The following is a 72,089-nucleotide window of genomic DNA, read 5'->3' on the forward strand; positions in this document are numbered from 1 at the left end:
TAACAGGTAAATAATGCTCTTTATTTATTTTATAACATATCCAGCAGTCATTATCATTTTCCTAAAGATCGGACAACCCCTTTAACTCCCTTTTGTCGTAACCGTATGTCTATTTTAGCGTACATCCACCACTTGATCGGCATTAGGGTTATAGTGTGTGTTGGAGGCACACAGGAGTTAGTCCAACTGACGGAATCGGCTTACAGCGGCGTTATGCAGCTTCTATGTAAGTGGATACATAGAAGCTGCAGCACTAAAACTAAATAAAATGTTCAATAAATGTCTATTACAAAAACGACAAACAATAAAAAAGTTAAAAAAATAAACAACCGACATCTAAGGTTAACATTGCGGTGTGGAAACGATGATCGTGGGATATTAAAATAAAAAAATACGGTATTTATAAAATGTCCTGTTTTCAATTATTAGAAAGATCATCATCGAAAGAATTATGGGATTTCTCATCTCAGAGACATACGGCACATCCGCAGGACACCTCCGGGACCTGTACTTATCTGGAGAATGTGGGCCCCGCTTGCTCGGCTATTTCTGATTTCCGGAGCGCTGAATTGAGAGAGCGATGACCATCTGTTCATTCATTTTCCGCCTGGATGCGGCGGCCGGCTCACCTTGCAAAATAGGGGTCGGGGGACCGCCATGGTCCCATAGGTAGACACGAACCTATCAGACATTTTTCTGAGATGGTAATACCCCTTTAAGAACAGGATTTGGCATGAAGAATTAGAAGGTAAATGAGGGAAGGGCTGGACTTTCTTGTGGCACCAGATTAGGCAGTATTAGTGTTGCCAATCCACCCGCTCTTTTACATCTATGTTTATTACAGTATACATGTTAGGGGGGGTCTTCCAGAGGCAATGTGCCGTGTATGCAGATATCACCACTGCGGCCAATAATTATCTGCCGCGGTCACTATCCGATGACCACCGACCCCTCGACGTGGGACTATGTTACACTAGGGAGTTTCAAAATGTTGGAAGACCTCCTTAAGAAAATAACAGGAGCTTTTTATTGAGCAGTAGTTTATATTCAGTCAATAGTAGTGTATTATATGCCCACTATGAACCATATATCAGGATGTACCTTCTATATCTGCTATACAATAGAGTGACTCTCCCCTTCACAGACTTGTTTTTTAGGCTCCTCCCACTCCAACTTCAACTAAACAACAAGCAAGAGAACAGGAAAGATTTTCTTTACCAGGGCTTACATAAAGGTGGAAGGGGCCTAAAGCAAAATATTAAAATGGGGCCCACGTTTTTGTGCTGGTGATCGCCACCACACTCCTAATCACCTGGTACAGGATGGGCGATTGTTTACTGCCCATCTCTTTTCCATAATCCTTGAATTTATACCCTACATCATTTGTTTGCCAACATAGTAGTACTTTCAAAGGTTCTTACTACCCATTAAAATAAGGGATGCCGCTAGCCTAAGCTGAGCCCCCTCTCTATGAGCCCTATCCAGACGCATGTTTTGTGTGGTTTTATCCATTCATCCCAGTTTTCACTATACTTTGAATGATGATAGTATTTTTCTCTCCTAATGCATTATTCATGTGTCAGTCTTCACTGCAGTTTTGTCATTCTATTCATGGATGAAAAAAGTTCACGAAAACTCATAGGCCGAACAAACCTAAACATTGCATAGGATAGCTAACCATGAAGTCATAGGGTTATCTGGTCCTTCTTGCTGGTGGATTAAAAAAAAAAAAAAAAAAGAATTTAAGGAGATCGAGGATATGAAGCACGTATAAGGAAAGATAAAAACATGGATTAGGTAACGGGCTATGTAAATGTCGGTTTCCTCTGACTGACCTCTTGTGGAAACATAACACAACACAGACATCTGCAGAAGAGTAGGATGCAGTGAAAGGCTTGTCCCGGAGCCAATCGCTTATACAATAACCAAGAATTCCTATTCCTGCTCCCTGGTGACGCAGGGTGAAGCTCATGGGTTACGTGTCGTACATGAGAGACCGCTCCGCACACACAATGAACCAAAGGCCTGCTAATTCTCATGACTAGGTGACAACGATGGTGGTTATAGTGCAAAGCAACCCCACCCACCCAGCTTTCCTGGATGAGCAATAAATAACTCACAGGTCAAAAAGTAACAACACAGAAGATGTGACAAAGCAGACGAAAGTGGTGTTTGGAGTCTTGGTGCTCACGTAACAAGGAGATCTGCAGCCAGACACATCACTGCGGATTATTATTTCTGTTATGTGTCAGAGGCTGCGTCCACTCCGAAGATATTTATAAAACTTCTGCATCGTCATATTCAGACCGCGAAGAAGAGGCCAAAGGGGAGGCAAAGTGGTCACTGCAAGAGCCTGTGCGCCAATGTGGCAGATTATAAACAATTATAATAATAATGATATAGTAAAATTCCTGTAAACAGGCAACAAGGAATTTATACTGTATTATCAAAAGTTCTGCATTGTTTGACAGCCATATATACCGTAATTTACATGCAATCTGCTGCTATTACATTTTATAACTCATTAAAGCGCCATAAGAAAGACTATAGGAATTTCAGTGCTATTAGATCCCAGATTAAAGGTAATGCTCCCTTTGAACAAGAATATAACTACTATAATACTACCCCCTATATTAAAGAATATAACTACTATAATACTGCTCCTATATACAAGAATATAACTACTATAATACTGCTCCTATATACAAGAATATAACTACTATAATACTGCTCCTATATACAAGAATATAACTACTATAATACTACCCCCTATATTAAAGAATATAACTACTATAATACTGCCCCTATATACAAGAATATAACTACTATAATACTGCCCCTATATACAAGAATATAACTACTATAATACTGCCCCTATATACAAGAATATAACTACTATAATACTGCCCCCTATATACAAGAATATAACTACTATAATACTTCCCCTATATACAAGAATATAACTACTATAATACTGCCCCCTATATACAAGAATATAACTACTATAATACTGCCCCCTATATACAAGAATATAACTACTATAATACTGCCCCTATATACAAGAATATAACTACTATAATACTGACCCCTATATACAAGAATATAACTACTATAATACTGCTCCTATATACAAGAATATAACTACTATAATACTGCTCCTATATACAAGAATATAACTACTATAATACTGCTCCTATATACAAGAATATAACTACTATAATACTGCCCCTATATACAGGAATATAACTACTATAATACTACCTCCTATATACAGTAATATAACTACTATAATACTGCCCCTATATACAAGAATATAACTACTATAATACTGCCTCCTATATACAGGAATATAACTACTATAATACTGCCCCTATATACAAGAATATAACTACTATAATACTGCTCCTATATACAAGAATATAACTACTATAATACTGCTCTTATCTACAAGAATATAACTACTATTATACAGCCCCCTATATACAAGAATATAACTACTATAATACTGCCCCTATATACAAGAATATAACTACTATAATACTGCCACCTATATACAAGAATATAACTACTATAATACTGCCCCCTGTATACAAGAATATAACTACTATAATACTGCCCCTATGTACAAGAATATAACTACTATAATACTGCTCCTATATACAAGAACATAACTACTATAATACTGCCCCCTGTATACAAGAATATAACTACTATAATACTGCCCCCTGTATACAAGAATATAACTACTATAATACTGCCCCTATGTACAAGAATATAACTACTATAATACTGCTCCTATATACAAGAATATAACTACTATAATACTGCCACCTATATACAAGAATATAACTACTATAATACTGCCTCCTATATACAAGAATATAACTACTATAATACTGCCCCTATATACAAGAATATAACTACTATAATACTGCCACCTATATACAAGAATATAACTACTATAATACTGCCCCCTGTATACAAGAATATAACTACTATAATACTGCTCCTATATACAAGAATATAACTACTATAATACTGCTCCTATATACAAGAATATAACTACTATAATACTACCCCCTATATTAAAGAATATAACTACTATAATAGTGCCCCCTATATACAAGAATATAACTACTATAATACTGCCTCCTATATACAAGAATATAACTACTATAATAATGCTCCTATATACAAGAATATAACTACTATTATACTGCCCCCTATATACAAGAATATAACTATTATAATACTGCTCCTATATACAAGAATATAACTACTATAATACTGCTCCTATATACAAGAATATAACTACTATAATACTGCTCCTATATACAAGAATATAACTACTATAATACTACCCCCTATATTAAAGAATATAACTACTATAATACTGCCCCTATATACAAGAATATAACTACTATAATACTGCCCCTATATACAAGAATATAACTACTATAATACTGCCCCTATATACAAGAATATAACTACTATAATACTGCCCCCTATATACAAGAATATAACTACTATAATACTGCCCCCTATATACAAGAATATAACTACTATAATACTGCCCCTATATACAAGAATATAACTACTATAATACTGCTCCTATATACAAGAATATAACTACTATAATACTGCTCTTATATACAAGAATATAACTACTATTATACAGCCCCCTATATACAGAATATAACTACTATAATACTGCCCCTATATACAAGAATATAACTACTATAATACTGCCACCTATATACAAGAATATAACTACTATAATACTGCCCCCTGTATACAAGAATATAACTACTATAATACTGCCACCTATATACAAGAATATAACTACTATAATACTGCCCCTGTATACAAGAATATAACTACTATAATACTGCCCCTATGTACAAGAATATAACTACTATAATACTGCTCCTATATACAAGAACATAACTACTATAATACTGCCCCCTGTATACAAGAATATAACTACTATAATACTGCCCCCTGTATACAAGAATATAACTACTATAATACTGCCCCTATGTACAAGAATATAACTACTATAATACTGCCCCTATGTACAAGAATATAACTACTATAATACTGCTCCTATATACAAGAATATAACTACTATAATACTGCCCCTATATACAAGAATATAACTACTATAATACTGCCCCTATATACAAGAATATAACTACTATAATACTGCCTCTTATGTACAAGAATATAACTACTATAATACGGCCCCTATATACAAGAATATAACTACTATAATACAGCCCCCTATATACAAGAATATAACTACTATAATACTGCCCCTATATACAAGAATATAACTACTATAATACAGCCCCCTATATACAAGAATATAACTACTATAATACTGCCCGTATATACAAGAATATAACTACTATAATACTGCTCCCTATATACAAGAATATAACTACTATAATACTGCTCCTATATACAAGGATATAACTACTATAATACTGCCCCCTATATACAAGAATATAACTACTATAATACTGCTCCCTATATACAAGAATATAACTACTATAATACTGCTCCTATACACAAGAATATAACTACTATAATACTGCCCCCTATATACAAGAATATAACTACTATAATACTGCCCCTATATACAAGAATATAACTACTATAATACTGCCTCTTATGTACAAGAATACAATTATTACAGTACGGTCCCCTATGGACTAGTAACTTTAATCTATTATTATTTGTAGGTTTCTGTGCTTTATATGCTGAAGTACATTACTAATAAACTAACCTACTGAGATAGTCATCAATTAGATAAACTCGTGCATATAAAATAAAAAATCATACACAAAAAGTTTTGGGGCCCATACAGGGGATGGTCCCAGCTCATGTTGGCCTTCCCATAGTACGGGTTCCCACTATGGCGCCCACTCTCCTCACTGTACACCTCTGTATGTCCACACACGGGTAAGGTCAGCTTATTGGCATCTCCAAGGGAAATCCCCATCATCATGTGTCATCCTTATAGATAAACAAAAATAGTAATTCTTGGGATGATTTACTTGTGAGATTCCCACTCGGATCAGTCATGTTAAATACAGAATATACTGGAGGAAGATATTGGCTTGAATCACTGTTATTATTGTGCAAGAAGCGATGCCAAGAATCCTGGGCAAGAAAAACAAGACCAACACAGGAGGAACTCCACAAATATACGAATAACATAACGTATCACCCATAGTATTACATATCTGCAAAATAACATGTGCACTTCTCTGAGGCAGTATCACACATAATAGGCTCAGATACACTCGATAAGCAGCATACATTGATATGCTTTGGATATGCTGGAAGATGTGATATCACTCTGAGTAAAAGAATATCATATATTCAACTTGATGCACCTCCCTCTCCCCTCTCGCAGCCCCTGATTTCATCAGGAGAGATATTTATGCCTGTGGTAAACTTCCTGCTTCAGTGATTTATAGAATATCAATGAAGTGGTTTGAAATATTTAGTAAATATGTCAGTGAGTATGTAGAGTGTATATGAACTTGAGTCGGTGCTGTATACACAGGACGCCTGTACCTAACCGATATAGCATAGCCCCCTAACATCAACCATCCCCCGAAATATAAATCATTGAGTAAAAAAATAAAATCAGCTTCTATTTATATTTGTTTATGGATCAGCTGGGTGGCAACGAATATGCTCCCAATTATAGCTCCCATAGAGTGTATTAACCAGCAATCACTACAGACACTCCACTGGGGGGGGTTGTTGCCTAGGGGCAAAATTGTTCTATTTATAGTGAATATGATCGACAGGTGACTATTATTAAAGTTGTTGTGCTTGAGGGGGCATTCATTAATTTTGTTACGATCTCTTTTAATAGATGAAATGATTGTGTCCACTCCATGGCCCCCAAAGTGCCAATTAGGGTACCAGAAGAAGAGACCTGTCCCCCCTTTACTCTCCATAAAAATAAATGGCAGATTTATTGAATGGGGGAGATGGTTTATAGAGGGAGGGGCATGTGGGATAAACTATTCTCCCTTCTACTGACTGGCCCTTTGGGAGTCTGTAAGATGCTAATGTTAAGGGGCCTGTCCTGGTGACAATTTGGTTATACAGTGACACCTGCCACATGTGGCCGACACCAGACGTATCACCTGGCAGCAGCACTGATCGGGCACCCTGCGTTTGCTTCAGTTGCCCTGCCTTAAGCTTTGCTAAATGCAGATTGTTGTGTTGATCCGCGATAGTCACAAGATCAGCCAATCATTAAGCCAATGAGAGAATTTATTTTATTTATTCATGGGGATTACTATAGTTTACGAGAGATACAAAAAATAGGGAAAGATTGGATCGTATGAGGCGCTGCTACATTGCCAGTGGACAAAGGCACACGGAGATTTGAAGCAACATGAACTTGAAACATATATAGATATGGCCTGAGGAAGACGCGAGTTCGGTGTCGAAACGCGTAGCCACTATTGTTTCTATTAAATAGATATATGTTTCAAGTTCATGTTACTTCAAATCTCCGCGTGCCTTTGTCCACTGGCAATGTAGCAGCGCCTCATACGATCCAATCTTTTCCTATTTTTTGTATCTCTCATTTGCATTGCGGTGACCGTATGGTTAACCGGTTTGGATCTTGGCAGCAGCACATATTGGATTTTTTTTCCCCTGAACGTTGTTTAACCACTGTTTAAGTACAGCGCTTAGGTAAGCATAGTATTGCATCAGCTATACTTGCTTACTTGGATTTACCTGCACCATGTGGCTCCGTGCATCTTGCTTTTATTTCCATACTATAGTTTATGACATCCTGCTGCAAAACCATTACATGCTTTATGGCTAAAAAAGTTTCAGAACTCAACGCCAAACGATTTTGGTGGGATACACCGAACAACTACTGCCGATGGGACTACCAGGCACTTCACCTAGGTCTCATGTTGGGGTGAAAAGAAAATCAATTTTGTATTTCTCCCATCCGATTGTTTTATTTCCTCCTGAGTTAAGTAGCACTAGAAGTGTTCGATAGTATTCAGAACAGATACTGCCCTTACTAAGTAGTCCCCAAAGTGCCAATCAGGGAAAATAGCCGAATAGTCCTCAAAAGTCAGGGAGATAACAAAATAGTCCCCAAAGTGCCAGTAAGGGATATAGCAGAATAGTCCCCAAAGTGGCAGTCAGAGAAACAGCAATAGTCCCCAAAGTGCAGGTCAGGGAAAGAGCAAAATAGTCCCTAAAGTTCCAGTCAAGGAGCTAGCACAATAGTCCCTAAAGTGCTAGCCGGGGAGATAGCAAAATAGTCCCCAAAAAGTAAAGTCGGAGAGATAACAAAATAGTACCCAAAGTGCAAGTCAGGGAAAGAGCAAAATAGTATGCTATATGCTGCTGCCCTTTGTGAGTCCTCACAGAAAATGGGGTTACTTTAAGTGGCCCCCTGATTTGAACTTCTGTGACTACTTAGTGGCCGCACTTGCACCCTCAGTTTCAGCTTTCATAGTAAATCACGCAGTCGCTCCGATTTGCTCCCCAAACCATCAGCAGCGTACGCTTTGGACATGGTCCTGATCACGTTCAGAACATTCAGTAGTTCCACAAACAAAGCGTCCGCCCCGGGATGAGCTCTGGAATTCCTTATGATAAATAAAGATTTGTTCCTTTGTTGTTGCATCAGCATCAAACAGGTAAATATTTAGGATGACAAATCATTGGTTGCCAGGCGATGTAACGCAGGTGAGTCAGGTAAAGCCATTACCTTCGTGACTGCAGTTTGTTTTCAAAAAGGATTACCATGATATTAATAGGTTTCTGTTTAGCTGGATGGATTGTAGGATCAGACGTCAATAAGGGATTTAGTTACGGTCCTGAAGTCTAATGCTGTTTTTTTGCAGGGTTGATGTTTTACTTTCATACAATAAAAAATAATATGAACGTCTGTACCAGTAGAGGGCGCCAGAACCTAGATTACAACAGTGAACTACCTAGCAGAAACCGTAGCAAACTTCTTCAATATAATATGCTAGGCTTGCATGCCCCAAAGTTTATGCAAGTTTGTACGTAGTTTTATTTTTTACACTTTAAGAAATTGTTTCGGTTAGGAACCGTAATGGGGTTTGACGAACAGGCCATTTACTCTGTGCCTTATATATATAGGTCTAAATGAACTAAAAGGGTTTATGCTGCTTTTTTTGTTTTTGTAACGGCCTCAAGTTTCTCAATATGGTTCCTGAATTGGTTCTTAAGGCCCTTTTACACTGACCAATTATCGGGCAAATATTTGATTATCTGCTGATCGATCGTTTTAAAAAAAGTTAAATATTATCATTGTCGGCAGCACACTGTGTAAACAGGGAGACGCGCTGACGACATGATAATAATGTATGGGGACGAGCGATCGTAGTATTGAGTGCTCATTCCCATAGTAACTCCTTGTGAAAGGAGCAAACGAGCGCCGATCAACGAGCGGTCTCGCTGATTTGCGCTATACATCAAGGTTGTCAAAAACGGGAATGAAATGGCCAAAAGTGGGCCAGGAAATATTGCCATTTTGCCTCCTGAGCTCAAAAACAGAGGAATAGCTTATAGCTCCGGGGTCATGGTGCAAATGCATTTTCTCATCCCACTAGAACCTTGTCTCTGATGATGTCATGTGTTGTATGATGACATCACACTGGATTGGATATGCGCATCGATATTGTACGGGGCCAGTGTATGCGAGTCCTTGCTCAACACAGTCACAGTCTCGGCTTGACAAACATAGATTATATTTTTCCAGACCACCACAAGCCCCGACCTGCCCAGTTGGCCTGGTGTGCACTCCGGCCCTGACTTTGTCACACTCACTTGGCGCATTTTTTTATGTGCCAGGGGAAGCAGTGGGCACCCACGATCACAGGGGCCTAATTGTGATTACTTCTTCACTCCCTATGGCTACAGCCCACCCCTCTAGACAAATTTTAGATGCAATCATAAAAAACAATATTTGGAATTAGAAAATCTTTATCATGGACTATTGATTTGCATAAAACTGGTCTATCCAGCTGTGTCCTAATCTTAATTATACTATCAGGATGCACCTCCTTTCCCCAGCAAAACCACGGCAAATTTTTAAAAGCTTCACCTCTTTTCAAAATAAAGTCTTAACAAAATCTAAAATATTGGCACCAATATTTAACTATAGTGCTAAAAAGGCATGTACTAAACTGTACCCAGGCATATACTAGGAGTAATCTAAAAAAATAAAAAAAAAGATAAAAAATAACGTAATAAAATAACACATAATAAAAATAAACTGTAATAAAATACTTCCCCTGTATGACACCGATTTTATCAATCTGTATGTGGAATACTTTTATAAATTGCAAATATTTGTACTTTTATAGATTTCAGGCTTTTGATTTACTTTCTCTTCCTGTGCAACTTTTTATTACCACCTTTCAGGTCACATCAGTTGTACTTTACAGCTTGCTGCAGTTTTATAGGGGACGGGGAGGGGGTGAGAGGTGCAATCCACACCTTTACCAAGAACCAAAACGGGAAGCTGTCTTTTGCACCATTTTCATTATTAAGAGATAAGGGACTGCAAACATAAAAACAACCAAAAAAAGTCACCTATAAATGTAATAATCCCTGTCCACTGTCACTGACTTTTTTAAAATTATATATATTGTGCCGGTAATTCCTGCAGATGTCACGTGAATAGCTTAGTATTTTATAATGAATGAGGAAGCTCTCTCCCTCCCTCCCTCAGAGCAGGAAGCTTTTATCATTACCAAGCAGAATTACTAGTTGTTTATCAGTGTTTTAGAGTGAGAGATATGTGCTGATGCCATTCCAATAGCTTTAAGTATTGATACTGAATAAGGAAGCTCTCCCTCCCTCTCTCCCAGCAGGAAGTCTCAGCTCACGGTCAAGTAGAAATCAGCACTTGAAGTTGGCAGAGGTTGTAATTCCAATAAGTATCTCATATGTAGGAGGTCCACAGGCCCAGCTGCAACAAGAGAGCAGAATTGACATAAGAGAGAATACCTGCTATACCAATATATACTTCATTATTATAGTTTATATAAACCCTATACATTACTATCGAAAGCACTCAGGTTGCACGATGCATCGACATATCGATACTATTTCGAAGCCGTGCACCCTCAAACGGTTCGATAACGTTAATTCATTTATTTCGATACTCAGCTGTGAGGTCGCACAGCTTGGTATTGCAACACATCAATGTAGTTAGAGCGGGGCTGCGGATGTGTGTTACAATCATCGCTCCTGACAAGTGTGCGCACAGTCAGCATAAGGTGATGCAGCTGGCGCTGCACAGTCACTGAAGACGGAACATGGCGGGTGCACTGCAAAACATACAAATGTTCTGTAAAGGATCTGCCAGGCACAACTTCTGTGTATACGCCCATAGGTAATCAGTCTGCACCTGAGTCTATGTCTCTGAGACTGACTCCATCTTCCACCACTCAGGATGGCAGGCTTAGGAGTGGGAGAGCCTATCACAGCCTGGCCAGACGGAGCTAGCTCCCGCCCTCTGTCTATTTATACCTGCCTTTCCTGTTCCTCCTTTGCTTGTGATTCTTCTCGTGTGGTTTCCTGGCCCAGCTACAGCTTCTGACTATTTGATCCTGGCTTTCTGACTACTCTCCTGCTCTGCGTTTGGTACCTCGTTCACTCCTGGTTTGACTCGGCTCGTTCACCACTCTGTTGCTCACGGTGTTGCCGTGGGCAACTGCCCCATTTCCCTTGGCTTTGTGTACCCTTGTCTGTTTGTCTCGTGCACTTACTGAGCGTAGGGACCGCCGCCCAGTTGTACCCCGTCGCCTAGGGCGGGTCGTTGCAAGTAGGCAGGGACAGAGTGGCGGGTAGATTAGGGCTCACTTGTCCGTTTCCCTACCCCCATCATTACATGTTCTCTGTCTTTAGAGTCGGCGCGGCCGCTAATTAGTGCAGCGCTGACACACTTGTCAGGAGCGGGATAATGGCTGTATTACACAGCAATAGCCGCGCTCTAACGGCGGAGATCAGAGAAACCTTTGAACTCCACCGCTATTTTCTTGAACACTGCGATTAAAGTTAACCGCAGAATTCAAGGGGAAAATGACAAAGGAGGTGCCCGTTGGATCGTGTCACAGGGAATCCCTGTGACACGATCGAGGGACATGCCATATATGGGCAGACAGCCCAGGGTCCATTGAAGGACCCCAGGGCTGTCTGACCATATTTCCTGTTAGGGGATACTTAAAGAGGCTCTGTCACCACATTATAAGTGCCCTATCTCCTACATAAGGAGAGATCGGCGCTGTAATGTAGGTGACAGTAATGCTTTTTATTTTAAAAAACGATCTGTTTTCACCACTTTATTAGCGATTTTAGATTTTGCTAATGAGTGTCTTAATGCCCAAGTGGGCGTGTTTTTACTTTAGACCAAGTGGGCGTTGTACAGAGGAGTGTATGACGCTGACCAATCAGTGACCAATCAGCGTCATGCACTGCTCTCCATTCATTTAGGCAGCGCATAGGGATCCTTTTAGATCAGTATGTGATATCTTAGGGTATGTTCACACATGCACATATTTTGCTTTAAAATGTGAAAGCAGTGTAGGGATCAGTGATCTTAATGCTGTATTTCCCTTTGGCTTATAAAGTAGTCCTTGAATCTGCAGGACGGTTTCCAGGCTACTTCACAGTTAACCAATGAAGAAGTAAAGGTAAGGTAGCATATATATAGAAAGAGGAAGGATATTATTCACTGTGATCATCCAAATAATAAAAATTTACATGGCAATCATGCGTCCTAGAGTCATCAATTACCACAGAACATGGAGCACCAGGGAGGGGGTGACTCCTCTGGACGCTGCGGCATGGTGTGATCTGTCATATGGTTGGACTAAATAGAAATCAATTGGTGTCCTGTAAGATGCTCGGTGACAATCCCAATGGCTGTAATTATAGGAGTAGTCACCCACAGAGGAATATACATAGGATATTTTATGCAGAGTTTATAATAGAACTCTTAAAAGACACCTGTAGTAAGTGCATTACCCAGCAGGGGGCAACATAGAGCACAGGAGAAAGCTCCTTCTAGAGTAAGGCCGGGTTCACATGTAGCGCAAATACTGCGGATTTTCCGCAACAGATTTCGAAAAAATCCACAGCGTATTATAGTAGCAGCAGAATGGATGAGATTTGAACAAATCTCATCCACATGCTGCGTGAATATTGTGGAATCGCTGCTTTTCTTTTGCGAGTTTTCCCCATTGAATTCAATGGGGAGGTAAAAACCGCAACATATAGCACATGTTGTGATTATTGTGGCGGAAAAACAAAAAAAAAAAAAAGATTATACTTACCCAGAATTCGCTGCTCCTGCATCCATCCCGGCTTCCAGGCATAACGTTTCATCCCATGTGACTGCTGAAGCCAATCACAGGCTGCAGTGGTCACATGGGATAAAACGTCATCCCAGGAGGTCGGACTGCAGGACATCAGAGGGACGTGTCTCCATTTCGCCCAAAGAACGAAACCACAATTCGGTGCGGATTTTCGGTCTGAATTCCCTGCGGCATCCAAGGCGGACACGATGTGTGGTTTTACGCAGCGTTTCCGCTCTGTGTGAACATACCCCATGAGAAATCTGCGCTCCACCCTAAGGCATGGTTGGAGCGACATTAATAACAGAAAAAAGGGAATTTAGCAAAAAACAATTATGCCTTCACCATGTAACTTCACAATGAAAACCCCATCAGCGATGTTCATATTGTGACTGAAACTGCCCTTCCAATCCTGTCTACAATTTAAAGTGGTCGTCCACTTTGAACCATTCCTATTTGTTAGCAGGAACCCCCCCCCACCCAATCATAAGCTGTGTAAGTGCAAGCGTTAAATTCCTCTGCAGCGCCACCACAGGACAAATGAAACATTACACAGTAAACGCCCCGAAAAACGGTTGAAAATACGGAAGCTGCCCATTGATTTCAATGGGAAAAACTGCGTTTCGTTCAGACGGGGTGGTTTTTTTATGCGGCCGATTGAAAGAACGACGCGTAAAAAAACACCCCGTAAAAAGAAGCGCATGTCACTTTTTGAGCCGCTTTTCATTTTGACAATAGAAAAACAGGTCCAAAAATGGCTGCAAAAAACTGAGGTGGTTTCAAAAACGGCTGAAAAACGTATTTTGCGTGTGAATATAGCCTAAAGGAAAAAACGGATACACTGTATTAAGCCTAGAGCAGGAGCTTCTCTGTTTGGTGTCATGCTCCTCCCCCTCAGGCCCTGCACTAGACAGAACACAGTGTATCAGTTTTATCCGGAGTGTTCCTTTAGCTGGATTCATTTACATACAAAGCAGAGGGATTTTGCTACAGATGAATCCACATTCATGAACCACATGTTCTGCTGCCATAAAATCCCTGGAATTTGGAAAACAAGGTCAGAACTACTAAGTGAGCGGAGTCGTGCCCGTCATGTGCACGAAGACCCCGCTCTCCGTCATCCCACATTTTGGGTGGTTCTGCGGTGACTCATGAAGATGCTTCAGAGGATGTTTACATCTGGTTATTTATCACAAAGCAAGTGTAACCGCAGTTTACTACCCCATAAACAAGCAGGAGATCAGCAACATCCACATCAAGACCCCTCGTATTATATGCAGCCATATATCTGGCTTTGGGAAAGCTGGGTGACAAGCAAGATGACTGCTATTACACCTCTCACAGTGCCGTCCTGAACAGCAAATCTACCTGATTATGCAGCAATACAGAAGGAGGGAGGGAGGGGGTTTACAATTATTTAGACTTGCTTTTCAGGAATTTGGAAAAGCTGGGTGACAACCTCGGTGGGAATTGTAATGGCAGCCATATGGGGTGTCGCCCAGCTTTTCTAATAAAAGATATAGCCTAGAGCATTGGTCAGAACCGTCGGCACTCTAGCTGGTGTGAAACTACAATTCCCAAAATGCCCTGAGACTTTGGTTGCAATAATAAAGCCTTTGGCTGTCAGGGCATGCTGGGAGTTGTAGTTCCTTAACAGCTGGATTGCCGAAGGTTGCTGACCCCTGACCTAGAGAGTATTATATAGAATTTTTAACAATGACGAGGACAACCCCACCTTACCCTTTGGTGCACATGCTTAGCTGCTGCTTGCAAAAGTTTTCAACCCCCTAGTAACACTTTCTGCATTGCTCACACTTCTTCCCTCCCTTTGCGCAGCCTCTATAGGGCACGGGCAGCCCCACGGTGGTGGTGTAGAAATGACACCCCCCATCCTCAGAATCTGTGGGGAGTTGCCAGGCAGGGGCAGAATGAGAATAGTCTTGGCTCCTGGGCAATAATGGCCACGGGTCCCCTTCACACCCGGCAATAATGGCCATGGGCCCCCTTCACACCCATTATAGTCGTGATAGACTTGAACTAGGTAAACACAATGCATTTAAGGATTTTTTTTGTGTACCCCCTCTTGCCATCGGCCCACAGCACTGCCCAAATGGCCAGTTCCCCCCTGGTGCAGCGCCCCACACAGCACAGGAGAGTGTGTGACTGGGAACAGAGAAAAATGTCTAAATTTTCCTAAAGGATGCTGGGAATGCCGTCAGAGCAAAAAAATTTACAAATCGGTAAGAACCCCACCCGTAGCCAATAGCCAACAGCTCTTTAATTTATTTCTTTTATTGCATTCAATTTTTCTTATTATGGGGGCTGGCATTATTTTATTTCTTCTGTGTAGGTGTCTCTTCACGACACATACACGGATGCAATACGGCAGCTACAGGAGACAGGGACGGGGGCCGCTCCTATCCTAAGCTTCTGACGTTCTAACTCTGGACCGCGCATGCTCTGTGACACGTGAAGTTCCACAGTAACCAGGGTAGAAGCTGGTTTGTAGGGGGAAAGCCGGCGCCATCTTGTTGAAGCCTGGCAGCATAGCAGATAAGGTGTGCGGGTGTGTGTGTGGGGGGTTCTGTAATGGTTTGCGAGGTTGTGAGCATGGGGGGGGGGTGCGTGCAGGGGTGTCTGTGGGGGGTTGTGTGGTAGTTTGCAGGGGGTGTGCGTGTGGAGGGGTGCGTGCAGGGGTGTCCATGGGGGCGGGAGGCATGCAGGGTGCTTGTGGGGGGGGGTGTTTGTGGCGATTTGCGTGTGTGTGAGTGGCAGAAGGCCCCATGCACACGACCGTAAAAACCCTCCGTTTTTGTGGTCCGCAAAAACGGACCCATTCACTTCCATTGAACGCGGACACCTTTCCGTATCGCTACGGATGAGTGTCCATTCCACAGAACTGTGCTGGGAATTATGGAGCATGTCCGTTCTTGGTCCGCAATTGCGGCACAGACTCCTCCATAGAAGTCTATGGGGAAGCCAAAATTGCGGATGGCTACGGAGGTGCGTCAGCAAATATGGATAGCCATCCGCAAACACAGAAGTGTTGCTAAGCGACACAAAGGGGATTTCCCATCAACCAGGCCTCTTTTTTTGCGGATCCGTATATACGGATGTAATACGGATGCACTACGGCCCGTATTTGCGGATACCATTCAGCAGAAATGGGTGCGTTGCTGATTATTTGCTGATGATTATAAAGCAATACGGAACCGTATTTACGGTCAGTCTTTGCGGATAAGGTCGTGTGCATGGGGCCTCAAAGTATTAGGCCCCATGCACACGAACGTGCTTTTGCGGCCGCAATTCCCCCGAAAATCCACGGGAGAATTGCGGCCCCATTCATTTCTATGGGGCCATGCACACGACTGTGGTTTTTACTGTCTGTGCGTGGCTTGGGAGCCCGCACTGCAGAAAGAACGGGCAAGTCTTATTACGGCCGTCTTCTGCGGTCCGGGCTCATTGAAAATAATGGCCGCGGCCATGTGCATTGCCCGCGATTTGCAGGCGGCTCGCGGCTGTCACACCTTGGCCGGCCGACCCGAAAATCACGGCCGTGCACACGGCTACGGTCGTGTGCATGAGGCCTCAAGCTTGGAGCTTATAATACTGCAGCAGCTGATATCAGTCACACATATGTAATAGTCTGAGGCCTCATGCACACGACCGTAAGGATTTTTACGATCCGCAAATACAAATACACATCCGCCGGCAATTGCGGAAGCACCCATAGACTTTGATGGGCGAGTCCGTGCTGCAATTGCGGACAACAGGACATGTTCTATATTTTGTGGATCATTTCTACGGCCCGGACACACATCTGTAAATATACAGAAAGGTGTCCGGGGCCAATAGAAATGAGTGGGTGCGCAATTTCATCCGTAATTACCTGATGAAACTACGGTCGTGTGCATGAGGCATCAGCATAGATATGCGACATGAGAAAGTGATCATATTGGGCAAGAAGTTTTCTTATCTCATTCAAGAACACTACAGTCAGCCTGACGTGGCTGATAACAGGAAACAATAGAATGCATTAATTGCACAGCAAATGCAGATAAGAAAAACTTGAAGGATTAATGTCCCTCTAAACAAGACTGGAATAAATATCCTGTATAACAATGCTCATTTGTTTCAGTGGATTCAGATTAGCAGCTTGAATCACGTTATCAAGCGAGTGCTGCCAAACCCAACGCTTCGAGGACAGGACGGATTCTTTCAGTTTAGTAGCGGTTGTCCAGGAATAGATAAACATGGCTGCTTTCTTCCAGAAACAGCGCCACACCTATCCATGGGTTGTGTCTGGTATTGCAGCTCAGCTCCATTGAACGGAATTGGGCTGAGCTGCAATACCACACACAAACTGTGGACAGGTGTGGTGCTGTTTTTGGAAAGTAGCAGCCGCATACAACCCCTTTAAGAACACTGGGGGAGATCTATCCATAGTGTTGTAGGATGAATGCATTTACAAAGGGGCGGAGCATGACACAGGGATATGAAGACCAAATAGAGATCCCGTGTCGTGCTCCACCATCATCCCTAAACCAAAATTCCAGAAATCCTGCCTATAGTATAATATACAGCAGGTGACGTGTCTCCACGTACTGCACTATGAAGACCCCCACTAGTGACTTACTACATAGGTAACCGTGGCTCACTTGGTGCAGGGCTTCTCTTGGTTTAATATCTATTAATGATTCATTTAATCCGACATCATTTCTTGTAAACTGAATCCCAGTGAGGACACTTGTGCAGGTCATTACTTGTCTATAGCATCTTCCTGCTCACTGCAAGCCACACAAAGATATTCTTATACTTTAAAGGGGAATTCCACCTTAACGGACCATCCGAAAGGGCCCCATAATAATCATAGATGCTGCCCCAATATAGACCCCATAGTAATCATAGATGCTGTCCCTATATAGACCCCATAGTAATCATAGATGCTGCCCCTATATAGACCCCATAGTAATCATAGATGCTGTCCATATATAGACCCCATAGTAATGAGAGATGCTGCCCCTATATAGACCCCATAGTAATCAGAGATGCTGCCCCTATATAGACCCCATATGTAATCAGATGCTGCCCCTATATAGACCCCATAGTAATCATAAATGCTGCCTCTATATAGACCCCATAGTAGACATAGATGCTGCCCCTATATAGACCCCATAGTAATCATAGATGCTGTCTCTATATAGACCCCATAGTAATCATAGATGCTACCCCTATATAGACCACATAGTAATCATAGATGCTGCCCCTATATAGACCCCATAGTAATCATAGATGCTACCCCTATATAGACCAAATAGTAATCATAGATGCTGCCCCTATATAGACCCCATAGTAATCATAGATGCTGCCCCTATATAGACCCCATAGTAATCATAGATGCTGCCTCTATATAGACCCCATAGTAATCATAGATGCTGCCCCTATATAGACCCCATAGTAATCATAGATGCTGCCCCTATATAGACCCAATAGTAATCATAGATGCCGCCCCTATATAGACCCCATAGTAATCATAGATGCTGCCTCTATATAGACCCCACAGTAATCATAGATGCCGCCCCTATATAGACCCCATAGTAATCATAGATGCTGCCTCTATATAGACCCTATAGTAATCATAGATGCTGCCCCTATATAGACCCCATAGTAATCATAGATGCTACCCCTATATAGACCAAATAGTAATCATAGATGCTGCCCCTATATAGACCCCATAGTAATCATAGATGCTGCCCCTATATAGACCCCATAGTAATCATAGATGCTGTCCATATATAGACCTCATAGTAATCATAAATGCTGCCCCTATATAGACCCCATAGTAATCATAGATGCTACCCCTATATAGACCCCATAGTAATCATAGATGCTGCCCCTATATAGACCCCATAGTAATCATAGATGCTGCCCCTATATAGACCCAATAGTAATCATAGATGCCGCCCCTATATAGACCCCATAGTAATCATAGATGCTGCCTCTATATAGACCCCACAGTAATCATAGATGCCGCCCCTATATAGACCCCATAGTAATCATAGATGCTGCCTCTATATAGACCCTATAGTAATCATAGATGCTACCCCTATATAGACCACATAGTAATCATAGATGCTGCCCCTATATAGACCCCATATGTAATCAGATGCTGCCTCTATATAGACCCCATAGTAGACATAGATGCTGCCCCTATATAGACCCCATAGTAATCATAGATGCTGTCTCTATATAGACCCCATAGTAATCATAGATGCTACCCCTATATAGACCACATAGTAATCATAGATGCTGCCCCTATATAGACCCCATAGTAATCATAGATGCTACCCCTATATAGACCCCATAGTAATCATAGATGCTGCCCCTATATAGACCCCATAGTAATCATAGATGCTGCCCCTATATAGACCCCATAGTAATCATAGATACTGTCCATATATAGACCTCATAGTAATCATAAATGCTGCCCCTATATAGACCCCATAGTAATCATAGATGCTACCCCTATATAGACCCCATAGTAATCATAGATGCTGCCCCTATATAGACCCCATAGTAATCATAGATGCTGCCCCTATATAGACCCAATAGTAATCATAGATGCCGCCCCTATATAGACCCCATAGTAATCATAGATGCTGCCTCTATATAGACCCCACAGTAATCATAGATGCCGCCTCTATATAGACCCTATAGTAATCATAGATGCTACCCCTATATAGACCACATAGTAATCATAGATGCTGCCCCTATATAGACCCCATATGTAATCAGATGCTGCCCCTATATAGACCCCATAGTAATCATAAATGCTGCCTCTATATAGACCCCATAGTAGACATAGATGCTGCCCCTATATAGACCCCATAGTAATCATAGATGCTGTCTCTATATAGACCCCATAGTAATCATAGATGCTACCCCTATATAGACCACATAGTAATCATAGATGCTGCCCCTATATAGACCCCATAGTAATCATAGATGCTACCCCTATATAGACCCCATAGTAATCATAGATGCTGCCCCTATATAGACCCCATAGTAATCATAGATGCTGCCCCTATATAGACCCCATAGTAATCATAGATGCTGTCCATATATAGACCTCATAGTAATCATAAATGCTGCCCTATATAGACCCCATAGTAATCATAGATGCTGCCCCTATATAGACCCAATAGTAATCATAGATGCTGTCCATATATAGACCCCATAGTAATCATAGATGCTGCCCCTATATAGACCCCATAGTAATCATAGATACTGTCCATATATAGACCCCATAGTAATCATAGATGCTGCCCCTATATAGACCCCATAGTAATCATAGATGCTGCCTCTATATAGACCCCATAGTAATCATAGATGCTGCCCCTATATAGACCCCATAGTAATCATAGATGCTGCCCCTATATAGATCCCATAGTAGACATAGATGCTGCCCCTAGCATTAAATAACAATAATAATAAGAATAATAAATAATACAAAATAATAATAATAATTACACTGTATATTTGGTTATTTTTGCAAATAAACTCTATTTTGTTAACTATTTAACTATTTGCTTCCAAAATTTTCTTTCCATAGATATAAATAAGAAGGGAGTTTACATTCGTAGCTCTTAGAGCGCATGTGGGCTGTCATGTGGGAGTTCTTTCCTCACGTGTGCTATTCCAAGTAAGCTCAGAAAGAGATTGGAGAGCAGGTATTTATATCCATGTATACATCCTGAGTGACCAGCTGACAGCTCTGCAGTGCCTCAAAAGATGGCTGACATTGCTTGCAAATTCCTGTCGAGTTTTACAAGAGCTCTGGAGCACAAACCGCCGCCATATCACTAGAATTATTGTCCCCCTCCTTCCCAGGTACCGATTATGGTGAAGCACTTTTGGCAAAACATTTGGTGGGGTTCCCTTCCCACCTCAGGGACCCCACCTGAGCTCATATTGCAGCTATATAAATCAGGGAGCGCAAGCCTGTGTGTGCCCTGCCTATAATCCGGGAGCACCCCCCACATACACATCTTTAGTGTTTATATGCAGTGCTGCCATTGTAGTTCCCTATAGGTGATGCCAAATGTGGTAATACCGTGTGGTGATGCCCCCTACTGTACCAATATCTGAACGTACCCCCATATCACGTGCACCACGCTTTTATGTTCAGCCCCCGTCACGTGCATGGTGATTGGGGAGGAGAGCTCGCGTCGTCGCTGTGTATTGGCCCCATAAAGCATGTTTATACAAATGTAGAGCGAGGTTTTATCCCGGCGCAGACAGATGTTTATATAACATGAGGCTCAGGAAGGATGCTGCAAAATTTGATCGCCTGCGGGTGGGATGCAAAAGCCTCCGATTTTATGAGTCTGCTGTAAACGCCCTACAAGTTTATTTATAACAAAACACAGAAGTTCATAGGCTCGTGCCAGACAGGCGATAGCGTCGCCTCTTTTTTGTCTACACTCCTACCGTGTCTATTGATACGCCCTCAGTTCATTACTATTCATGTTTGCCATGTGGGACTAGGACAGCAGGCTGATAACCTGTAATAGCAGCCACACTGGTTGTTCCCCAGATACACATCTATCCCCCATCATCCTATAATTGGCGTTGTTCGCTGGGAACCTCTAACCTTTCCTCACCCACTGCTCAGCTTATTACACAATGCAGGACATCTGGTGCCTGGTTGGCGGTATCAGGGTCAGGGGTATTTGTAGGTTCCGGTTCAGCTAGTTTACAATTTTGTACATTTCTGTACTGTGATTTTTTAAACAAAAATGTCCTAAACTCCTAATTTCATGCACCGAAAATTCTGTACCATAATGCTTTGCAGCAGGGCATTGCGTTCAGACTCCTACTGGTGTGGGCAGGAGTTCCATGCGGCCCAGGAAGAATCCATTCATTGCTATATGGGGGTACAGCTCTTAGCTTTAGCGAAAGGGGGTCCAGAGCTGGGGTATCCCGTCTATTGTTCTGGAATAGGATGTACAAGACAGGGTGAAGTACTGCAGAGCAGCCAGTGGTAAGATCTCCATTCAGTGATGACCGTAGAAGGGGGGGACCTATGACAATTACGGATCCAAGACCCACACCCTATGTCATTCAGTCAGTCATTATTCATATCCTCAATGCCAGTAAGTGTCCGCTAAAGGCAGCCAGATATTGCAGGACTTAAAGGTGCCCAAACAGATAAGATGAACATTGGCCACCAGACTGGCCGCCATCTAATGTGTATGGGGGGGTCTTCCAACTCTCTCCCGATGCCAGATGTTGGGGTAAGAAGGATTCGCTATGTTGGACTTCAACATGTCCAACGCTTTGTTCTTACAAGAGATAGGCCATATCCAGAGGTGTCTGACAGTGGCTAAAAGGTCCTCTTAGGCTGCGTTCACATCTGTGTCAGGGTGTCCGACTACGGTATTCATCCCGTCAAAACGACAGAACCCTTGCACAACTGAGACAAACGGAAACCATTGACACCGGATCCGTCACCATTGCAATCAATGGTGGTGGAAATGGAAACCTATGATTTCTGTTTGTGTCAGTCAGGGCTCCGTTCCGACGAAAAGCTCGGACAGAACGTCAGAATAGAACCCTAACGGATATGTGAACGAAGCCTTACCAGGCCCGACGAGGGTCGTGTAGATGAAGAGCGCCAATAAACAAGACAGCTATCCAATGCCCTGTTCACATCATGCTATGGCCCTATGTTTGGCGTATACCTCCCGCAGAAGACTGCAACCTATTCTACTGTATAGGCATGCAGTGCAATACTATATACATGGCTACCACTGTAAAAAAAAAAAAAAAAGATATATATTGTGCGCTATACTTTATTTTTTATTTTTAACTGTATACAGTTAAGGTGTATCAATGATTACCAGCCCAACTGAGGCCAAAAGGACACTCTTTTGGCATCCGTCTGGTTAATGGAGCCCTCTGCATATGCTTAGCGTGTACACTGGGAGTTTGCACTTGCTAAGCGTACATGACTAACGTGATGTGAACACGGCCTTAAAGAGGCTCTGTCACCAGATTTTGCAACCCCTATCTGCTATTGCAGCAGATAGGCGCTGCAATGTAGATTACAGTAACGTTTTTATTTTTAAAAAACGAGCATTTTTGGCCAAGTTATGACCATTTTTGTAGTTATGCAAATGAGGCTTGCAAAGTCCAAGTGGGTGTGTTTAAAAGTAAAAGTCCAAGTGGGTGTGTATTATGTGCGTACATCGGGGCGTTTTTAATACTTTTACTAGCTGGGCGCTCTGAAGAGAAGTAACATCCTCTTCTCTTCAGAACGCCCAGCTTCTGACAGTGCAGACCTGTGACGTCACTCACAGGTCCTGCATCGTGACGGCCACATCGGCACCAGAGGCTACAGTTGATTCTGCAGCAGCATCAGCGTTTGCAGGTAAGATCGACTTACCTGCAAACGCTGATGCTGCTGCAGAATCAACTGTAGCCTCTGGTGCCGATGTGGCCGTCACGATGCAGGACCTGTGAGTGACGTCACAGGTCTGCACTGTCAGAAGCTGGGCGTTCTGAAGAGAAGAGGATGTTACTTCTCTACAGAGCGCCCAGCTAGTAAAAGTATTAAAAACGCCCCGATGTACGCACATAATACACGCCCACTTGGACTTTTACTTTAAACACACCCACTTGGACTTTTGCAAGCCTCATTTGCATAACTACAAAAATGGTCATAACTTGGCCAAAAATGCTCGTTTTTTAAAAATAAAAACGTTACTGTAATCTACATTGCAGCGCCTATCTGCTGCAATAGCAGATAGGGGTTGCAAAATCTGGTGACAGAGCCTCTTTAAGTGTATGGAAAATTTTAGTTTTTAATTCGAAAGAAGTAAATAAACCTACAAAATTTCTTTATCCTGTATAAACTGGGCCGACATCTAAATTCTGGACTATTGGATAGTAGGAAGCCAGGAATGTTCCAGTGTAACGCTCAATATCATCACATAATCTGCACACCTCTAATTAAGAGTAAGGGTATGTTCACACGGCCAATTTTCAGATGTAATTCGGGCGTTTTACGCCTTAAATTACACCTGAAAAGACGGCTCCATTACGCCTGCAAACATCTGCCCATTGCTTGCAATGGGTTTTATGATGTTCTGTTCCCACGAGGTGTCATTTTACGCGTCGCTGTCAAAAGACAGTGCGTACAAAGACGCCAGCGTCAAAGAAGTGCAGGACACTTCTTGGGACGTTTTTGGAGCAGTTTTCCATTGACTCCATTGAAAAACAGCTCCAATAACGTCCGTAAAAGACGCAGTGAAAACCGCAAGTAGTTACAAAAACGTCTGAAATTCAGAAGCTGTTTTCGCCTGAAAACAGCTCCGTAATTTTAGACGTAAATTGTTAAGACGTGTGAACATACCCTTAATGTCTTTAGGACCCGTATGCATAAAAGTGACCTCATACGGGTTCATCTGATCGATCAGCCAGAAGAGGTGCCCGAAATAAAACTCATCAAGAAGATTCAGGCTCAACCTCATCTTATAAAAAAAAGAAATAAAAAAAAAACGTGCAGCAAAATCCACTGAGGAAGAAGCCACGCGCTATAGAAAATGTATAGACAGTCGGGAATGGTGTCCGCACCATGAACTACCCCACACCGGCAGTCCAGCACGCCTTCCATGGCTGTACGCCATAAACAAACGGTCCCTGGGTAACCGACCTTCAAGACTACGCCAAACCATCTCATGTAGACCTGCCATTCATACATTCTTAGTCATATCTCTTTCTGGAAAAGCTGGGTGGCGACCAATATGGCTGCCATTATAGCTCTGACCGTGGTGGTCACCCAGCTTTCCTGGAGTCTCGCGTAGCAAATCTGTTTAATTATGCAGCAATACACAAATGGGGGTATATATATCGCAGCATAATTAGGTCGTGTGATGTTCAGGAGTCTGAGAAAGCTGGGTGATCCGTCCTGTAATTTTCATGTCGCCTAATGACAGAGACTATAGAATGACCCTGATAGCTGGCGGGCAATAAACATTCAAGGCAGGACTATAGTGCCAGGGCACACAAACACCCAAGTTCCCAGCTATCAAATAGATGTAAAGAATGAAACCAAAATGTAACTTTTATTAGTGTGACCAAAAAGGATTCCAATTAGGACGTACAATTGATATATTTAAAAGTGACCCGTGTTATAGCTAGCAGGATGTGGTAGGTAGAAGAGCGTGACCGCAGTAAAGGGAGTGAGTGCAAAGATGCACCGATGTGGCAAACAGCGGCTGTGGGCACTGTGCCAGTGACAATTCACTGACAGATTTACAGTACAACTGCTAGCCTGACAAGTTCAAACCCTGAAGGAGCTGTAGCGGCAGCCATATTGCTTGTCACCCAGCTTTCCCAGGAACAGATATAATATAAAAGGTTACATGATTGGGTAGAAGAGAGCGGCTCCTGAATACTTCTAAGGGAACTTTGGGATTTAAAGGGGCGACGCAGCCTGTACAGTAGATTTCCGTCACACCTGAGGACGGAGCCCTCTCTATGTAAAGAATCCCAGTTTATAGCCTGTGGAGAGGCGGACATTCCTATGGGGGCTGGGAGAGATTTCAGTCATTTCTTCCCAGCCCAGTATTTGCAGGAGTTGAGTGTGAGCCGTGTCAGGGGGAGGTGAATTTGGCTTTGCTCTCGCTGGTATCAGTCTCCACAGCTCAGATCAGAATGAGCCCCTACAGAGAGCAGCAGCAGTGCCCGGAGGGTGTAAGATGGGCACTTCTCAGGTATGTAGGGGCCGGGTGATGCGGGTATATAGGAATGCACTAGAAAGTTCTATAGAAAGTCATTACAATGATCACTGGACGCGTTACGTCGGTCACAGACGGTAAGATTCCCCTCCCCCGATACTCGTCGGTCATGATTGTCGCAATGATATTACAAGGGGGAAATCGTTTACATTGCCGCGACTATCATTCGTGTGCGTTGTGATTCTCATGCGATACGGAGCGAATAACCTCGAGAGCATTTCCGATCTATTGGTCACATCCGATCCCTTTAGTAGCACAGACATAATAAAAAGTATAGGATCGAAATGAGGATGATAAGGAGTCTGGGGGGAACGGTCTGGTCTGTGTACACTCACATAAAGAGATGTAGCAGAGCTGAGATTGTCATGTAAAAAATTAAATAAGTTGTATCCAGTTCAGACAATATGGCTGCCGACCAGGGGCCTACTGACCATAACGTATGGATTCAAAGGTGCAAACGCTTGAGGTGGTCTTTGGTGCCGGGCCCCTGAGCACAGTTGATTTTGCTTGGTAAGGATGGGGGTGGAGAATTCAGTCACCTCAAGTGGGGTAGCTTTGGACCAACCATTCCCTGCCTGACATATAAACCCCTCAGGTGCCAGGGCCTAGGGCAATTGCAACCTCCGAATCCTCTATAGTCACTCGGCTGGGCGAAGGTTGGTTGAGGATGTGGAAAAAGGCCCCGTTTTGATTTTGCAAAGGGCTAGTGGATGCCCACACATTATTTCCCTAATATACATACTGTACAGCTATAGGGGTACAACGGTTGCGGTCGTGTCTGAGGGGGTCACATAATAGGACTGCATTGATATGAATGGCATGTGATGATTGCACATTTTTGCTTCGAGGCCCAGGAGTTGAATGATGCTGCCGAGAATTTAGGGCAAAAGCAAAAGTATGAAAAGTCTGATTTGCTTGAAAATTGACCACGTCCCCCGCCCCCCTCTGACCCGTCCCTGTATAACCTGCGGTTCGATAGGCTGCGTCTTGCAGGACTTTGGGGTATGGGTGGGTCAGCACCCACATTTATTTTTAGATGTGTTCCCTTTTTGCTGGCTGGAATGTATCGTTTGGTGAAGAATTTATGACGTAGTAATCATAAGTATTGAGTCCCTTTAATTTAAAGGGGGGCACCACTTTCTATTAAACTGAAAAAATTCAATAGAAGACCGGCCCCTCCACCTCTATTATATCTTACAGAAACCTTAACTGGGATGCAGCACTTTATAACCAGGTACAGTCACCATTCAGGAATCTGGGAGAGCTGGGTGACCACCGCTGTGGGACCTGTCGTAATGGCCATATTGGTGGTCACCCGACTTTTATAGGAATTGATATGACTAAGAAATGCAATAGGACCATTAGAGACTTAGAAACTGGGGATTGGTATGATTTACAAGCAAGAAAATCTGGGTGACCACCAATATGGCTGCCATTGCGGTCTTCCATAGGGTTCTCAACAAAATTTTCTAGACTTCTAAGTGCAAAATTAACTTCTGCATGAATACATCCACCCCTCTAAGGCACCAGACATCTAGTAACTCTAGGAAGACTGGGTGACAACCCCAGAGGGAGCAGTAATGGCGGCCATAACGGTTGTCACTTTGTTCTCCTAGAACTAATATTTTGGGGTGAAATGCCCGTTAACTAAAGCTTTTCCAATGAAAGAGCCAGAGGCGCCCGCCTGGTATCTCGCTTTCCTTCATGCTGGGAAGCTGTGATAGGTACGTGGCTTTACACACGGCTCTGGCATAGATCTATGTGCGCCATTCTCCCCTACTCAGATCTTACGCCGGGTCGGTGCTTGAGAGTTATAAATGATTAAGACAAGTAGGAGGAACAGGAAAGTCTTGCATTTACTTCTTCACAGATTATACTGGAAGGGCAACGATCAGTCGATCAAACGCTCATTTATCGGATGATCGGATAGTTCGTGCGGCCCAAAGAAAGACGCTAGTCGGCAGCACATTTACCGGTTTAAACATGATGCAATGGCATGGAGATGAATGATGGTCCCCACACATTATCGTTGCACGTCGTAGATGGAGCGGACGAGTGACGATCCACATGCTGATCACTGATCGTCGCTAGTTTTTCTGTCCAGTATCGGGCCGTGTAAAAGAACCTTCAGTTTCCTAAGGTTATCAGAAATGTTCCACTGTATCATATCGAGACAACCCGAAAGACCTAACAGAAAGGCAAGTGTCGCAACTTTTCCGTTGTAATCACAGCGAATAAAGTCGCAAAAACGGCAACCCCCTGGACAAAAATTAATAAAAAACATACTCAACCAGAACGCCCTCCTTCTTTGTGCAGTCCGGCCTCCTGGGATGACATTTCATCCCATGTGACCGCTGCAGCCAGTCACAGGCTGCAGCGTCACATGGCCTCCAACGTCATCGTAGGAGGCTGCACTACGCGCAGAGATAAGGGAGGGGGTAAGTATGAGCGCTTTTTTTCCACAGCAGAAAATTCTGTTAAAAAAGAAAACTGGTGTGGTTTTTCGGACGGAGGATGCTGCGGGTTCCAGGTCGGATACGCTGCGCAGTTTTTACACAGCGTATCCGACCCGTGGGATCCCAGCCTAAAGGTGCGTCTAAACGTGGCGGACATTCTCCGCTGCAAATTTGAAGAAAATCCATAACTGAGCAGCAGCAAAATCCGCAAAGAAGGTCAGTTCACACGTTACGTGAATTCTGTTGATTTTTCGCAACGGAATTCATTGCGGAAAATCCGCAGCAAATACAGTAGCAGCAAAGTGGATGAGACAAAAAAAATCTCCTCCACACACTGTGTAAATACTGAGCGGGAAAAAGTGCTCAGAAATTGACCTGCGGTGCTGAATTTTATTCCGCAGCATGTCAATTGTATTCATGTAAACGCTGCTTATACGTTTCGGGTTTTCCTCATTGAATTCAATGGGGCGGTAAAATCTGCAACAAATAGCAGTTATTGCTTTTTCTTTTGCGGCGGGTTCACAGCAATTCTGCCGCTAAAAATTCAACTCAGAAAAAAAAATTATCGTATACTTACCCAGGAGTCTGTGTTTCTTCTCCAGGCATGCCTGCATCCCATGTGGCCGCTGCAGCCAATCACAGGCAGTAGCGATGGTCACATGGGATGAAACATCCCAAGAGGCCGGCCTGGATGCAGTCAGAGGGCTGGTTAGTTGGGATGACGCTTCATCCCATGTGACCGCTGCTGCAGCCAATCACAGGCTGCCACGGTCGCCTTGGATTATATTTCATCCCAGGAGGCCGGCCTGCTAAGGTCTGCAGTTTTCCCGCAGCGGGCATGCCGGGTGAAAAACTGAACCACAGTTTGGTGCGGTTTTTCGTCTGGAATTCCCTGCGGCACACCAGGCGGATACTCTGCATGCTTTTACGCAGCGTATCTGCCCTGTGCGAACTCAGACTGAATCTGCAGCACAATCCGCAACAAATCTGCAGCACAATCCGCAACAAATCTGCAGCACAATCCGCAACAAATCTGCAGCACAATCCGCAACAAATCTGCAGCACAATCCGCAACAAATCTGTAGCACAATCCGCAACAAATCTGCAGCACAATCCGCAACAAATCTGCAGCACAACCGCAACAAATCTGCAGCACAATCCGCCATGGGTTTAGCAACAGCAAAATCTGCTGCTTTTCCGCACAAAAATGAGTTTCCTGCAAATTTGAAAATCTGAAAAATTGGAATGCCCAAAAAATTATTTCTAGTCAATGTATTTTTCTGAATTTTAATTGGGCGAAGTTAGCAAGAGAGATGGAAAGAACATGTTGATGTTGAGATGTTGAATGTCTAGGATAAGAAATCAAACTGTATGTGAGGGCTATATTATTAGTGATTGTCCACAATTTCTGCAGCATTTCCACTAAAACTAGCAGACATTTTTTTACTGCAGAAAATGGTGCGCATTTTGCTGCGTTTTTCTCAATGTTGGGAGATGGTGACGTCTCCTCTGAAAAATGCAGCAATTCTGTACACTTTCCGCAGCAGGAATTGACGTGCTGCGGCACGAAAAAAAAAGCACCACAGGTGAATTTCGGGATGGAAATTTTACGCAGCGTGTGGATGAGATTTATTAAATCCCACCCACTATGCTGCTACTGTATTCTGCTGCGTACTTTCCATCTGCAATTTCTGTCTCACCACCTCGTGGACGGGTCTATCATCTCTCCTTACCAGAAACCCAGGCCATGTTGGCTTACGACAAGAAGAACCTTAAGAGGTGGGTCATTAGGAAATCTACTTCTCCGGCCAGACCCGGATTCTTCAAAGTCAAGAAAAACAGATGGATCACTTTGACCATGTATCGATTACCGAGGGATCACTTCGACCATGTATCGATTACCGAGGGATCACTTCGACCATGTATCGGTTACCGAGGGATCACTTCGACCATGTATCGATTACCGAGGGATCACTTCGACCATGTATCGATTACCGAGGGATCACTTCGACCATGTATCGATTACAGAGAGCTCACTTTGACCATGTATCGATTACAGAGGGCTCACTTTGACCATGTATCGATTACAGAGGGATCACTTCGACCATGTATCGATTACAGAGGGATCACTTCGACCATGTATCGATTACAGAGGGATTACTTTGACCATGTATCGATTAGAGGGATCACTTCGACCATGTATCGATTAACGAGGGATCACTTTGACCATGTATCGATTACAGAGGGATCACTTCGACCATGTAACGATTACAGAGGGATCAATTTGACCATGTATCGATTAGAGGGATCACTTAGACTATGTATCGATTACTGAGGGATCACTTCGACCATGTATCGATTAACGAGGGATCACTTCGACCATGTATCGATTACTGAGGGATCACTTCGACCATGTATCGATTACTGAGGGATCACTTCGACCATGATTACCGAGGTTTAAACCAAATCACGGTCAAAAACAAGTACCCCTTGCCACTAATCTCAGTGATCTTTGATAGAATTCGAGGGCCAAGATTTTCACAAAGCTGTATCTACGAGGGGCTTATAACCTGTTTCGTCAAGGTGATGAATGGAAGACTGAATTCAACACCCGAGACGGTCACTATGAGTATCTCGTCTGTTATCGAAACTGTAATTAACCTAGTTTCCTGCTGTATGAGCTTTGTGGAAAAGAAAAAAAAGAAAAAATATACGTGGGAAAAAAAAATTCCCTTCAAATGCAGAAGTGACCTATTCATTTGCAGCGCTGTAGAGAATTTAAAATTTCCCACAACTCTGCACGTTATCATTGATGCAATCGTATCGATGAAGGAAGTATTTCTGATACTACTACCATGGGTATGTTCACACAAGTCGTATATTTAACAGAAAAATCTGATGCGAATTTCAAAGACATGATAAATCTGTGCATAAAATCTCTGCGACGTCTGCACTTTTCCATTGAAATCAATGGAGGGTGGATTGTTCGCAGAATCGACACCAAAATCCAAGTGAAATCCGCAGTGTGTGAACGGGGCCTTACAACATTAGGGGACTGATATTTATGCAATTCCCTACATTATTATTCAAATACATAAAGAAAACAATATCAACTTTTTCTGAGACAGTTTTGACACATCTACCTCATATCTATCTATCTATCTATCTATCTACCTCATATCTATCTATCTATCTATCTATCTATCTATCTATCTATCTCATTATCTATCACAATCACATATCTATCTCTCACCTATCTATCTATCTATCTATTTATCTAATATCTATCTATCTATCTATCTAATATCTATCTATCTACCTCATATCTATCTATCTATCTATCTATCTATCTATCTATCTATCTATCTATCTATCTATCTATCTATCTATCTAATATCTATCTATCTATCTATCTATCTATCTATCTATCTATCTATCTATCTATCTATCTCATATCTATCTACCTCATATCTATCTAATATCTATCTATCTACCTCATATCTATCTATCTATCTATCTATCTACCTCATATCTATCTATCTATCTATCTATCTATCTATCTATCTATCTATCTATCTCATATCTATCTATCTATCTATCTATCTATCTACCTCATATCTATCTATCTATCTATCTATCTATCTATCTATCTATCTATCTATCTCATATCTATCTACCTCATATCTATCTATCACAAATCTATCTATCTATCACATATCTCTCTATCTATCTCATTATCTATCACAATCACATATCTATCTCTCATATCTATCACCTATCTATCTATCTATCTATCTATCTATCTATCTATCTATCTATCTATCTATCTATCTATCTATCTATCTACCTCATATCTATCTATCTATCTATCTATCTATCTCATATCTATCTACCTCATATCTATCTATCTATCTATCTATCTATCTATCTATCTATCTATCTCATATCTATCTACCTCATATCTATCTATCTATCTATCTATCTATCTATCTATCTATCTATCTATCTATCTATCTATCTATCTCATATCTAATATCTATCTATCTACCTCATATCTATCTATCACATATCTCTCTATCTATCTCATTATCTATCACAATCACATATCTATCTCTCATATCTATCACCTATCTATCTATCTATCTATCTATCTATCTATCTATCTATCTATCTATCTATCTATCTATCTATCTCATATCTATCTACCTCATATCTATCTAATATCTATCTATCTACCTCATATCTATCTATCTATCTATCTATCTTCCTCATATCTATCTATCTATCTATCTATCTATCTACCTCATATCTATCTTCCGAATATCTATCTATCTACCTCATATCTATCTACCTACCTCATCATATCTAGCTACAGATGTCGCCAACTTTATCTTGACTTTTAACGCATTAAATACACAGTGGAAAGATCCTTTATCTTGACTTTTTCAATAGCTTTTGTTGTGTGATATCACGCTGCAACAAGTTATCAAGATAAAGATGGCTACATCCGTATCTATCTATTTCATATCTAGCGAGCTACCTCATATCTAGCTGGCTACTTCATATCTAGCGCGCTACCTCGTATCTAACGAGCTACCTCGTATCTAGCGAGCTACTTCATATCTAACGAGCTACCTCGTATCTAGCGAGCTACTTCATATCTAACGAGCTACCTCATATCTAGCGAGCTACCTCATATCTAGTGAACTACTTCATATCTAGCGAGCTACCTCATATCTAGCAAGCTACCGCATATCTAGCAAGCTACTTCATATCTAGCGAACCTACCTCATATCTAGCGAACCTACCTCATATCTAGCGAACCTACCTCATATCTAGCGAACCTACCTCATATCTAGCGAACCTACCTCATATCTGGCGAGCTACCGCATATCTAGAGAGCAACCTCATATCTAGCTATCTTTCCTTCCTCTATGTGATCACATTGTAATGAAAATGAACACAAATGATGATCAAAAGAGGAAGAGGATTAAAACAAAGAAGAGGGGACATTCATTTTCATGAGAGGATTATAGCAGTGTGTGATATCACGCTGCAACAAGTTATCAGAGTCAAGATAAAGATGGCTACATCCGTATCTATCTATTTCATATCTGGCGAGCTACCTCATATCTAGTGAGCTACTTCATATCTAGCTATCTTTCCTTCCTCTATGTGTTCACATTGTGATAAAAATTAACACAAATGATGATCAAAAGAGGAAGAGGATTATTAACGATTTAATTGAGACTAGGCCTCATGCACACGACCGTGCTCGTAATTACGACTCGTAATTACGAGCACGGCCGAGCACGGGCGGCCACGGGCAGCAGGCCGCTTTTGCGAGCCGTGCTGCCATTATAAAGTATAGCAGCACGGCCCATAAAATGAAAAAATAGAACATGTTCTATTTTTTTAACGGCACGGGCACCTTCCCGTGAGAAAACGGGAAGGTACCCGTGACTAACAGAAGTCTATGGGCCCGTTATTGCGGGTCGTAATTACGACCCGCAATAACGGGTGTTTTTACGGTCGTGTACATGAGGCCTTACTATTTACTTCTACCTGCGAGTAGAACTGTTCACATATATTTTCTGATGTCTCAACTGTTTAATAAAGACATATTGAAGAGGGGACATTCATTTTCATGAGAGGATTATAGCAGTCAGTCATAGTCTGGTAAGGAAAATAGCTCCTTTTTCATCCCCCACCTGCCTAAATTTTATTTTTTATATAAAAGGTACGTTTTTTCAATTGAGTAGGAGAAATTGGGGGGTAGTGAGGCCCAGGGCGGGTCAGCAGGTCAAGATGGCCTCTTGCGATGCGTGATATGAACCTATACAGGACTTCTCTTGTATACAGGTACTACAATTTTAGCAAAGAAGAGGAGGAAATCGGCTGTAGGTCACCTGGCACTGGGGAGGTGGGGGCAACCAGCAGATCCTTACATCCAAGATAAAATGTACTGGAGGCTGGAGTAGAGGTAGGCAGACGGGCGTGGGGATTAGGGAGAATGTATGAGCCCATGATTAAGCTGCACCGCAATGTATCATGGGATACATGTCAACATCGTCACTAAAATAGTAAGTCCGGGTCAATAGTAGCGGCTCCTCCTTCAAAAAGCCTCTCATGCTGAACTGCTACAGTAACACCACAGGGTTCACCACAGGCCCAGTAGCAATGCTGTTATACATGTAGTCTTTGGGTTGTCACCCAGATGCCCCCCTCCCCCTACTCATAAAGTTTTAAAATAGATTAATATAAAAAAATGACAAGTCACAGGAAGGCACAGAGATAACGTCGCAGCGAAACATCAGGGCATAAAACTTACTTTCTGACCTTTTAATAGTGATCACTATGCAGCACCAAAGGGTTTCACCCTGTTTACAGAAAGCTTTGGAATCGGTGGCACTCCAGCCATTGGACATATAAGAAAATGCAATTAAGTGGTGTTCCCCTTTAAGAACTGTTATAGGGGCACTGTGGCTGGCACTGGTATAGCAGCACCATAACTTATACTAGGAGGACTGCGCCTACATTCATATATGTTCACGATGGGCGGCACTAATATGAGGACTGCATTGTGGCTGACATTATTGTAGGAGAACTAAGTGTGCACTGTTATGGGGGCACAGTGGTTTGGTATAGGTGCACTGATAACATAAGGGGTGGGCACTATTAGACTGTTTTGTGTGGGGCACTATTATAGGAGCACTATGTGGGGCACTATTATAGGAGCAATGTGTGGGGCACTATTATTGGAGCACTGTGTGGGGCACTATTATGGGAGCACTGTGTGGGGCACTATTATGGGAGCACTATTACAGGAGCATTGTGTGGGGCACTATTACATGAGCACTGTGTGGGGCACTAAAATGGGAGCACTGTGTGGGGCACTAATATGGGAGCACTGTGTGGGCCACTAATATAGGAGAACTGTGTGGGGCACTGTTATAAGAGCACTGTGTGGGACACTATTATGGGAGCACTGTGTGGGGCACTGTATATAGCACTGTGTGTGGCACTATTACAGGAGCACTGTGTGGGGCACTATTATAAGAGCACTGTGTGGGACACTATTATAGGAGCACTGTGCGTGGCACTATTATAGGAGCGCTGTATGTGGCACTATTATAGGAGCACTGTGCGTGGCACTATTACAGGAGCACTGTGTGGGGCACTATTATAAGAGCACTGTGTGGTACACTATTATAGGAGCGCTGTATGTGGCACTATTATAGGAGCACTGTGTGTGGCACTATTACAGGAGCACTGTGTGGGGCACTATTACAGGAGCACTGTGTGGGGCACTATTATAAGAGCACTGTGTGGGACACTATTATAGGAGCACTGTGTGGGACACTATTATAGGAGCACTGTGCGTGGCACTATTATAGGAGCGCTGTATGTGGCACTATTATAGGAGCACTGTGCGTGGCACTATTACAGGAGCACTGTGTGGGGCACTATTATAAGAGCACTGTGTGGGACACTATTATAGGAGCACTGTGCGTGGCACTATTATAGCAGCGCTGTATGTGGCACTATTATAGGAGCACTGTGTGTGGCACTATTACAGGAGCACTGTGTGGGGCACTATTATAAGAGCACTGTGTGGGACACTATTATAGGAGCACTGTGTGTGGCACAATTATAGGAGCGCTGTATGTGGCACTATTATAGGAGCACTGTGCGTGGCACTATTATAGGAGCACTGTGTGTGGCACTATTATAGGAGCACTATAGCTGGTATTATAGTGGGAGAACTGGGCATGCACAGTTATAAGAATACAGTGACTGGATGTAATGCAATCTAATGCAATTTTCTTTCCATCAAATACCGACAGCTCCAGCAGCAGGAGTCTATTATGTGGTATATTACAGTCATGTGCTGGCATGTGTTGTAGGAGATGACAATCACTGGTGGTTTTAAGTGGCTGCACTTTTCTAGTAATTGTCTGCCTCAATCATATAATAAAGCCATGTTTATAGCAGAGGAGAAAGCAAGATGATGATCTAATGTATAACGTGCAGAGAGATTATTACTGATGAAGAAACTTCTTGGCGTCAGCATTACTTGTGCTGTAGTCTCTTTAAAAGACAATACAATCTTCTAAATAATTATTTTGTATCAGGTCGTGTCAAATTTGTTTGCCCCCCTCCTTTCTTCCTTGAGGGTATGTTCACACGGCCTATTTACGGACGTAAATCGGGCGTTTTTGCCCCGAATTACGCCCGAAAATAGCGCCTCAATAGCGCTGACAAACATCTGCCCATTGAAAGCAATGGGCAGACGTTTGTCTGTTCACACGAGGCGTATATTTACGCGCCGCTGTCAAATGACGGCGCGTAAATAGACGCCCGCGTCAAAGAAGTGACCTGTCACTTCTTTGGCCGTAATTGGAGCCGCTATTCATTGACTCCAATGAATAGCAGCGCTAATTACGGCCGTAATTGACGCGGCGTTCAAGCGCCTGCACATGTCGGTACGGCTGAAATTACGGGGATGTTTTCAGGCTGAAACATCCCCGTAATTTCAGCCGTTACGGACCCCCGCCGTGTGAACATACCCTGAGTGTTTAGTCTGGCAAATTTGATGATGATTATTTTCTAGCTGAGAGGCAGCTTGCTGATGCAGAAACCTCCCCTGTTGCTCTGTCTGCAATGAAGACAAGGCAAACTAAGCCTTTCCAGATGAAAAGCAGAAAATAAAAGAAAAATATGCAGAACGTTGTCATTATTCTGCCCACACATGCATGACTGCTAAATTCCGGAACACGAGAGTAGATAGAATTACATCTATACTGACATTTTGTATGTGATTCTACACAGTGAAATTAAACTTTAGTTATACCATTGCCTGACAAGGTAACTGTCATGCCTGAAACCCAGTCCACCATCCCTGCCAATTTCCAGTCACCCAGAAATAACTGCAGCCACAGTATGCTCCATTCACAGGCAAAAAAGCATTAAAAAGAAAAAAAGCCACTCAAACAATGGGAAAAAAGAAATAAATATAATATTTATGTAATGTAATTATGCAAAATCAGTTTAAAAAAAAAAAAAAAGTAAGCAGCTCTGTGTCCAGACTGTAAATAAAACTGCTCTTTCTCCCTCTCTCTCAGCAGGAACTCAAAGACAAAGTACATTGCATCCAGCAAATCAGCTCCTTGTAACCAAACCATTATCACCCTGCTAGAGCCCCCTGCACATGGCCGTAGCCGCAACCCCGGTCCGTGAGTACGGCTACGGTCGCGAACAGTCACTCGCATTTGCGGGCCGTGCTCTTATTATAAAGCATGGGAGCAGAGTCTGTGAAATCAAAAAACAGAACATGTCATATTTTTTGGGGAGCGTAAATATAAGGGAAAGTGTCCGTGGGCCATAGAAATGAATGCGTCCGAACTTTTATCCGCAACTACGGGCCTTAATTGTGGATCAAAACTACGGCCGGGTGCACGGAGCCTAAAACTATATAATCTCTCACTTTTATCAAGCACTGGCAATGGTACGTGTCAAAAGTTGGAGTTTTCATTGACATGGGGCGAGGTTTCCAATCTATAAAAAGATTAAAATAAAATCTATTTAAAAAAAAAAGGAATTTCCTGTAAACAAAAAGTCAATGCTCACCTTATCCAGTTTCTTTTACGTGTCTAGTCGTCTCAGGCTACAATAAATATGGGTCAGCTAGGGGTGAGGGGGTTGTTAGGCAACATTTTAAAGGAGGTGGGTGACGAATATTACCGATTGTTCACCTTTTACTGAATACTTTTGCAACATTTTAGTCAAGTTGTCAGGGAAACTTGTCCTTCTAAGTAACTAAAACCAACATAACTCTTCCGCCTCATGGGACCCTTATCTATACAAGTCTCCTGACATCTGGAAAAGCTTGTTCTAACGAGCGGGTTAGACAGTTCGCACATATTAGGAATCGGTTTACTAATCTTCTAGGTTGTCCGTAATGAAAATACAATTAGAATTATAACCTGAGGGCATTGTCGCCAAGCAGCGCCAATCATATGTGACACGTTGCTGCATCAACTCACGTGTTCCGAATTGAATTAATATGGTCTTAAAGTGATCTCATCTTGAATGTGTATTGTGTTTTTTAGTTTAGATTATGTGGGTTGTGGTTGTCACAGTCCATGGCTTTTTATAGACCAGCTATGTAAATTGCTTACTGTGCTGCCAATAGACCTGAAAGTCTTCTCCGCAATAGTCAGTCTTGTGTTTTACCCTCATTGGATCTCACTTGCGTGTATTAGATCTTAAATGATTGTCTCGCTTTCAATTAAAGCCATTGTGTTAGGACACGGTTACTCAAAGGGTAACTAAACGTTTGACAAACTTCTGACATGTCATAGTGACATGTCGGAAGTTTTGATTGGTGAGGGTCCGAGCACTGAGACCACCACCAATCGCTAAAACGAAGCGGCAGAAGTGCTGTTGTGAGCGCTCAGACGCTTTGTTTCCTGGCTGGAAGGAATGTCTATTCACTGTCTAAACACTTCAGTAACGTTAATGTGTTAGTATAAGACAGCGCATACTGATCTAAAAGGATCCCTATGCGCTGACTAAATGAATGGAGAGAAGTGCATGACGCTGATTGGTCGCTGATTGGTCAGCGTCATACACTCCTCTGTACAACGCCCTCTTGGTCAATAGTAAAACACGCCCAGTTGTCCATTGAGAAACTCATTAGCATAAAGCTAAAATCGCTAATAACGTGGTGAAAATAGATTGTTTTTTTAAATAAAAAGCATTACTGTCACCTACATTACAGCGCCGATCCCCTTATATAGGGGACAGGGCACTTATAATGTGGTGACAGAGCCTCTTTAAAGGGGTTGTCCTGTTTCAGAATGTAATTTTTTTGTATAATTAAAAAAGTTATAACATTTTCCAATATATTAATTAACTCCTCAGGGTTTTCAAGATCTCTGCTTGTTGTCATTCAGTAGAAGCATTTATTGTTTACTTCCAGGGGATAAATTCTGTCCATGGTCATGTGATGGACACACAGGTGCTGGGATCGTTACAGTCATATGATGAACACCCAGGTGGTAGGATCGTTAAAGGGTCATGTAACCGACACACAGGTTGACAGGGCAGGTGACTGGACTCGTCCACTCCCGGGCCGGCACCGACCCCAGTCAAAATGCCACTGCAAGACCTCCTGCCTTCTCCTAACGGTGAGTGACATCAGGCAGAGCAGAGAGTGGTAGCAGTAGGCTACATCTACTGCTCTGGCGGCAGTCTGGCACAAAGTACAAGGGGGAGGGGGGTTGTGTGCACTATGTACAAGGGGGGGTCGTGTGGCACTATGTACAAGGGGGGGTCGTGTGGCACTATGTACAAGGGCGGAGGGGGTCGTGTGGTGCTATGTACAAGAGGGGGCTGTGTGTGGCGCTATCTACAGGGGGCTGTGTGTGGAGCTATTTACAAAGTGGGCTGTGTGCGGCGCAATGTACAAGGGGGCCTGTGTGTGGCGCTATCTACAAGGGGGGCCTTGTGTGTGGCACCATCTACAAGGGGGGGCCTTGTGTGTGGCACCATCTACAAGGGGGGGCCTTGTGTGTGGCACCATCTACAAGGGGGGGCCTTGTGTGTGGCACCATCTACAAGGGGGGCCTTGTGTGTGGCACCATCTACAAGGGGGGGCCTTGTGTGTGGCACCATCTACAAGGGGGGGCCTTGTGTGTGGCGCCATCTACAAGGGGGGCCTTGTGTGTGGCACCATCTACAAGGGGGGCCTTGTGTGTGGCGCCATCTACAAGGGGGGCCTTGTGTGTGGCGCCATCTACAAGGGGGGCCTTGTGTGTGGCGCCATCTACAAGGGGGGCCTTGTGTGTGGCGGCATCCACAAGGGGGGCCTTGTGTGTGGTGCCATCTACAAGGGGGGGCCGTGTGTGGAGCTATCTACAGGGGGCGGTATGTGGCACTATCTATACACAGCCCCCCCTTGTAAATATTACTAACTTTATTTTTTTGTTTTTCAGGTTCCGCTGGACTGTTTGGACTACGTCGTAGATTTGTTGGATTTCTTGGATGATCTACGTTTTTTTAAAATCAAATTGTGAAAGAGGGTTGTGTGGGGGAGTTCTTATTTCAATAAAAAAAAATATTTTCTTATGTTTCTGTGTTTTTTCTTAATACTTTATTAGCGCCTTGGTAATGGCAGTTTTCTGATTGACAGCGTTCATTAGTAAGGCGGGGCTTAGTGTGAGCCAGTAAAAAGGCTGGAACTAACTCTCTATTATTACCCCGGTACTCACCGCCACCAGGGGTGCTGCAAAAAGCCGGGTACGATCCAGTACCTGACCATCTGTAGCGATGGACGAGCACTGGGGTGGCAGCAGGCTGGTATTTTAAGGTTGGGAAGGGCCAAAAACCATGGCCCTTCCCACCCTGGTAATGCTAGGCTGCTGCTATGTTGTATTTGGCTGGTTATGAAAAATGGGGGGGACACAACGTAGTTTTTATTTTTTTTTTAAAAACAATGAAAACTACGTTGTGTCCCCCCCTATTTTCATAACCAGCCAGATTCAACACACCGCAGCAGCCTAGCATTACCAGGGTGGGAAGGGCCATGGTTTTTGGCCCTTCCCAGCCTCATAATACCAGCCTGCTGCCATCCCAGGGCCCGCCCATCACTACAGATGATCAGGTACCGGATCGTACCCGGCTCTTTGCAGCACCCCTGGTGGTGGTGATTCCCGGGTAATAATGGGGTGTTAGTTGCAGCCTTTTTACTGGCTCACACTAAGCCCCGCCTTTGTAATGAACGCTGTCAATCAGACAACTGCCATTACCAAGGCGCTAATAAAGTATTAAAAAAACAGAGACATAAGAAAATATTTTTTATTGAAATAAGAACTCCCCCACACAACCCTCTTGCCCAATTTTATTTAAAAAAACCCTAGATCATCAAAGAAATCCAACAAATCTACGACGTAGTCCAAACAGTCCAGCGGAACCTGCAAAACAAAAAAATAAAGCTAGTAATATGAAGAATAAAAGAACTTCTCCTCACCTCCAGCGACTCCGGTCTTCTTCCCTGCGCTGCAATAGAAACTAGACGTCAATGAAAAATAATTCCCCTTCATGTAACTCTGCTACCTGTCAGCTGAAAAGTCACCCACCACAAGGAAACATTTTTCCCTCTGGCGGATGATTTTTCCCATGACCAGTAGCAGAGTTACACAACTGGAAATAAAATTCCCCATCATGTAACTCTGCTACCTGTCAATCGAAATGTCATCCACCACAGGGTCTCCCTCTTGATTTTCATTGTTCTCAGCCTGTTGGTTTGTCCTGCAGCTGCTGCCGCCGTGATGAGCGAATGTTATACCCAAGATAGGAAAAGTAACACAAAGACGATATAACCGGATCCATAATATCTGTGATATCCATAGTTTTGTTTTGTAAGTCTAGAAATCCGCAGTGAGAATATGACCTTGTTATTTGAAGAAGGATCTGGCCGTGATTTGATGTGTTTATGCGGGATATTGGGCGTGGTATGGGGCGTGGCTTAAAATGGCCCCCCTTTTCCGAATACAAAAGTTGGGGGGTGGTATGTAGGCACACAGGTGCTGGGATCGTTAAAGACACACAGCTCTGATACACATACTGTAACGAGCCTCGAACCTGTGTGTCCAGCACATGACCAGCCTTTTCCACTGAAAGTGAACAATGAATGTTCCTACTGAAGGACAACAAGCAGAGATCTTGAAAACCGTGAGAAATGAATACAGAAAGTATATTGTAACATTGTATAACTTACTATGCAAACAATCACAGATTCGGACATCCCTTTTAAGTCACATAATGCAACTTAGTAATACCCCCAGATTGCAAATTGCACCACACAGCTCCCCCTTGTAAATAGCACCACACTCCCCCTCCCCTGTACTTAGCACCACACTGCAAACGGAGCGGATGTCGTAGTCTACCGATATCACTCTGCCCGACGGGACTCACCAATAGGAGGAGACGAGGAGGTCATGCGGCGCAGCGGCGGAGTTCCACTTCTGACTGGGGTCGGTGACGGCCAGGAGTGGACAAGTCCAATCACCTGACCTTATGTCAAGACGTGAGGTCAGATGACCGGTCAGGTGACTGGATTGCTCCACCCTCAGCATTGACCTCAATTGGCAGCGGTCGGCATAATTTCAGATTCCGCAAAAGTTAAGCGGAATCTGAAAATATGCCCAGCCGCAGCCTGCTCTTCCTTTGCGCTGCGCATGTATATTCTGGCGTATGCGCAGTGAAAAGTTCTGGGAGAATAAGGAAAAATCCGGGACCGCGCTTTTATCTGCCGGACGCTACGGACGGCAGAAAAAAACACCCATTTTTGCAGACTGTCCGTAAATTTACGGACGGTTGGCAACCCCGATCCGCCTGCCGCCCGTGACAGTGACCAGGCTTTAATGTTTAGTGAGCAGGGGGACCGTGGAAGGTGCGCAGGCGTGCACCTTATAGGGAACACTGTACACGACCCCTGGTGACCTAGTGGTATATGCAATACATGGTGGTCCAGTGGTACATACTGTATAGTTGCCAACAGTTCCGAATTTGCCGGGACTGTCGCAAATTTGCAGAGACAGTCCCAGCAAATTACTGTCCCGGACGTGTTCCGGCGACTGCCATATTCAATTGTGTCTGCGTCCTCAGTACCCAAATACAATTGAATACTATAGCAGAGCAGGAAACTCTCCGCTCCCTGCTCTGCCATTCACTGCTCCTCCATATATGGACAGTGACGTCAGGGGCCACCTCTAGGAGCGGAATACCTGCTCCTAGAGGTGTGGCACGATCTACAGAGAGCAGTGTGTGGCATTATCTACAGAGGGCACTCTGGCGTTATCTACATAGGGCACTCTGGCGTTATCTACAGAGGGCACTATCTAAAAAGGGGGTGTGTGGCAGTATCTACTGGGGGTTCGTGTGGCATTATCAACATGATCAGCGTGTGGCACTATCTACTGGGGGCAGTGTGGAGCACCATCTACAAATGGCACTATCCACGCTGGTTTTTAAGCTGCCAGTAGTGGTTAGAACGTATCACCTTTCCCTAGTGATAAAGTGAGACATCACTTGCCTGTAAACAACCAGATAACCAGAGAGAGATACTGGTCACCATAGTCGTTGTCAGCCAAACTAGTGCAGACATTTTTGTTTGTTTATTTGTATGCAGAAATTCTGGGGAGAAAGCCACGCCCCATTAGACACTCCCACCAGATACGCCACACCCCCATAAGCCACACCCTGCAAAGAAACCCCACCCTAAGTGTCGCTGGAAAAAATGTTCAAAAGGTTGGCAACTATGCATACTAAAGCAAGTTCAACCGGATCTAGTGGATTATCAATACACATTGATCTACTGATCATTACTGTCCTAATCCCTGGTGTCCTAGTGTTATATATACTATATCCAGTCCCTGGTACCCTAGTAGTATTTAAAATCCATAATAATCAAGTTGCATATATCGTTACTATTCCCAACGGTATCAACAATGCTAAGTACATACACAACTCAGTGGTATATGCCATGCAGAGTGAACCCTAGTACATATTGTACCCAATTCCTGGTGACCCAGTGGTATACGGTATACAGTCCGTGGTAACCCAGTGGTATGTAACAGTAATAGTGATCAAGTGGCACATACTGTACATAGTCCCTGGTCACCTAGTGATACTACATCAAGATGGTTGATCAGCAGGCGGATTATCAATGAGTAATTACTACTGCCTAATATTCCTGACACTTGACAATATGGCGGCTGTCATTGTATACGTGTCATACGGTAGACCCTATGGTGGAAAGCTTAGGACAGAGTTTAGCTAGACTTATTTCTATGAGTAGATTATTACTAACCAGACTATGAGAACAAGCCCTTCATTCATTTCCAGAGCGGCTGGAGAATTCATCTGTTTTGCATTTACGGTAACGCGACTGGCGACTGCTGCCAACAACAAACCATTTTTCAGAATACGGATTTGCCTCTATAGAATTCCCAATTGATTGTGGAGTCAAATATTTATTTTTAACAGGGATCGTAATAAAATCCACATCAGTCACAGGAACTAAAGGGGCCCTCATTTCAGATATAGAAGGATTTAAAGGGGTATCCACGTTTACAGAATCTATTGCTGGTACTTTTCGCCATTACCGGATATCAGAGGGTGATTTTTTTCACATAAACTTATTGTTATAGAGCTAGTTGCCACCAGCCTATATATAGCTTGGCGTGCCAAGTGCCAGCAATAGACTATCAGGTGGTGCACTTATATTAATGTACTGCCCCCTACTGGCAGTAACGCTATATTCAGACATCTTATTTGCTTTACATTACCCACCAAAAACTAATTATTTGTCGGAAGGTGCCAAATGACACTTGGTCCCTGCTATATCTGGATGTTTAAAGGGTTAAAAGACTCTTTACCTCTGATATGCTATATATATATATTGATAAGGGTTGGGGGCGTAATAGATCTCATTATAAATGACGAGTCCATGATAAAGAAACGGAGGGTGGTTGTCACAACACATTCTCTTCTGTCCTGACAATGGGGATTGTACCGTGACTGTATCTATTCAAATCCTGGAATGGACTAATGGATATTTGCTTGTTAGGTGTGTTTTAATTGTAATAAGGTTCCTGATCCTGATCTTATCTACATGGCCTCTGCCCTGACATCGATTATAGCTGAAACGATCAGGGGGGGGGATTATCCAGTAGGACTTCGCTCAATACATTAATGGGTTTTAGGCCCCGTGCACACGACCGTGGCCGTAATCACGGTCTGTAATTACGGGCACGGCCGGCCACGGACAGTCGTCAGCATTCGCGGGCCTGCTCCCATTATAAAGTATGGGAGCACGGTCCGTAAAAAGCAACAGATAGGATATGTTCTACCCTTTGCGGAAGGTTTATACAGCAGGGACACCTTCCCGTAAATATTCCACATGGATTACAATCTTTGTACAGCGCTGCGGAATATGTTAACGCTATATAAGCAACAGGGAATCCACAAATAAAGGAAGAGATGTAGTGCGCTCTGCGAGAGAAGAAACTTGATGGGGAATGTAGCACTGTGTGGTTGTTTGAGACAGTATCCAACAGGATAGGCTTAGATACAATGGTTCAACTGACAGTATCACATATGATTAACTTAGATATACAATCTTAATAGACGGTATCACAAGTGATAGGCTTATATACGCAGACTCGACAGGCTTAGATACACTAGATCAGCAGACAGTATCGCATGTGATTGGATAAGATATCTTGGCTAAGCAGACAGTATCAAATGTGATTGACTTAAAGAGTATGACGCTGACCAATCAGTGACCAATCAGTGACCAATCAGCCTCATGCACTCCTCTCTATTCATTTCTTCAGCGCATAGTGATCCTGCTAGATCCTTATGTGCTGTCTTATACTAACACATTAACGATACTGAAGTGTTTAGACAGTGAATAGACATTCCACGGGATGTCTATTCACAATCTCTGCACTTCGTTACTCTGTCTGTGGTACTTACAGCAGAGCAAGCGTAATCTCGCGAGATTACTCTGTAGATGACAGGTTACAACGAGATTACGCTTCCTCTGCTGTAACTACCACAGAAACAGTAACGAAGTGCAGAGATTGTGAATAGACATCGCGTCCTGGCTGGAGGTGATGTCTATTCACTGTCTAAACACTTCAGTATCGTTAATGTGTTAGTATAAGACAGCACATACTGATCTAAAAGGATCCCTATGCGCTGCCTAAATGAATGGAGAGGAGTGCATGACGCTGATTGGTCACTGATTGGTCAGCGTCATACACTCCTCTGTACAACGCCCACTTGGTCTAAAGTAAAAACACGCCCACTTGGTCTAAAGTAAAAACACGCCCACTTGGGCATTAAGAAACTCATTAGCATAAATCTAAAATCGTTAATAAAGTGGTGAAAATAGATCGTTTTTCTAAATAAAAAGCACTGCTGTCACCTACATTATGGCGCCCATCTCCTTATGTAGGAGATAGGGCACTTATAATGTGGTGACAGAGCCTCTTTAAGGGGGTTTTACACTGGGTGATTATCGGGCATATCAGTTCATAGAACGCTCGTTGCCGATAATTGCCCTGTGTAAAAAGGGCAGCGATCAGCAGATGAACGAGCAAACGCTGGATCATCCGCTGGTCGTGTCGTTTTAAAAAAAGTTAAAATACTCTCGTTGTCGGCAGCGCATCTTGGTCTGTAAACAGGGAGACGCGCTGCCGACATGATAATAATGTATGGGGACGAGCGATCAGAGTAACGACCGCTCGTCCCCATCCATAGCTCCGCGTGACAGGAGCAAACGAGCGCCGATCAATGATGTTTCGTTGATCGGCGCTCGCTGCACTGTCCGCTTATCGGCCGGTGTAAAAGGCCCTTGAAATATAAAAACTCAGCAGACAGTATCACGCATGATAAGCTTAGATACAGCAGCTCAGCGTTCAGTATCACACATGATAGGATTAGATAGACTAGCTCAGCAGTCAGTAATACATTTGCAATAGTTTCTCCTGGCTCTAATACCCACAGTATATATCTCAGACCAGAGCAGGTAAAATTAAATCGGGTATGATCCAAAGAATACCCTAAATAGCATAAATAAAGTACAACAAAGTTTACCGCTCAGACGGTACCGGTTACAGTCCAATATCAAATCGGTATGGACACTTTCTCCCAGAAAAATGCAGTAGACAGTCCGCAATCCAGTGAGGGTGTAGATGGTAATTCTTATTCCTCTAGTCCCACAGAGCTCCATATCGTCTCTCGATGTTCAAAAGATTCCTGGTAGGAAAAAGATCCTATATCTCTAATAGATGAAAAAGTATTACATTTAATTGGCTTAGATACACCATCTCAACAGACAGGACCACACATAACATGCTTAGATACATTAGCTCAGCAAACATTATTGCATGTGATTGGATTAGATACACTAGTTGAGGCAACAGTATCACACATAAGCTTAGATAACCTGCCTCAGCATACAGTATCACACATGATAGGCTTAGATACACCAGCTCAGGGTCCAGTGTCACTCGTGATAAGCTTAGATACATTATCTCAGCTGACAGTATCACGCGTGATAAGCTTAGATACACTAGATCAGCATACCTAATATATTTGGTGCAACTCGAGTCATACCAAATACACTTATGCCACCTTATGTCTATCGTACATGTACACCAGAATGGCGCCAGTCAATAATGAATTTAACGCCAGTTGCTAAGCCGCACCCCTTCTGAAACAATTGTAAACGTCGTAGCACAAGATAAAAAATGGCGTGAGTCGTTCATAAATACGGTGCACCATTTTTCTAGCCATCGGAAGCTCATAGATTGTGGAATAGTGATAATAAGGAAGTTTCACGCGTCTCCGCCTACAGCTCATTTCCCTTTTAGTGTTGATGGTGTGAGGCTGGGAGACCTGCAGCCGGGACCTCTCACTGTCTATGCTTCCTGCGCGGAGAGGTAATCTTACACGATATATTATTATTATTATATAGCAGATTGCTGGTATGATCCTCTCCTGCAGAATATGAGTCTATGTCCAGCTATTCTACATGAGACAGTTACATGATGACAATGGTTCCTTATTCTGGGTGTAATTGTTGTAATAATATATTCATGACTCGGCTCTTAAACTGTTGTAAGAAGTTGTGCATCTGGTGAGATGCAGTGTCTTGTAGGAGGGCATAGTGGCAGATTTCCCTATTACAGTTTATTATTATCCACAAAACCTAAAATGTCAGAATCTCCCATAGGTGTGTGCCAGCCGCACATGCCCCCTATTGTGTCTCAAGTGCCCTCTTTATTGCCTCAGATGGGCCCTTTGGCACCTGCTTAAGTTTCAATACTTGACCTCTTCAGTATCTGCCCCAGGTGCCCCTTTTGTGCCATCTACAGGTACCCCACTTGTGCCAACCCCAGCTGCCCCTTTAGTGCATCTCTCATGTGCTCCTTTATAGACTTTGCATCAGGTGTACCCCTTAGTACCTGACCTTGTTGTCCTCTTCAGTATCTGCCCCAGGTGCCTATTTTGTGCCCGCCACAGGTGCTTCTTTCAGTGTCTGCACCAAGTTCTCCTATTAATATCTGAAAAAGTTGCCCCCTTAAGGGCCTCCGACCCAGATTCACCCTTTAGTGTGTCCTCCCCAGTCTTCAGTAACTGCTCTAGTTAACCCCTCCAGTGTCTAGGTGCCCCTTTATGTGTGCGTCTTAGGTGCCCTCCCTAACAGCCCCAGACAATCGCTTGCCTTAGGCACTGACTGGACTTATTGCACTGACGTCCCCGCTGCCTTACTGATAAAGCCGTGTGCGCCTCTGAATTTCAGGCTTGTGAACTTCCCAACGCTGGAAGAGATCATTCAGCATTATATTGTTGGTACTTTACTGCTGGAATCAGGACAATTGGATCCCATAATGATTTGCGGAGTACAAACTATCCACCCTGGTGATACAGTTTCAGAGAAATAAATTGCTCTACATTCCTCATTATGTAACGCTGTGTGATACCGCTCGCTAAGCCTATAATGCGGGATACTGACTGCTGCCTCATTGTATCTAAGCCTATTATGTATGATACTGTCCACTGAGCGAGTGTATCTAATCCGATCATGTGTGATACGGACTGCTGAGCCAGTGTATCTAAGCTTATAATTTGTGATACTGACTGCTGAGGCGGTGTATCTAAGCCTATAATGTGTGATACTGTCTGCTGAGCTGATGTACTGTATATAAGTTTGTGTGTGATACTGACTGCTGAGTCAGTGTATCTAATCCTATCATGTGTGATACTGTCTGCTGAGCTGATGTACTGTATATAAGTTTGTGTGTGATACTGACTGCTGAGTCAGTGTATCTAATCCTATCATGTGTGATACTGTCTGCTGAGCCAGTATATCTAATCCTATCATGTGTGATATTGACTGCTGAGCCGGTGTATCTAATCCTATCATGTGTGATACTGTCTGCTGAGCCTCTGTATCTAATCCGATCATGTGTGATATTGACTGCTGAGCCGGTGTATCTAATCCTATCATGTGTGATACTGTCTGCTGAGTCTCTGTATCTAATCCTATCATGTGTGATACTGTCTGCTGAGCCACTGTATCTAATCCTATCATGTGTGATATTGTCTGCTCAACCGGTGTATCTAATCCTTTCACGCGTGTTACTGACTGCTGGAGCGGTGTATCTAATCCTATCACGCGTAATACTGACTGCTGAGCCGATGTTTCTATGCATATAACGCGTGATACTGTCTGCTGAGCTGCTGAATATAAGCTTGTGTGTGATACTGACTGCTGAGCCGCTGTACCTAATCATATCATGTGTGATACTGTCTGCTGAGCCGGCGTATCTAAGCCTATCATGCATGATACTGTGTTCACATCTGTGTTGAAGCCTCCATCAAAAATACAGAAAAAAATAAAAATAAAACAGCTCATGCTGCGCTATTTTTTCCAGTAAAATGACGGACACCATGACGGAACCCATTAAAGTCAATGAGGTACGTCAGGCGCCGTTGGTGTCCCTCATTTGACGGATCCGTTACATACTGAATTCCTTTTTTTGCTTCTATGACGAAAGAAAAACAGAATTCATAACGCAGATGTGAATACAGCGTGAGCCTTCAAGTGTGATACTGTGCTGCGGAGCTGGTGTATCTAATCCTATCATATGTGATACTGTCTGCTGAGCTAGCGTATATCTAAGTCTATTATGTGTGATACAGTATGAGAGAACCACACAGTACTACATCCCCCATCATGCAATGTTAGTGAATTTCAATATAAATTCTCATGCTTCAATGTGGTTCTAGAAGTGTCACCATTATAGTTTATCAACTCATCTTAAACTGAAATTAATCCTAACAGGGGAACACATATTTGCTACCTTTTTCAGATATGAAATGCTTCATCAACAGAAGTAGTCAGGGTTCGTGACCTGAAGATACACTGGCGTCCAAGAGGCAGCGTGCTACAAGTAAGTAATGCAATGAACCTCACTGATCACAGAGTGGCTACAAAGAGCTTCTATCTCTCTGGAGGACCCGGCATGTCCGTGCATTACATGTACAGTCAATAGATTTTATTAGGAACTGTGTAATGCTTCATTTCTCCTGTGGTGGCGCTGCAGGAAAATGAAAGACTAGCTGCCAGGTTCCATCATAGATCCCAGCTGATCGCTCAAGTTCCCAGCAGAGACACACCCTGTGAACGGCTTATTTTTGGGGAACCCTTCTTATTAAAAATATTGTTTAAAGCGGAGAACCCCTTTAAAAAAGGGGCTGTCTCATGAAGACCGTCATTAGGGCATATGAACATCCTAGAGAAATATCCCCCACTTGGGACCCCCTTTATGACCCAGAACGGAGAGCGGCTTTACAAGTGCGGCTGCTCTACTGACGGACTCGAATTCGCCATATACTACATGAACGGCGATTCATTTGAATGGGCACTATGTAATGCTACATTTTCCCTACAGTGACTGCTGCAGTGGATACGCCTATCTGGCCACGACTTCATCCAGCACAATCAGCTGTTTGCCAGGGGTGCCAGGATTCTGATCCACTCCTCTCTAAAAGGGGTTGTCTCTGATTAGACCACACGGGTGCACCTCGGACGTCCGTTTTTCACATCCGAGGTTGCCGATGCTTGTCTGAATGTAGCCATAGGCCTCATGCCATCACCATTTTCATGGCCGTTTCTCACGGATCCGTGTGTCCTTTATGGTATCCGTGTGGTTTCCGTGTGTACTCCGTGTCCATTCCGTGTTTCCGTTTCAAACGGACGTTGTGCTTCCGTTTGGCTCCCGTTAAAAAACGGAAGGTATTGAACTTTATTTGAACTTGTCACATGTCCCAGTCTGTGAACTTTGGCACGCCCGGCCATTGCTAGGGCCACGGATCCGTCAAAAACGGACGGCACACGGAAGTCTTCCGTGTGTTGTCCGTTTTTTTTGACGGACCCATTGACTTGTATGGGCCACGGAATCACTGACCAAAGTAAGACATGCTCTACTTTTGACAGAACGGAACACCAGATCCGTCAAAATAACGGAAGTGCGCATGGGCCCATTGAAATTAATGGGTTCAGGGTGCTATCAGTGACAAAACCAGATAGCACCCTGAAAGATAAAAACTGAAGTGGGCATGAGGCCTAAGAGCCGTTAGGGTAGACAATTTGTCTTCACTTCTCTTTCTAAAGTGCTGCTATTGTGAGATAGTGAAGTGTCAGCCTATAATCTCCACTTATCAGGAATGGACATGTATAACCGGCGTCTTACATCCTGTTTCTGCAAAACTGAGATGCCATAGTCAATCCCCATGTATGAAATGTACAGGAAAGAATAGGTTCGCCTTTTTATAGAAATATAAATTGCTATTTTTGCAGTTCTCTAATACAGTCCTATAGGTTCTTCAAAGTCTAGTTTTCTCCAAGTACACATAGATGGACATGAGGAAATTATAGAATCTAACTATATGGCAGATAAGACGTTTTTTCAAGCTAATGGCAGCTCTTTAATTTTTTATAGATCGACCTTCTCTTGAATATTTTTAAAACTGGAAACCATTGCTAACCAAGGAATGGATGGGACGGAACCTGTCCCAGAGGTCTCAGCCTCAGCAAAGAGGATATCCTTGGTGTCTCCTCTACGTGCGGCCATACGAATACGCAGAAGGATCCGTACCCTGAAGAAAACCAACCTGCAGCTTGATCTATCTGGTAGAAAATCTGCGGACAGTACTAAATTATCCGTGGTTCGACGACAGTTCTCCACCGAGAGAGGTTCCATATCAAGCTTTGATGCCCCTAAATTTTTTAATTTCGATACGCCGTCGTTAGAGCAGGTTGCACTGAGCAGCCTACAACGCAGGAAGAAACGCAAGAGGTCCAGGCCGGTACTCTATCCAGGGAATGGAAAAAAATATCTACCGATAGAACACAAGAGCAAGGCAAAACGTTGCCTCATCCTCTTTATCGGGATTGTTTGCTTACAAATCCTGAACGCTATTGAGAATTTGGACGATAATGTTCTAAAATATGAGCTGGACGGACTGGAGAAAACCATGCAGAGGGAGGTATTTGGACAAAAAATTGCCATTGATAAAATAATGGACATCTTGAAGGACTACCTGGCCACTCATTGGCATAATAAGCCATTGGTGATCTCCATGAATGGACCAAGTGGTGTTGGTAAGAGCCACATGGGTCGGATAGTAGCCAAGCACTTTCGATCGGTTGTTGAAAGCGATTTTGTTCTCCAATACTACGTAATGCACAACTGCCCCAATGACAGCAACGTTGCAACTTGTGAAGCCGAGCTGACCAATATGATATCAGACATGGTCACCCGGGCAGAGATGGAAGAGAAAATACCCATCTTCATATTTGATGAAATGGAGCTTATGCCACCATCTCTTCTGGATACATTGCAAGGTTACTTGAAACTCAACCAAAGTAACGAGTATCTTAACGCCATCTATATCCTTATTAGCAACATAGGAGGCAACGAGGTGACAAAATATTTTCTGCAGAATGTCTCTAGCGACGTCTTAAATGTCCCTCAAGAACTTCACCACATCGTGCAGTCTTCTCTGAGGCAGCATCATAGCATCTGGGATGTTGCCGAAATCGTTCCTTTCATTCTTCTGGAAAAGAGTCATATTGCGAATTGCTTCTTGGACGAATTGTTACGGGAAGGATTGTACCCAGATAATAGAAATGTCGAGAACCTGGCGGGAGAGTTAAAATATTACACCATACGAGACAAACAATATTCCATCACTGGCTGTAAACAGGTTGTAGCCAAGGTGAATCTACTACATCCGTACACATGATCGCTGACTAGTGACTACGGACCTGCGAGTCTTACACTTTCCCACAAAATCTTGAATGACCACCATGGACTGTGCGCAGACGCTGTCAATAGCGGCTCCCTGAAATAATGCTCCTTTACTAGAACAAAGGATATGCAGGACAAGGAGATTATAATAAAAAATGAATAATAAAGGGTGAGTCAGGTGACAGGTAATGACTTCTTTTAAAAAGGTACCAAAGTGGGGCTGTATTAATTTTGGGGGAAAACAAAAACACTTATTCAATTAAAATTAGATTTGTTTAATTTGCTTAAAAAAAAAAATCTTGACTTTTCTCATATGTAGTATTGGTCAGGTTGCTAATTTTTATCCTACGTTCTATAATGATGTGTCAATGGTTTTACAAAAAGATTTAGGGGGTACTTACCATAGAAGCTATGGGACACTTGCAAAGCGGGAGCCAGCCATGGTTGACCCAATCCCCTTTGGTGAAGACTCCCCTCTCCGGAGACACTAAATTGTTTGCAAAGAAGGGGGAAAGAGGGCTGGGAGGGAGAAAGAAATACCAGGACTGGGTGGAAAACCCGGCATCATATTGGCGGGGTCCCATTTTGATCGCTGTAATTTGGCCCTCTTATTCTATGTACGTCACTGGACAGGTTCTATAAAATATGTTAGGGGGCAAAATTACTCTGACTAAATGATCATCAAAAAGCCAAAAAGGAAACCCACCCTTGACTCAAGCCGACATAGGTCACATAACCCACTTCCCAAACTCCTGAAGAACAAGACTCTCCCCCGAAACTTCGGTCACATCATCTGGAAGCTTGTGGAGCAATTTGGCAGGTAATAATAATAATCTTTATTTATATAGCGCCAACACATTACGCAGCACTTTACAATTTAGAGGGAACATGAAACAAACAATATCAGACATTACATAGTGACAAAGTTCATTTACAATTCAAACCAGAACTCCCCTGCTCGCAAGAGCTTACAATCTATGAGGCAAGAGCTTACAATCTATGAGGCAAGAATTTACAATCTATGAGGCAAGAGCTTACAATCTACAACTTCGCCCACTAGTTCAACTTTGGGCATTCTACCCACTGGCCCTACATAGAATATTGCCCCATAGCTGCCCCCACAGATTATAATGCCCCTATAACTGCCTCTACACAGTTTAATGCCCCTATATCTGCCCTCCACAGAGTATAATTCCCCTCATAGCTGCCTCTACATTGTATAATGCCCCTATAACGGACTTCCACGCACTATAATGCCCCTACAGCTGCCCTCACACAGTATAATGCCCCCATATATGCAACCCACACAGAATAAAGTCCCCCATAGCTGCACCCACTCTGTATAATGCCCCCACAGCTCCCACCAATAGTGCCTGATATAAATAATAATCTACATACTCACCTAACCCTATTCCAATGACAAGTGGTGGAGATCCCTCTGCTCCTCTGGTCTGTGTGGCACGGCGCAGACAGGCACGATGACGTCACGGCCTCGAGTCCAGCGATACATAGTGAATGGTAGAGCAGGGACATTACGGCTCCCTGCTCTACCATTGGATTCAACTGTATCTGCATCTTCAGGACGCAGATAAAGTTGAAATCGGGAAAAAAATAATTGCTAAAACTAAAATTCGCAAGATAACGTTGAATTATATTTTTAGATATAATTGCGCTGAATTTCGATTAATTGCCCAACTCTACGCGATACAGTGGCTAAATAACAGTCCTATACAAGAAGTGCTAGATAACACTGTATCATTCTGAAAGGGGTGGTGGAGGATCGGGTGGTACAGGCTACGGGGGCATTTGTCCCGTCTGCCCTCGCTATAATCCTTCCCTGAGAGAGTATGTTTACCAGGAGTGACTAAACCTCGCTGATTTTTTTTAAATAGAAGGTCATGTGACCAGAAAAGCCTAATACCTAATGCACATGACCGTGTGTGCCGGCCGTGTCCCGTCCATGATCTATGGAAAGATATGACATGAGTTATCTTTCCACGGATCGGAGAGTCGGGTCAGTTCTCACGGACCCGATTCACTTGCTTAAGTGAATGGGTCCGTGAAAACTATCGGGCGCCACCCGGATGCCGTGAAAAACGATCCCGAGTGGTACTCGTTCATGTGCAACTGGCATTATAGTCTATTTTTTATGGAAATTTTACAGCCTATAAATGTGTGATGTTAAATTGATGTAGTTTTTGTATAATTTCTGTCCTTATTTTTAATACATTACAATTCTACATGCGTTAAAGTGACGCTCCAGGTTTGTATAACATGACCCTATGGTCAGTGAAGGTTATATTCAGCATAATAAATCTGTTACATCATCCATGACCAAGCTCTGCACAGAGACACAGATACGGTAAAAAGGTCACTGTCCCTTTAAGAACAGAGGTTAGAGGCATTGGATTGTAATAGATACCATTTTTATAATCGTCTAAGAATTTGAGGCTCCTATATGTGTCATGTAGTTATGTTGCTTTAGGTGATAGATACAAGAGCTGGTGCTGGGCATTATGACCCGCATCGTGATATTACAGAGACAGCCTCGGGTACTTACTCTGAATATCACCTGAGCTTAGCCCTTTAATCATGACACACAGAAGAAAAGCAACCCCTGCTGCACCTGTTGATGGAATGTAAATGTATTTGCCAGGAATGTGCCTGGCACGCTGGACCCTTACCAGGCTGCAGGGGAGTAGTGCCCAGTGTCAGCTGTAATCAGCATAAAAATAACATCTGGCTCCAAACATGCAGCGAGCGGCAAAATCAAACATCAGGAGATAAACAAAGAATATTCCACTTAATGCGGCTTTTATCCCCGGATCTAGGAGACATACAACGGGATCAAGAACATAAACAAGGAGAAATAGGAAAGAATTATCTGCACAGCGCATTCCTAACATAGTAAAGAGTATAAAAAACAGAATAGAACACGAGGCCGAGAAAAGTATAGAAAATACACTGTTCTTATATACAAGGATATAACTACTATAATACTGCCCCTATATACAAGAATATAACTACTATAATACTGCCCCCTATATACAAGAATATAATTACTATAATACTGCTCCTATATACAAGAATATAACTACTATAATACTGCCTCCTATATACAAGAATATAACTACTATAATACTGCTCCTATATACAAGAATATATCTACTATAATACTGCCCCTATATATACAAGAATATAACTACTATAATACTGCTCCTATATACAAGAATATAACTACTATAATACTGCCCCCTATACACAAGAATATAACTACTATAATACTGCCCCCTATATACAAGAATATAATTACTATAATACTGCTCCTATATACAAGAATATAACTACTATAATACTGCCTCCTATATACAAGAATATAACTACTATAAAACTGCCCCTATATACAAGAATATAACTACTATAATACTGCCCCTATATACAAGAATATAACTACTATAATACTGCCTCTATATACAAGAATATAACTACTATAATACTGCCTCCTATATACAAGAATATAACTACTATAATACTGCCCCCTATATACAAGAAGATAACTACTATAATTACTGCCCCCTATATACAAGAATATAACTACTATAATACTGCACCCTATGTACAAGAATATAACTACTATAATACTGCCCCATATACAAGAATATAACAACTATAATACTGCCTCCTATATACAAGAATATAACTGCTATAATACTGCCCCCTATATACAAGAATATAACTACTATAATACTGCCCCCTATATACAAGAATATAACTACTATGATACTGCCCCTATATACAAGAATATAACTACTATAATACTGCCCCCTATATACAAGAATATAACTACTATAATACTGCCCCCTATATACAAGAATATAACTACTATAATACTGCCCATATATACAAGAATATAACTACTATTATACTGCTCCTATATACAAGAATATAACTACTATAATACTGCTCCTATATACAAGAATATAACTACTATAATACTGCTCCCTATATACAAGAATATACCTACTATAATACTGCCCCCTATATACAGGAATATAACTACTATAATACTGCTCCTATATACAAGAATATAACTACTATAATACTGCCCATATATACAAGAATATAACTACTATAATACTGCTCCCTATATACAAGAATATACCTACTATAATACTGCCCCCTATATACAAGAATATAACTACTATAATACTGCCCATATATACAAGAATATAACTACTATAATACTGCACCCTATATACAAGAATATAACTACTATAATACTGCTCCTATATACAAGAATATAACTACTATAATACTGCTCCTATATACAAGAATATAACTACTATAATACTGCTCCCTATATACAAGAATATACCTACTATAATACTGCCCCCTATATACAGGAATATAACTACTATAATACTGCTCCTATATACAAGAATATAACTACTATAATACTGCCCATATATACAAGAATATAACTACTATAATACTGCTCCCTATATACAAGAATATACCTACTATAATACTGCCCCCTATATACAAGAATATAACTACTATAATACTGCCCATATATACAAGAATATAACTACTATAATACTGCACCCTATATACAAGAATATAACTACTATAATACTGCTCCTATATACAAGAATATAACTACTATAATACTGCTCCCTATATACAAGAATATAACTACTATAATACTGCCCCTATATACAAGAATATAACTACTATAATACTGCCGCCTATATACAAGAATATAACTACTATAATACTGCCCCCTATATACAAGAATATAACTACTATAATACTGCCTCCTATATACAAGAATATAACTACTATAATACTGCCCCTATATACAATATAACTACTATAATACTGCCCCTATATACAAGAATATAACTACTATAATACTGCCTCTATATACAAGAATATAACTACTATAATACTGCCTCCTATATACAAGAATATAACTACTATAATACTACCCCCTATATACAAGAAGATAACTACTATAATACTGCCCCCTATATACAAGAATATAACTACTATAATACTGCACCCTATGTACAAGAATATAACTACTATAATACTGCCCCATATACAAGAATATAACAACTATAATACTGCCTCCTATATACAAGAATATAACTGCTATAATACTGCCCCCTATATACAAGAATATAACTACTATAATACTGCCCCCTATATACAAGAATATAACTACTATGATACTGCCCCTATATACAAGAATATAACTACTATAATACTGCCCCCTATATACAAGAATATAACTACTATAATACTGCCCCCTATATACAAGAATATAACTACTATAATACTGCCCATATATACAAGAATATAACTACTATTATACTGCACCCTATATACAAGAATATAACTACTATAATACTGCTCCTATATACAAGAATATAACTACTATAATACTGCTCCCTATATACAAGAATATACCTACTATAATACTGCCCCCTATATACAGGAATATAACTACTATAATACTGCTCCTATATACAAGAATATAACTACTATAATACTGCCCATATATACAAGAATATAACTACTATAATACTGCTCCCTATATACAAGAATATACCTACTATAATACTGCCCCCTATATACAAGAATATAACTACTATAATACTGCCCATATATACAAGAATATAACTACTATAATACTGCACCCTATATACAAGAATATAACTACTATAATACTGCTCCTATATACAAGAATATAACTACTATAATACTGCTCCTATATACAAGAATATAACTACTATAATACTGCTCCCTATATACAAGAATATACCTACTATAATACTGCCCCTATATACAGGAATATAACTACTATAATACAGCTCCTATATACAAGAATATAACTACTATAATACTGCCCATATATACAAGAATATAACTACTATAATACTGCTCCCTATATACAAGAATATACCTACTATAATACTGCCCCCTATATACAAGAATATAACTACTATAATACTGCCCATATATACAAGAATATAACTACTATAATACTGCACCCTATATACAAGAATATAACTACTATAATACTGCTCCTATATACAAGAATATAACTACTATAATACTGCTCCCTATATACAAGAATATAACTACTATAATACTGCCCCTATATACAAGAATATAACTACTATAATACTGCCGCCTATATACAAGAATATAACTACTATAATACTGCCCCCTATATACAAGAATATAACTACTATAATACTGCCCCCTATATACAAGAATATAACTACTATAATACTGCCCATATATACAAGAATATAACTACTATTATACTGCACCCTATATACAAGAATATAACTACTATAATACTGCTCCTATATACAAGAATATAACTACTATAATACTGCTCCCTATATACAAGAATATACCTACTATAATACTGCCCCCTATATACAGGAATATAACTACTATAATACTGCTCCTATATACAAGAATATAACTACTATAATACTGCCCATATATACAAGAATATAACTACTATAATACTGCCGCCTATATACAGGAATATAACTACTATAATACTGCTCCTATATACAAGAATATAACTACTATAATACTGCCCCTATATACAAGAATATAACTACTATAATACTGCTCCTATATATAAGAATATAACTACTATAATACTGCCCCTATATACAAGAATATAACTACTATAATACTGCTCCTATATACAAGAATATAACTACTATAATACTGCCCCTATATACAAGAATATAACTACTATAATACTGCTCTTATATACAAGAATATAACGACTATAATACTGTTCCTATATACAAGAATATAACTACTATAATACTGCTCCCTATATACAAGAATATAACTACTATAATACTGCCCCTATATACAAGAATATAACTACTATAATACTGCCCCTATATACAAGAATATAACTACTATAATACTGCCCCTATATACAAGAATATAACTACTATAATACTGCTCATATATACAAGAATATAACTACTATAATACTGCCCCTATATACAAGAATATAACTACTATAATACTGCTCCTATGTAAATGGATATAACTACTATAATACTGCTCCTATATACAAGAATATAACTACTATAATACTGCCCCCTATATACAAGAATATAACTACTATAATACTGCTCCTATGTAAATGGATATAACTACTATAATACTGCTCCTATATACAAGAATATAACTACTATAATACTGCCCCCTATATACAAGAATATAACTACTATAATACTGCCCCCTATATACAAGAATATAACGACTATAATACTGCCCCCTATATGCAAGAATATAACTACTATAATACTGCCCCTATATACAAGAATATAACTACTATAATACTGCCCCCTATATACAAGAATATAACTACTATAATACTGCCCCTATATACAAGAATATAACAACTATAATACTGCCCCAATATACAGGAATATAACTACTATAATACCGCCCCCTATATACAAGAATATAACTACTATAATACTGCTCCTATATACAAGAATATAACTACTATAATACTGCTCCTATATACAAGAATATAACTACTATAAAACTGCCCCTATATACAAGAATATAACTACTATAATACTGCTCCTATATACAAGAATATACCTACTATAATACTGACCCTATATACAAGAATATAACTACTATAATACTGCCCCTATGTACAAGAATATAACTACTATAATACTGCCCATATATACAAGAATATAACTACTATAATACTGCCGCCTATATACAGGAATATAACTACTATAATACTGCTCCTATATACAAGAATATAACTACTATAATACTGCCCCTATATACAAGAATATAACTACTATAATACTGCTCCTATATATAAGAATATAACTACTATAATACTGCCCCTATATACAAGAATATAACTACTATAATACTGCTCCTATATACAAGAATATAACTACTATAATACTGCCCCTATATACAAGAATATAACTACTATAATACTGCTCTTATATACAAGAATATAACGACTATAATACTGTTCCTATATACAAGAATATAACGACTATAATACTGCCCTCTATATGCAAGAATATAACTACTATAATACTGCCCCTATATACAAGAATATAACTACTATAATACTGCCCCTATATACAATAATATAACTACTATAATACTGCTCCTATATACAAGAATATAACTACTATAATACTGCCCCTATATACAAGAATATAACTACTATAATACTGCCCCCTATATACAAGAATATAACTACTATAATACTGCCCCTATATACAAGAATATAACAACTATAATACTGCCCCAATATACAGGAATATAACTACTATAATACCGCCCCCTATATACAAGAATATAACTACTATAATACTGCTCCTATATACAAGAATATAACTACTATAATACTGCTCCTATATACAAGAATATAACTACTATAAAACTGCCCCTATATACAAGAATATAACTACTATAATACTGCTCCTATATACAAGAATATACCTACTATAATACTGACCCTATATACAAGAATATAACTACTATAATACTGCCCCTATGTACAAGAATATAACTACTATAATACTGCCCCCTATATATAAGAATATAACTACTATAATACTGCCTCCTATATACAAGAATATAACTACTATAATACTGCTCCTCTAAACAAGAATATAACTATTATAATACTGCTCCTACATACAAGAATATAACTACTATAATACTGGCTCCCCATATACAAGAATATAACTACTATAATGCTGCCCCATATGTACAAGAATATAACTACTATAATACTGCCTCCTATATACAAGAATATAACTAATATAATACTGCCCCTATATACAAGAATATAACTACTATAATACTGCTCCCTATATACAAGAATATAACTACTATAATACTGCTCCTTTATATAAGAATATAACTACTATATAACACTTCTCCTATATACAAGAATATAACTACTATAATACCGCTCCCCATCTACAAGAATATAACTACTATAATACTGTCTCCTATGTACAAGAATATAACTACTATAATACTGCTTCCTATATACAAGAATATAACTATTAAAAATACTGCTCCTATATACAAGAATATAACTACTATAATACTGCCCCTATATACAAGAATATAACTACTATAATACTGACCCCTATATACAAGAATATAACTACTATAATACTGCTCCTTTATACAAGGATATAACTACTATAATACTGCTCCTATATACAAGAATATAACTACTATAATACTGCCTCCTATATACAAAAATATAACTACTATAATACTGCCCCTATATATAAGAATATAACTACTATAATACTGCCCCCTATATACCAGAATATAACTACTATAATACTGCCCCTATATACAAGAATATAACTACTATAATACTGCCCCTATATACAAGAATATAACTACTATAATACTGCCCCCTATATACAAGAATATACCTACTATAATACTGCTCCTATATACAAGAATATAACTACTATAATACTGCCCCTATATACAAGATTATAACAACTATAATACTGTCCCCTATATATAAGAATATAACTATTATAATACTGCTCCTATATACAAGAATATAACTACTATAATAATGCCCCCTATGTATAAGAATATAACTACTATAATACTGCCCCTTATATACAAGATTATAACTACTATAATACTGTCCCCTATATACAATAATATAACTACTATAATACTGCCCCTATATATAAGAATATAACTACTATAATACTGCCCCCTATATACCAGAATATAACTACTATAATACTGCCCCTATATACAAGAATATAACTACTATAATACTGCCCCTATATACAAGAATATAACTACTATAATACTGCCCCCTATATACAAGAATATACCTACTATAATACTGCTCCTATATACAAGAATATAACTACTATAATACTGCCCCTATATACAAGATTATAACAACTATAATACTGTCCCCTATATATAAGAATATAACTATTATAATACTGCTCCTATATACAAGAATATAACTACTATAATAATGCCCCCTATGTATAAGAATATAACTACTATAATACTGCCCCTTATATACAAGATTATAACTACTATAATACTGTCCCCTATATACAATAATATAACTACTATAATACTGCCCCCTATATACAAGAATATAACTACTATAATACTGGCCCTATATACAAGAATATAACTACTATAATACTGCCCACTATATACCAGAATATAACTACTATAATACTGCTCCTATATACAAGAATATAACTACTATAATACTGCCCCCTATATACAAGAATATAACTACTATAATACTGCCCCCTATATACAAGAATATAACTACTATAATACTGCCCTCTATATGCAAGAATATAACTACTATAATACTGCCCCTATATACAAGAATATAACTACTATAATACTGCCCCCTATATACAAGAATATAACTACTATAATACTGCCCCTATATACAAGAATATAACTACTATAATACTGCCCCTATATACAAGAATATAACTACTATAATACTGCTCCTATATACAAGAATATAACTACTATAATACTGCTCCCTATATACAAGAATATAACTACTATAATACTGCCCCCTATATACAAGAATATAACTACTATAATACTGCCCCCTATGTATAAGAATATAACTACTATAATACTGCCCCCTATACACAAGAATATAACTACTATAATACTGCCCCTATATACAAGAATATAACTACTATAATACTGCCTCCTATATACAAGAATCTAACTACTATAATACTGCCTCCTATATACAAGAATATAACTACTATAATACTGCCCTCTATATACAAGAATATAACTACTATAATACTGCCCTCTATATACAAGAATATAACTACTATAATACTGCCCCTATATACAAGAATATAACTACTATAATACTGCTCCTATATGCAAGAATATAACTACTATAATACTGCACCTATATACAAGAATATAACTACTATAACACTGCCTCCTATATACAAGACTATAACTACTATAATACTTCTCCTATATACAAGAATATAACTACTATAATACTGCTCCTATATACAAGAATATAACTATGATAATACTGCTCCTATATACAAGAATATAACTACTATAATACTGCCCCTATATACAAGAATATAACTACTATAATACAGCTACTATATACAAGAATATGACTACTATAATACTGCCCCTGTATACAAAAATATAACTAATATAATACCGCCCCCTATATACAAGAATATAACTACTATAATACTGCCCCTATATACAAGAATATAACTACTATAATACCGCCCCCTATATACAAGAATATAACTACTATAATACTGCCCCTATATACAAGAATATAACAACTATAATACTGCCCCAATATACAGGAATATAACTACTATAAAACTGCCCCTATATACAAGAATATAACTACTATAATACTGCTCCTATATACAAGAATATACCTACTATAATACTGACCCTATATACAAGAATATAACTACTATAATACTGCCCCTATGTACAAGAATATAACTACTATAATACTGCCCCCTATATACAAGAATATAACTACTATAATACTGCCTCCTATATACAAGAATATAACTACTATAATACTGCTCCTCTAAACAAGAATATAACTATTATAATACTGCTCCTATATACAAGAATATAACTACTATAATACTGGCTCCCCATATACAAGAATATAACTACTATAATGCTGCCCCATATGTACAAGAATATAACTACTATAATACTGCCTCCTATATACAAGAATATAACTAATATAATACTGCCCCTATATACAAGAATATAACTACTATAATACTGCTCCCTATATACAAGAATATAACTACTATAATACTGCTCCTTTATATAAGAATATAACTACTATATAACACTGCTCCTATATACAAGAATATAACTACTATAATACCGCTCCCCATATACAAGAATATAACTACTATAATACTGTCTCCTATGTACAAGAATATAACTACTATAATACTGCCTCCTATATACAAGAATATAACTACTAAAAATACTGCTCCTATATACAAGAATATAACTACTATAATACTGCCCCTATATACAAGAATATAACTACTATAATACTGACCCCTATATACAAGAATATAACTACTATAATACTGCTCCTATATACAAGAATATAACTACTATAATACTGCCTCCTATATACAAAAATATAACTACTATAATACTGCCCCTATATATAAGAATATAACTACTATAATACTGCCCCCTATATACCAGAATATAACTACTATAATACTGCCCCTATATACAAGAATATAACTACTATAATACTGCCCCCTATATACAAGAATATAACTACTATAATACTGCCCCCTATATACAAGAATATAACTACTATAATACTGCCCCCTATATACAAGAATATAACTACTATAATACTGCCCCCTATATACAAGAATATAACTACTATAATACTGCTCCTATATACAAGAATATAACTACTATAATACTGCCCCTATATACAAGAATATAACTACTATAATACTGCTCCCTATATACAAGAATATAACTACTATAATACTGCCCCTATATACAAGAATATAACTACTATAATACTGCCCCTATATACAAGAATATAACTACTATAATATTGCCCCCTATATACAAGAATATAACTACTATAATACTGATCCTGTATACAAGAATATAACTACTATAATACTGCCCCCTATATACAAGAATATAACTACTATAATACTGCTCCCTATATACAAGAATATAACTACTATAATACTGCTCCCTATATAGAAGAATATAACTACTATAATACTGCTCCTATATACAAGAATATAACTACTATACTACTGCCCCTTATATACAAGAATATAACTACTATAATACTGCCCCTATATACTCTCCTAATTGTCATAATCTCCTAATTGTCTTTAGTATCCTTCACACATCATGACCCAGTCATCACTAACATAGTCGGATGAGTGGACAGGTCGCTGTCTCTAGCATACTTCCCACCTGAAATATTCTGTGCTGCTGTGGTCACAGCAAACAGGGATAAAAAAAAACACGGCACATCGCTCTCTCTCGGATTACACGAAGTCTTTGTGCTCATCATATACGTTACGATCGGCTGATGTCAATGCATCACTGTCATATTTAGAACAATTCAGATTGTGAAACCATATACGTTATTATCAGCACATTATTTATAGAACCGTTCTGTAATCCCATTGTGTCGGGAGTATACAAGCATCCAACCTGAAGACCGAAGAATGACATCAAGAGCAATGTCGCAACGATACCCAAATACTCCCCCGAATGCTTCTTCTGACATAACCTTATACTACGGTGACATATCTCATGCCGGGACCTATAAGGAATGACTGGGGGAGGCTCAGGGGTATGGGGGGCACCTACATTTCTATAAACTAGGGAATACACTGCAAGGCTTCATGCACACGACTATAAGGGATTTTACGGTCCGCAAATACGGATCTGATCCACTTTTGCGGAAGCGCCCATAGACTAGAATGACATGTTGTATTTCTTTTACGGATCATTTCTACGGCCTGGACACACATCCGTAAATATAAATTAATGGGTCCGCAATGTCATCCATTTATGGATCCGTAATTGTGGTAACTACTGTCGTGCACATGGGGCCTAAAATGTTAACGGCAAGAAATAGTTGTCTCCTGAAGACCACCTGCGTATTTATTCCCTATTGGGGCATACGGACATCATAGGAGAGGGACCCCGGCTCAGGACCCCCCCTCTATGAGCCAGAACGGAGAGCCACTCTGGCTGACTTGAGTCATCCACATATTCAACTGAATGGCCGCCATGTAATGCTACATACAAAATATCCGACCAAAGGCTTCCAGCGGCAAATTCAGCTGCTGACGGGATGGCGGAGGCTGCGGCGATCGGTTGAGATATATATATATATATATATATAGGATGGAGTCTTATGAGGCAGTCCCTTAATAACCTGACTGCGATCCACATATACAGACACGCCGCTTGCCACCAGCTGCGTGGAGATCCTTTTGTGATCAAATTTTTTTTTTATCCAGCTTTAAATCTTAGTTAAATACTTCTGGACGGTACATGTTCTGCTCTGTACGTCTTCAGATGTGGCTGGATAATTGGGAGGTTACGCAACGGCCGAGGTGAACGCACGGAGACATTCCATAGGGCGACAAGACGCATTCATAACATAAATAATTACATGTCACAGCAAACAGAAGGGCGGGGATGAGACGCACAGAAAACGCTCAGGTCCCCAGTACGTGACCCACTGAGTGTATGCAGCTACCCTGATGGAGTGTAAAGGTCGTCTGCAACAATGTATCCATGTTTTATATAATAACAGCCCAACCAGTACACAATGTGGTCATGTGATACAGAATAGAAAGTGGTTAAAGGGCCACCAACCCTAAACATGCCCTTTTATAAAGGTACTTCTACATCGGCATATTTAGGCCAGTGCAACGAACGCCGATCAACGAGACAGTTCGTTGATCGGCGCTCGTTTGCTCTTTTACCAGGAGCTGTGTATGGGGACGATCGCTCGTTATTGGGATCGTTCTTCCCCATACATTACCATCATGTCGGCAGCGCGTCTCCCCGTTTATAGTGTGCTGCCGCCAACTAAAATATTTTTCATTTTTAAAATGATACGATCGGCAGATGAAAGAGCGTTTGCCCAATAATTAGCCCGTGTAAAAGGGGCGTGGCTCATTGCAACCAATCAGATGCCGTTATTATTACAGCACAAAATAACAAAAGCAAATATTTGATTGGTTTTCTATAGACTAATGGTAAAGGGTACAGGGTGTTGGGAGGGGGGATGCCACTCTGCCTATACCCCGGGTGAAGGAAAACCTAGCTCGGAAAATTAATTGGGAAATTTATCATAACCGGTGCAGTTGCCCCTAGCAACCAATCAAGTTCCAGCTCTTATTACTCAGAATCCTTTTGGAAAATGAAAGCAGGCGGTGCTCCACTTCTCTCTTGCACTAGTTTTTGCAAATCTTCCCCATTGTGTCCATCTTTTTTGCCAAATTCTCCTGGGAAAGTTGGGTGACGACCTTTATGGCAGTCATTACAGCAGCGACAAAGGTCACCCAGCTTTCCGATCTTCTTAAAAAGGGATTTTCTGGTTTGAATAATTCAAAGTTAGACAATTTTCTTACCACTCTGTGTATCTATCCTCGCAGCTTTCAACATCTCTGTTTACGGTCATTCAATAGGATCCCTGCTCCCAGTGGATAAAACTGTGACCTGATGGACGCACAGCTGCAGGGCTCGTTACAGTCACATTATGTGACCCGAGTTCCTGTGTGTCCATCATATGATCAGAATTTTTTTATGTATTGGGAGCAAACAATGAAAGTTTCTTTTGAATGACAGGTAAAAGGCTATGGCGGCGAAGGCCGAGGCCCCATCAATCAACTGATTGGCGGGGGTGCCGGTTGTCAGACCCCCACCGATCTCATACTGTTGGCCTATCCTAAGGATTGGCCATCAATATACAATGCCTGGAGTACCCCTTTAACATGTGCCACTAAAGCTGGTAAAGAATTAGATGTATGTCAGCCAAACCTGCCGGTTATGGTGGGACCGGGTGACCATCTGTAATGATTGGGGTAGGGAAACAGACAAGTGAGCCCTAATCTACCCACCACTCAGTCCCTGCCTACTTGCAACGACCCGCCCTACGCGACGGGGTACAACTGGGCGACGGTCCCTACGCTTAGTAAGTGCACGACAGACAAACAGACAAGGGTACACAGAAGCTAAGGGAAATGGGGCAGTTGCCCACGGCAACACCGTGAGCAACAAGAGTGGTGAACGAGCAGAGTCAAACCAGGAGTGTACGAGGTACCAAACGCAGAGCAGGAGAGTAGTGAACAAGCCGAGTCAAACCAGGAGAGCACGAGGTACCAAACGCAGAGCAGAAGAGTAGTCAGTAAGCCAGGGTCAGTATGAAGCAGGGTCAAATAGTTCAGAAGCTGCAGCAGGGCCAGGAAACCAAACGAGAAGAATCACAAGCAAAGGAGGAACAGGAAAGGCAGGTATAAATAGACAGAGGGCGGGAGCTAGCTCCGTCTGGCCAGGCTGTGATAGGCTCTCCCACTCCTAAGCCTGCCATCCTGAGTGGTGGAAGATGGAGTCAGTCTCACAGACATAGAAGCAGGTGCAGACTGATTACCTATGGGCGTGGATACAGAAGCTGTGCCTGGCAGATCCTTTACACCATCTAAAGAAGGGTCGGGTGTGTTGACTTTATGCCCAAGTCGGTGCCAGGCAGCGGCTTTCTCCCTATTGAAAACAAATGCACGTGTATGAGGGGAGTCGGGAGGAATAGCTGTCGGCCTCAAGTGTCAGGAGAGATTTAGTTTGTAAGAACTTGAAGTTCATTCAATTCCTTTGTCACTTATTGATGGGGGCGGGGCCGGGGGGTAGTAGGAGAAAATACATGATTGACATAAGTCTCCATTAGGCCACAAAGGCTGCAGGAGGAATTTCCACCAACAACTATGAATAGAAGCAGAGACGTCATTGTGAATTGTACATGTCCCTTTAGGAGAAATGTTCCATTAGAGCGAAGTCGTTAGGGTCAATCATAATAGTGTGAAGGTAATTAACTTTTTGAACTTTCTTTGTGTTGTCATAGTGACCTTAAGTCGCCTCAGTCAAACATTTCCACCTTGCTACCCATACACTGACTAAGTGGTGTCCGCTGTCACATGTTTGCGTTTTGACAGATTTATTCATTGTGCGGTGGATCACTCAAAAGTCACTTCGGGTCTCATAGCTTTATATTGTATTTTCTGCTGGATATAATCTGCGCAGGACATATGGGAAGAGTCACTTCGATTATCAGATACCGCCAGCATTGGACTGAGGTTCCTTAGACCCAGATGATGAGGTCCACCCTCCGTCTATATTGAATGTCCACTTTTATTTGCTTAGTAAACTTTGTTGTATTCATTGTACACACCGGACATATCATCAACAAGGTATAAAGCCGCCCATGCACTTTAGATATCGGCCAAATAAACATGCGTGCTGGGCTCGACCCCTCTGGCAGCGGCTTATGCCCTGGGGATCCAAAGGGAAGAGTTGGAAGACCCCCCCATACACATGGTCAGCCCTGCTGACTAGAGCGGGTGCGGTCGCCTGTCATCTAATGTGTATGGGAACCTTATACATTATTTGTGAATCAACGGCTTAGAAATAGATTCTTTAACGTCTGCTCCATATGAGATTGTCGTCTGTGGCAACGATGTGATAACCGACAACCAAATTGGCTGCAAATACTCCCACATGGGTCACTATGAAGCTCACGTCTAGACCTAAATGGCAACTCTGCCTTGTTATACAGTGATATTAGAGCAGGCGATCACAGCTCGGTGGACAGCACGGTGTAATGCAGCCTGCCAAATGAGATGACGTGTCCATGATGAGCCCTCTGTATGCATACATCACCCTGAATGCACTATCTGTAAACAAAAAGGGCTGTGCGGGTAGCTCTGATTCCCAAAAGCTTCTCTTTGGGTCGGATACAGTATTGCCACATCTAGTGTTTGCTGCTATGAACTTTGTATAAACCCAGGGAATCTGTTTAAACACCTAAGAAGGTCCCACTACACCAAGAAGGGCCCACCACGCCAAGAACATCCCACCACTCTAAGAATGGCTCACCACACTAAGAGGATCCCACCACGCCAAGAATGTCCCACTATGCCAAGAAGTTCCCACTATGCCAAGAAGTTCCCACTATGCCAAGAGGGGTCGCACCACGCCAAGAAGGTCCCGCCACTCCCAGAATTTCCCACTGTGCCATGAAGGGTCCCATCACACCAAGAGGGGACCCACCACGACATGAAGGGTCCCACCACTCTTAGGGTCTCACGCTAAAAAGGGACCCACCACGCTAAGCGTTCCGCCACGCCAAGAAGGTCCCACCACGCTAAGAAGGTCCCACCACACCAATAAGGTCCCACCACGCTAAGAAGGTCCCACCACGCTAAGAAGGTCCCACCACGCTAAGAAGGTCCCACCACGCTAAGAAGGTCCCACCAAGCTAAGAAGGTCCCACCACGCTAAGAAGGTCCCACCACACCAATAAGGTCCCACCACGCTAAGAAGGTCCCACCAAGCTAAGAAGGTCCCACCACGCTAAGAAGGTTCCACCAAGCTAAGAAGGTCCCACCACACCAATAAGGTCCCACCACGCTAAGAAGGTCCCACCAAGCTAAGAAGGTCCCACCACGCTAAGAAGGTCCCACCACGCTAAGAAGGTCCCACCAAGCTAAGAAGGTCCCACCACACCAATAAGGTCCCACCACGCTAAGAAGGTCCCACCAAGCTAAGAAGGTCCCACCACGCTAAGAAGGTTCCACCACGCTAAGAAGGTTCCACCACGCTAAGAAGGTCCCA

The 72,089-nt window shown here is 41.3% G+C and overlaps 1 protein-coding gene across 4 annotated transcripts; it reads left to right on the forward strand.

Annotated features, from left to right (window-relative positions):
• The first annotated feature begins 26,060 nt into the window (after positions 1-26,060).
• TOR4A (torsin family 4 member A) lies at positions 26,061-55,745 on the forward strand. Of its 4 annotated transcripts, XM_075834866.1 has the most exons (4): positions 26,061-26,176; positions 37,785-38,164; positions 50,613-50,693; positions 52,245-55,745. In XM_075834866.1, the coding sequence occupies exon 4, from the start codon at positions 52,297-52,299 to the stop codon at positions 53,548-53,550; it is 1,254 nt and encodes a 417-aa protein (XP_075690981.1). In that variant the 5' UTR covers positions 26,061-26,176; positions 37,785-38,164; positions 50,613-50,693; positions 52,245-52,296; the 3' UTR covers positions 53,551-55,745. The 4 variants fall into 4 exon arrangements, with proteins under 4 accessions (XP_075690981.1, XP_075690980.1, XP_075690983.1 ...); XM_075834865.1 differs by lacking the exon at positions 37,785-38,164; XM_075834868.1 differs by lacking the exons at positions 26,061-26,176; positions 37,785-38,164 and adding an exon at positions 39,688-39,848.
• Positions 55,746-72,089: the final 16,344 nt, after the last annotated feature.

The sequence above is a fragment of the Rhinoderma darwinii genome, chromosome 8 (genome assembly GCF_050947455.1).
Source record: "Rhinoderma darwinii isolate aRhiDar2 chromosome 8, aRhiDar2.hap1, whole genome shotgun sequence".
Classification (NCBI taxonomy): domain Eukaryota; kingdom Metazoa; phylum Chordata; class Amphibia; order Anura; family Rhinodermatidae; genus Rhinoderma; species Rhinoderma darwinii.

Bases quoted from the DNA above. Each gene is read 5' to 3' on its own strand.
- TOR4A (XM_075834866.1), top strand. From the start codon at position 52,297: ATGGATGGGACGGAACCTGTCCCAGAGGTCTCAGCCTCAGCAAAGAGG.